A 71794-nucleotide genomic window follows, 5' to 3' on the forward strand; every position below is an offset into this window, starting at 1 on the left:
GCATCCGAAATAGACGCTAGAGCGAGAAGTGCTAAATTTTGCTAACACAGGACCATTCATATAGGCCCTATTATGCAGGACAGAATCCCGCCCCCAAAAAACTATTTGTACTGCCTAACAAAAGCCTATACAGGAGTTTGAATCAGAGCAGTGTTGACAGACGGACAGCATACAGTACAGAGTTGGATAAACATTTGGCAAGTCATGCTGGAAGCAGCTCGTTACGAGGAAACAGGGTGATAATGCTTCATTCATCAGCGGGAGAAGCTCCTGGGTGATTCATGGGAGGAACCACATCCATACAGACAATATAAACTTTACAGCACCAATGACACCAATTGACTGAATGACTTAAATGGTTTACATTTGTTGTGTTTGTCCTTAGTGAGGCCTACTCTCTCTCACCCACCTAGCACGCGGGGTCTTAACGTTCACTCTAAATGTAGGGTTCCAGTGATACGTCTAAATGGCCTTTATATCTCTCCTGGGGTGGCTGAGTGTGACTCCTCAGTCTAAACATCCTCTAGATGTGGCTGGAGATAAACATGCAGCTGGAGCTGCTTTCAGTCACTTTGAAAGGAACGTCTCTAAAGAGAGATGCCAGATATGCAGCTGAGGTTAAGAATCTGGTAATAGCCTTCATGTCATTTTCACATTTTTGGAAATGTGTACCTGATATACGTCGTCGCCATTTACTAAGTCATGGAACACCCACTAAAAGAAAATGAGCTAACTAAACAGGTACAGAGAGAGAACTGAGAACTGAAAATGAGAGAAACAGAATAATTACTAAAGATCTGAAACCTGCCTTCCTACAGAGGGTAATAATGAAACCTGAGAAAGGACCGATGAATAGCCGGAAGAATGACACAATGGTGCTGTTGCTTGGACTTCTCTGATTACTGAACACCATATCAATATAAGTTTCCTCTGTGGAAATAACATCTGGTGAGGATAAGGAAGTGGTTTCAGAAGCCAACAGCCTGGTGTGAACATCATTGACAACATTAAGATCCTGTTACAAACATCCTACAATCTAAGCTAGATGCCCTCAATCTCACAGAAATCATCAAGGAACCTACCAGGTACAGCCCTAAATCCGTAACCACGGGCACCCTCTTAGATATCATCCTGACCAACCTGCCCTCTAAATACACCTCTGCTGTCTTCAACCAGGATCTCAGCGATTACTGCCTCATTGCCTGTGTGCGTACTGGGTCCGCGGTCAAACAAGCACCCTTCATCACTGTCAAACGCTCCCTAAAACACTTCTGCGCGCAGGCCTTTCTAATCGACCTGGCCCGGGTATCCTGGAATGATATTGACCTCATCCCGTCAGTAGAGGATTCCTGGTTGCTCTTCAAAAGTGCTTTCCTCTCCATCTTAAATAAGCATGCCCCTTTCAAAAAATGTAGAACTAAGAACAGATATAGCCCTTGGTTCACCCCAGACTTGACTGCCCTTGACCAGCACAAAAACATCCTGTGGCGTTCTGCATTAGCATCGAATACCCTGCGCGATATGCAACTTTTCAGGGAAGTCAGGAACCAATATACTCAGTCAGTTAGCTAGCTAAGGCTAGCTTTTTCAAACAGAAAATTGCTACCTGTAGCACTAATTACAAAAAGTTTTGGGACTCTGTAAAGTCCATGGAGAATAAGAGCATCTCCTCCCAGCTGCCCACTGCACTGAGACTAGGAAACACTGTCACCACCGATAAATCTACGATAATCAATCATTTCAATAAGCATTTTTCCACGGCTGGCCATGCTTTCCACCTGGCTACCCCTACCTTAGGGACAACATCTCAGCACCCCCTGCAGCAACTTGCCCCCCCTCGCTTCTCCTTCACCCAAATCCAGACAGCTGGTGTTCTGAAATAACTGCAAAGTCTGGATCCCTACAAATCAGCTGGGCTACACAACATGGACCCTCTCTTTCTAAAATTAAAAGCCGAAAATGTTGCAACCCCCATTACTAGCCTATTCAACCTCTATTTCATATCATCTGAGATCCCCAAAGATTGGAAAGCTGCCACGGTCACCCCCTCTTCTAAGGGGGAAACACTCTAGACCAAAACTGTTATAGACCTATATCTATCCTACCCTGCCTTTCTAAAATCTTTGAAAGCCAAGTTAATAAACAGATCACCGACCATTTCGAATCCCACCGTACCTTCTCCACTATGCAATCTGGTTTCCGAGCTGGTCATGGGTGCACCTCAGCCACGCTCAAGGTCCTAAACGATATCATAACCGCCATCGATAAAAGACAGTACTGTGCAGCTGTCTTCATCGACCTGGCCAAGGCTTTCGACTCTGTCAATCACCGCATTCATATCGGCACACTCAATAGCCTTGGCTTCTCAAATTACTGCCTCGTCTGGTTCACCAACTACTTCTCAAATAGAGCTCAGTGTGTCAAATCGGAGGGCCTGTTGTCCGGACCTCTGGCAATCTCTATGGGGTTGCCACAGGGTTCAATTCTCGGGCTGACTCTTGTCTCTGTATATATCAATGATGTCGCTCTTGCTGCTGGTGATTCTCTGATCCACCTCAACGCAGACGACACCATTCTGTATACCTCTGGCCCTTCTTTGGACACTGTGTTAACTAACCTCCAAACGAGCTTCAACAGTATACAACACTCCTTCCGTGGCCTCCAACTGCTTTTAAATGCTAGTAAAACTAAGTGCATGCTCTTCAACCGATTGCTGCCCGCACCCTCCCGCCCGACTAGCTACACTACTCTGGATGGTTCTGACCTAGAATATGTGGACAACTACAAATACCTAGGTGTCTGGTTAGACTTAAGCATCTCCAATCCAAAATTAAATCTAGAATCGGCTTCCTGTTTCGCAAAAAAAGCCTCCTTCACTCATGCCGCCAAACATACCCTCGTAAAATTGACTATCCTACCGAGCCTTGACTTCGGCAATGTCATTTACAAAACCCCCAACACTCTACTCAGCAAACTGGATGTAGTCTATCACAGTGCCATCCGTTTTATCACCAAAGCCCCATATACTACCCACCACTGCGACCTGTATGCTCTCGTTGGCTGGCCCTCACTACATATCCGCCGCCAAACCCACTGGCTCCAGGTCATCTATAAGTCTTTGCTAGGTAAAGCCCCGCCTTATCTCAACTCACTGGTCACCATAGCAACACCCACCCGTAGCACACGCTCCAGCAGGTATATTGCACTGGTTATCCCCAAAGCCAACACTTCCTTTGGCCGCCTTTCCTTCTAGTTCTCTGCTGCCAATGACTGGAACGAATTGCAAAAATCTCTGAACCTGGAGTCTTATATCTCCCTCTCTAACGTGAAGCATCAGCTGTCTGAGCAGCTTATCGATCGATCACTGTACCTGTACACAGCCAATCTGTAAATAGCACACCCGACTACCTCATCCCCATATTATTACTTACCCTGTTGCTCTTTTGCACCCCAGTATCTCTACTTGCACATCATCATCTGCACATCTATCACTCCAGTATTAATGCTAAATTGTAATTGTAATTATTTTCGCCTCTAGGACCTATTTATTGCCTACCTCACTACTCTTCTACATTTGCACACACTGTACATTGATTTTTTCAATTTTTCTTTTCTTTTGTGTTATTGACTGTATGTTTGTTTATGTGTAACTCTGTGTTGTTGTTTTTGTCGCACTGCTTTGCTTTATCTTGGCCAGGTCGCAGTTGTAAATGAGAACTTGTTCTCAACTGGCCTACCTGGTTAAATAAAGGTGAAATATAAAAAAATGATATTGACAGATCTGACATCAGGAGTTTGATGAAGCGTTGCATTTTAAAGAGCTTTGAGGACTACTACTACAGTATATTATTACTTCATATCAACAGTAATAAACTACTATACTAAAGTGTAGATTCATTATACCTAAAATGTATATCTTCTTTATAACAAGACAGAGAAAAATGTAAGTCATTATCAAGTCAACGAGCGTATCTGAGGAAGTGAAGCGACTGAACCAGACAATAAGGGCTGATACACTGGCACCACCTTGTGGTAAACCATCTGAAGAGGCGGTCTCCGTCAAACAACAATAATCCTTTAGGAACCAGTCAAAGGCACTAGGGGGCCCTCTCTCTTTCCCCATGACATCCAGAGAAACAGACACAGGCCAGCCTTACCTAGTTTAACATTTCCAAACAATTTTAAAAAAATGTCCTACTATCCAATTAGCTGAGAAAATATCGAGCCCAAACTGTTGTATTTGCCACAATAGCGCTTATCTGGTCTCAGCATACAGTAAACAGAAGAGAGGAAAAGGAAACTGCTGAGGCTAAAGCATCTGGTTTACAGGATGACAGGGGCCATCAGGCCAAGTATGCTTAGTTTGAGTAAACAGTGTCACTGCTAATTTATGATATCGCCAAATGCACAGACACATTCAAGCACAACAGCTTTAACAACAGAGCTCCCTGTTTCACTGTGGTTTATTTTATTACCCGTCATCTTCTTAATGGGAGCCAGGCGGAGGGCTAACGTACACTATGTCTGTGTGTGTGTCTCAGGCATGTCTGGTTAACATCAGACTGAGACTGTTCATAATGAATGGATCAGACCAGCACTGATCCCTTCCTCAATTGGGCCTGATATCAGGGTCCTCAACCCTATCAGGACCTGGACCCGTCAGGGACTTAATCAGCAGACTATAGTGTAATCCAGCCAGTTGGAGCAGGCCAAGGGGATGAGTAGTTCTGGCTCTCCTCCTAGGCTCCATGCCTTGGCCTTGTAGGACCCTTAGATTTAGACATAGACTGATGTCAATGTGTCAATGTGGAATGTCTAGAGTGGAGAAGTGGCTCTTGACGTGGGAGTTATTGGAAATGACTGTTTGGACACAACATCCAGGCAACACACACATACAGTGAGGGAAAAAAGTATTTGATCCCCTGCTGATTTTGTACATTTGCCCACTGAAAAAGAAAGGATCAGTCTATAATTTTAATGGTAGGTTTATTTGAACAGTGAGAGACAGAATAACAACAAAACAATCCAGAAAAAAGCATGTCAAAAATGTTATAAATTGATTTGCATTTTATTGAGGGAAATAAGTATTTGACCCCTCTGCAAAACCTGACTTAGTACTTGGTGGCAAAACCCTTGTTGGCAATCACAGAGGTCAGACATTTCTTGTAGTTGGCCACCAGGTTTGCACACATCTCAGGAGGGATTTTGTCCCACTCCTCTTTGCACATCTTCTCCAAGTCATTAAGGTTTCGAGGCTGACGTCTGGCAACTCGAACCTTCAGCTCCCTCCACAGATTTTCTATGGGATTAAGGTCTGGAGACTGGCTAGGCCACTCCAGGACCTTAATGTGCTTCTTCTTGAGCCACTCCTTTGTTACCTTGGCCATGTGTTTTGGGTCATTGTCATGCTGGAATACCCAACCACGACCCATTTTCAATGCCCTGGCTGAGGGAAGGAGGTTCTTACCCAAGATTTGACGGTACATGGCCCCGTCCATCGTCCCTTTGATGCGGTGAAGTTGTCCTGTCCCCTTAGCAGAAAAACACCCCCAAAGCATAATGTTTCCACCTCCATGTTTGACGGTGGGGATGATGTTCTTGGGGTCATAGGCAGCATTCCTCCAAACACGGCGAGTTGAGTTGATGCCAAAGAGCTCCATTTTGGTCTCATCTGACCACAACACTTTCACCCAGTTGTCCTCTGAATCATTCAGATGTTCATTGGCAAACTTCAGACGGGCATGTATATGTGCTTTCTTGAGCAGGGAGACCTTGCTGGCGCTGCAGGATTTCAGTCCTTCACGGCGTAGTGTGTTACCAATTGTTTTCTTGGTGACTATGGTCCCAGCTGCCTTGAGATCATTGACAAGATCCTCCCGTTGTCACGTCCTGACCAGTAAAGGGGTCATTTGTAATTGTAGTATGGTCAGGGCGTGGCAGGAGGTGTTTGTTTTGTGTGTTTTGGGGTTTTTGGTTCTAGGGGATTTTGGTTCTAGTTTTCTATTTCTATGTTTCTTTTTCCATGTTTGGCTGAGTATGGTTTCCAATCAGAGGGAGGTGTTTTTCGTTGTCTTTGATTGGAAGCCATACTTGGGCAGCCTGTTTTTTCCTTTGGGTTTGTGGGTGGTTGTTTTCCGTTATAGTCTTGTACCTTACGGAACTGTCATTTTGTAATTTGTTAGTATTTTTGTTTAAGTGTTCACTTTAATCAAAATAAAGTAAGAAGATGAGCACTATACCCGCTGCGCCTTGGTCTGTCCCTTTCGACGCCTATGACACCCGTGTAGTTCTGGGCTGATTCCTCACCGTTCTCATGATCATTGCAACTCCACGAGGTGAGATCTTGCATGGAACCCCAGGCCGAGGGAGATTGACAGTTCTTTTGTGTTTCTTCCATTTGCGAATAATCGCACCAACTGTTGTCACCTTCTCACCAAGCTGCTTGGCGATGGTCTTGTAGCCCATTCCAGCCTTGTGTAGGTCTAAAATCTTGTCCCTGACATCCTTGGAGAGCTCTTTGGTCTTGGCCATGGTGGAGAGTTTGGAATCTGATTCATTGCTTCTGTGGATAGGTGTCTTTTATACAGGTAACAAGCTGAGATTAGGAGCACTCCCTTTAAGAGCGTGCTCCTAATCTCAGCTCGTTACCTGTATAAAAGACTCCTGGGAGCCAGAAATCTTTCTGATTGAGAGGGGGTCAAATACTTATTTCCCTCATTAAAATGCAAATCAATTTATAACATTTTGGTTTTGTATTGGTAGGTAGTATTAGTTCACAATATAAGACAGGCTAACTGTGTGCATGCTACTTACCATCAGACTGGGCATCGATCAGGGGATCGTCAGGTACCATAGTTGCCAGGTCTTCAATACGAGTAATGCCCCTACAGGCAAACAGGCACAAGCAGATAGTGGTGTTAGGGAACAACAGTGACAGTTGTGGGGAATAGAACAGGTATGAATGGTAAGTATATAGCAGACGGTAGGTACTGACAGTGAGTATAGGAACTCCTCCAGGTGCTCTGTGTTGATGGTGCTGTCTGGCATCTTCTGGTTCAGCTTCTGGTACTCCTCATATGAGATGGAGCCCCTCCGCCGTGGAATCGTCGGGAGTTTAACCAGGGCAGCTTTATGTAGCTTTGGCATTGGCTGGTTGGGCCTTTGCTGCAGCTCATCACAGGGAATGATGCCCCTCCTCTTGGTGATATCCCTGGGTCTGAATCGCTCCAACTCTGGCATCTGTCGGTTAGGCCTTTGCTGGAGATTCTCAAAGCGGATGGTTCCGCTTCTCTTGGTGACCTCTCAAGCTTTGAGTCTGTCTGAATCTGTCATGGCTTGGTTGAGTCTACGCTGGATGTTGTAGGAGAGGGGCGCCTTCCTCCTGCTATAGTCCCTGTCTCTGCCTTGCTCTGCTCCATGGAAGGACCCTTTTCTCCAGGGTTCTTTGGCTATTGGCGGGATGTTATCTTCTTTCTGTTTACCTAGTTTGGTCTTGCGGAAGTCTTTGACTTTGCCCTGGACTTTGTCATCTTCTTCACTTGGACTGGGCCATGACCAGCTGAACTTGGGTATGGCCGGTAAGTTTTTCTACATGACCTTAGCTCCAACACCAATCTCCTCTGGGATACCGGCCACCCTCACAGTCTTATGTGCCTTTTCTGCCTTGGCAGAAAGCTTCACGCTGGGCCAGTCATTCTGAGTGAGAAAGGGGTTGGTGGTGGTCACAGCCACGGCTGTCTTGGTGAATAGGAGTGGGAACTTGATCTTCTTCCTGCCGCTGTCAATGTTATCTGGGGACGTAGATCCCTTTGCCCCTCTGCAACTCTTATTAGTGCCAGTGGGTGGGGAGTGCTGCGGTGAGTTATTATGGATAGTTCCATGCAAGCTGCGGAGAGCTTTGCCCTCTCCCGAAGACTGCATGACTGCCCCCTGGTGGACTTCAGCGTTAGCTCGCTCTGACTCCAAACTGGACCTGTCATCAGAGCTCCGAGAAGGACTCTTCAGCCACAGCTTCACTAGGAACCTTGACACCTTCTTCTGGGCCTCATGAGAGAACAAAACCCTCCAATGTCACTAGCAAAGTAAACCTCAATGGTGTAAAGTACTGAAGTAAAAATACTTCAACTTACTATAAGACATTTTTTGGGGTAGCTGTACTTCACAGTTGAAGTCTAAAGTTTACATACATTTAGGTTGGAGTCATTAAAACTTGTTTTTCAACCAATCCACAACTTTCTTGTTAACAAACTATTGTTTTGGCAAGTCGGTTAGGACATCTACTTTGTGCATGACACAAGTAATTGTTCCAACAATTGTTTACAGACAGATTATTTCACTTATAACTTACATTGATACTTTAAATCAGCTTAAAATGTCCAGTGACGCCCTCTTGTGGACAATCCCGGGGGGGGGGGGGGGGGGGGGGGGGCACATAGTGTGCTCCATCACCCCCCTGAAGCCATTAAGAACCATCCCAAAATATAGACATGGTGACCCGTTTATTCACCAGGCCCACAGCTGGACATAGTCTCTGGAGCGAAAGTTGAACATAGTGCAATGAACAGAGATGCAATGAACAGAGGCCATCACAAAGCCCTGACCTAAATCCTATAGAACATTTGTGGGCAGAACTGAAAAAGTGTGTGCGAGCAAGGAGGCCTACAAACCTGACTCAGTTACACCAGCTCTGTCAGGAGGAATGGGCCAAAATTTACCCAACTTACTGTGGGAAGCTTGTGGAAGGCTGCACAAAAGGTTTGACCCAAGTTAAACAATTTAAAGGTAATGCTACCAAATACTAATTGAGTGTATGTAAACTTCTGACCAACCGGGAATGTGATGAAATAAATAAAAGCTGAAATAAATCATTCTCTGCTATTATTCTGACATTTCACATTCTTAAAATAAAGTGGTGATCCTAACTGACCGAAGACGGGGAATATTTACTAGGATTAAATGTCAGGAATTGTTTAACTGAGTTTATGTCATAGGCGTCGATGAACGGTGACCAAAATGCAGCAGGTATAGTGCTCATCTTTCTTCTTTATTTAGAAAAGAACACTCAAAACAAAATAAACAGACGACGAAACAGTTCCATAAGGCACACAGGCTATACAGAAAACAACCACCCACAAGCCCAATGGAAAAAACAGGCTGCCTAAGTATGGCTTCCAATCAGAGACAACAAAAAACACCTGCCTCTGATTGGAAACCATACTCGGCCAAACATGGAAAAAGAAACATAGAAATTGAAAACTAGAACCAAAATCCCCTAGAACTAAAAAACCCCAAAACACACAAAACAAACACCCCCTGCCACGCCCTGACCAACTACAATGACAAATGACCCCTTTACTGGTCAGGACGTGACAGTTTAAATGTATTTGGCTAAGGTGTATGTAAACTTCCGACTTCAACTGTATATTTTTGACAACTTTTACTTCGCTACATTCCTAAAGAAAATAATGTGCTCTTTACTCCATACATTTTCCCTAACACCCAAAAGTACTCGTTACATTTTCAATGCTTAGCAGGACAGGAAAATGGTCTAGTTTACACACTTATCAAGGGAACATGCCTGGTCATCCCTAATGCTTCTGATCTGATGGACTCATTAAACACATGCTTCGTTTGTAAATGATGTCTGAGTGTTGGAGAGTGCGCTTTGCTATCTGTAAATTGGTGCCGTCTGGTTTGCTTACTATAAGGAGTTTGAAACTAATTGTACTTTTACTTTTGATACTTGAGTATATTTTAGCAATTATATTTACTTTTGATACTAAAGTATATTTAAAACCAAATACTTTTAGACTTTTACTCAAGTAGTATGTGACTTGACTTGCCTCTTTCCAGCTCCAATCTTTCTCCCTTGTTTGATGATATGACTGCTTGGCAGAAAAAACGTCAAGCTGCACCTGCCTCTGAGGGCTGGACTAAAAAGTGATAGGCCTATACTAAACGGGAAGGCTTCAGGTGGTGCCCTCAGAGAATAGGTATGAAGCATGAAGGCATCAAGAAGTGAGTTGGTAACCCAGACAGTGGTGGTGGATCCAGCCAGATGGATATAAAACAGGAGGGGGGAAGATCTCATTTAAAATCTCACATAACCAAATACCACTACCAAACAAATTCCTGAATTTACCAAAATAACACTTTGAAGACATGTTTGGAATTGGTAAATGAATATGTTATTGTGCAACAAGGGGGGTTAGTGTTATACAATAAATAGCTTTAACCAACCTCTTAAAAGAGCATGATCACCAATAGGCCATAGGCCAGAGATCGAAAAAGAACCAAGTCTCAGGCACCAGAGGTGGCAGGGCCTCTGATCCCGAATTCCACCCTGTACCAAATGGAAAGAGGATGGAATTTCCAAGTGAAAATGTAACCAATAGTACTGCTCCGTGTGTGGGGAATATGACGCGCAACAACTGTCACCCAAGTAGAAACAATGTCGCACCGCATCTCCTATGGTTATTTTCTGCCGTTCTGCGTCCGACTTACTTAGTGCCTGGTGAAACTGTTTAAAAGCTCTTTGCATCGCTCAGTAGGCTACATCGCTGGTGTAGGATCAACAGTTTCCCCTTCCCCAATCCTAACATTAACCATTAGTAGGGGAAATGCGAATCTGGCCCAAGATCAACGTCTAGGGGCAACTTTACCCGGCCTGAGCTGTTTGTTTCGATAGGACATCATGGACTGTTGACAAAAACAAGTCCGTCATAAATAACAGTCCGAGATTAAACGAGAGAGGGGAACAATCGTGAATACCCTTCCTAGTTCCCGTTTGCTTCTATTTCTTTTCAATTCAATTAGATCAACGTCTCGAGACTCAGAGCTCTCTCTGACATGTAACAGTGTTACAGTACCCCAACAACTGGGAAAACGCATGAAACTACACCCATCATATCCTGTTTGTTTTACAGTTCATTGTAGTGATGATGTCAACCGAATCATTTCAAGGATAGGCCTAGCTGATGCAGTCCACTTGCTTTATCTAAATCGTGTTGCTGATAACTTATTTTGCTTCTCTCTCATTTTGCTTCTCTCTCTGACAAGTAATATAGACATTTGGAGCTGTAGAAATGCTGTGTTAATTGAGCCGCCTATTCAAGAATTCCAGGTGTTTGTACATATTTCAGATGAGTCTCATGGTTTTGGTGTGTTAGATCTATACTGGTATGTATATTGGTCAAAACGCTCAATCAAGTACAAAATGTTGCCGTGTACCTACCCTAACTGATATTTTCTTTAGGCTATTAGTACAAAACAAAAATGTAGGTATAGGCAAAGTTGTATAAGTTATGCAAATATAGAGAAGTGACTATAAAATGAGAAATATTGAATGTGGATCCAGTAAATTCCTGTATACTAAGAAAATATTTCTGAAGAATGGTTAAGTTCTTCTTTATCCTCCTAAACACTCTATTCTGGGTAAGTCATACATTCACCTCTTACATGCACAATGTCCTCAAATATACACCATTACCTGTCCTGATCACTCCAGGGGCACTTTCATAGAACACATATGTGCCTGACTGACTCCAATTGCTCTAGAGTGAACCATTAAAAAGGTCTAAAGGTTATATTGAGAAAACTACAGTTGTTTGACTAACCTGTGATTTGTATGGCCTGTGTTAATGTTCTACCAGGGGTCTGGCTTGGCCCTGGTCCTGGTCGGGGCTATGTCTCGGCCCACCTATACAGAAATGGAGTCTTTCACCCACACATCCCAGGGCATGTCTCACACCTCCATCCTCCTCATAGTGGTGGGCATCATTGTCTCCCTGCTGGCCTTCCTGGGTAGCATTGGAGCGTGGTCCGACAGCCGTCTGCTCCTTGGATTGGTGGGCAGTACAGCACAGTGTGAGATATGGTAACTTGGGGCTTTATGTTTTGGAGAACAGTTAATATGCCGTGTTCCATCTTCACATACTAAATCATAACCTGTCCGAGCTCTGCCACACTTGCATTTTGCTTTTGGAGAGTAACATCTAAGTTCTTTGTACTCTGTAGTTCACACACTTCCTAATGCTGATCCTCATTCTGCAGATAGTGTCTGGTAGTGTCTTCAGAAACAAGGTAAACGTGACTCTGCTCGGCTGTCTCAACCTACTGCAGTCTTGGATGATCACTGTGTTTTCCAGGGAATTCAACTAGTATTGCTTGATTGACAAGGGTGAAAATGCTTTGTGTGTCCTCTGCACCCTCTGCAGGTGGAGAGAAGGATCACACTGAAAGTCAACGAGGTGACCGTGCAGCACAGCCCCAGGGATAAGGTTGCCATCGTTGACCTACAGCATGCAGTGAGTAGCGTGCTATTCACTCCTTACCAGGGGAATGGTCTCTGTGAGATACACTATCAAAGTTTGTTTATGTGCGTTTCAGTTCCGTTGTTGTGGTGCAGAGAACTACACTGACTGGCTCCTGCAGAGCTCTCATGGGAATATTAGTTTTGTGCCACACTCCTGTTGCCATGTGGATTCTGTGGCCTGTGTGAAAGTCGTCACCACAGACATCTACCAGAGGGTCAGTATTAACCAGCACCGGGAAGGGCGAGGGGGTTACAAAGGCCTTAGATGAGGTTAGCAAAAAGGTGATCATGATTCCCTACATGGGAATTGCTGTGACAATGATGAGAGGTTTTAAGGGCCCTAAAGAGTAATGAGGCTTTATCTAAAATGCCTTGAGTCTTTTCACTAAAACCTATAATAACAAGCTTTTAGTCATGCTTAGCTCAGATCCTGGTCGGTCTGCAGTTCAGCAAGTAAGACAAGCAGGGACTTGAGAGGATAAAGTTAAACACGGTCAATATATATCAGCTGGTTCTCTGAGTGACTGACTGCAGACACTGTGGCCCCTGGAGGACAGACAGTTCATTAACAGCTCATTTAGTCACAGGAAAAGAGGATTCACAACACTCTGTGCTAGTGTGTGTGTGTCGTCCCTCCAGGGCTTTGTGCAGGTGATGAAAGAGTCCCTGAATAGGAACCTGGTGTGGCTGGGTGCCGCCTGCATCGTTCTGGGTCTCATAGAGGTAAACAACATATCAGGTGTTCTACTTAGGTCACATGTTGCATCATTGTACTTACTGTGTTATTATCATTTTATCAGTTAGTGGGATGCATCATGGGAATTGAGCTCTTTCGAGATGTCAAGAAGAGAGAGGTGTATGAGAATTTGGGTTAAGGAGGGAGGGAACGGCTTCGGTCAAGATCCAGCCCGATGCTAAAACCATATATGACAATGCCCACGCCATTCTATCGTAAATTGGGGGAGAATGCTGTGACTCTCATCATAATGCAGTTTAGATCCTGTACAGCCTATTGTCTTTCCCAATATTAAATTGTTATCAGTGATTGGTTGTTTTGTTGTTGTTTTTTTCTGGAATGTTCAGCATTTTTATGGTGGTGGAGGCAAGGGTGTAGGAATAACACTGCAGCTTGAATTCACGCATTGTTGAGTTGATTTGTTTTTGTTGTCGTTTTGAATGTCTGCATTCTGTGTCTGCCATGTTTCACCAGGCCATTTGGTCCAGGAGGTGAGGCAGTCACCTGTCACACACAGTCATTGTCCCATGTTATTTAGGCTGTTGTTCCTGGGTGGTTCACTAGGAACATTTGCTCCCGTCACCTCCAAGCGATAAGGGTGTGGTGGTGCTAATTAGAGTTTATTCAGACAGCTGGGATCAGCTAAGGCTGCAGCTCCACCACCTCCATCGCTCTCCATCCAAGCACATTCCCTCCCATCTGAACAGCAAGCCTTATTGATAAACTCACATTTTATGCCCAGTGTTTTACGAGCCCTCTTACTGCACCCCATCCTGCCTGTTAGTGGATCCAAGTGTATCTGAGGCGCCGGGAAAAATGGAACACGTCAGCCGGACGCTGGACCCATGGCGGCGGGCTGGGCTGAAGGCTGGTCTCCCTGGCCTACAGTGAAACAGGCTCACTGGGCCTCTGGCTGGCTTCGATGGAGACAGGAGACTGCTGCCTGTCTGCTGTGTGGCCTGCCTGCTCCTCTACCTGGCCCGGCCCCGGCCCCTGTAATGTCAGTAACTAGGTCAGTAGTAGTACTCAACATCCCCAGGAAATTAGATGGGCTCCCAGCAAGTCTTCTGTTATTGAGGATTGTGTTGTCAATCCCTAATTCAGCCAACACCCAGGTCAGCAACCCCAATTTGTAGGATTTCAGGACCCTTATTAGTTATTAGACATATTGTCCCAGTAGAAGAAAACAAATATTTAGCACGAGCAGACATTTGTAACTGTGCTAAAACCATGACAGAGTGGCTGCCCTGTGTCACCCAGGATAGCAGGACATGTAGAAGTGAGCTAACCCAGTGTGAGTGACTGGGGATAGAAGAGCAGCAGAGGATGTTGCTCACTAGAGATAGAAGAACTCTTATGTAAAGTCATGCACCTCCTCTCCTCTTCTCCTCAGAATGTTTAATACTGTAATGTGTGCCAAGGGGGCATGGTGTAATTTAGGATACTTTTTCTGGTGATTCAGAGGAAATGTTCAAACCAGCAGCACTGGCAGACAGCAGACACCACTAAATCTAAGCCTTCGGGGCCTCTATTCACTGTCTGTATGTGGCCTGCAGTCGGAATGTTTTCTCTCTCTCTCTCTCTGATAAGATGACACGGCATCTCTCCTTTCACCTTTTATTTTTCTCTTTTTACTTTCATCTTCTCATTCAGCCTCTGGTCTGAAGGATGGTAAAGGACGACATAGAACTGATAAGACCTCATTCGGCATTAGGATTGGCCTACTTTAGTTGTCCCTGTGGTCAGCGGTTCAGTGGAGATCTAGCTGAGCGGTCCGCTTGGCAGAGGGTTTGCTGTGCAGAAGGGCCTGTTTTTTTTATTTGATTATTATTAGCTACGCTGCACGGTGACCATGAACGTCTGGTTTGGAGAGCCTGTCTGTCTCTCCCCAAGGCCTTCCAACATACAGCTCAACATGTGCAGCAGGACAGATGGAACCACCCCCAACAAAAAGAGGAAGAAAAAACCTCAGGATTGAAGGAAGGAAATTAGAAAATGCGGTCTTATGCCCTTACCATAACCACACAATGCTAAGAGTTGCTCAATCAATTTCTATTGATAGTGTGGGCTAAAGTTTTCAATGAGATGAAATGTTTTGTTCTTTATCTGATATGACTGGTTTAGAGGGCTAGAGGTAGCAAATGTAATAATGTCCCAGAAGGATTTGATGAGTGGTGCGAGACTGGACATGACTGTTAGGGTGTTCTTGCTTGTCTGAAAGCTTTGTCGAATATGACTGTTCTACTGTTAGTATGTTTTTGGAATGAGAATATGTAGACTGGATGTGTATATTAGTGGGTGTTGTGTGTCTGCTAGAATATGGGTTATTTATGAGTGTGTGCATATGATATGGGTGTGTGTGTTTAACTCTCACCTCCTTGACGAGGCCCCTCCACCATTTCTCTCTCTCTCTCTCTCTCTCTCTCTTTGGGCAGGGCTCAGATGGAAGTGATTACGCTGCACAGGGAGAGAAAAATTACAGAGAAAACCTACAGAGCTCCAGCCCTTCTCCTTTATCCACTCACTCATTCACTCACTTACACATACATGCACGCAATCACATGCACAGGAACACATGCCCTGCCGCCAGTCCCACCACCTTGCTTCTGGTGGTACATTTCCACTCCTGGCTGTGTCAGGACAATGCGTCAGTGTGCTCCCCTCCCTCCCCTCTCGTGGGCCGAGTGAGTGCGCGAGCGGTGAGGGCCAGGGTTGTAAATTCCTCTGAAAGAGCAGTTAAGAAGGCTCCCATTAAAACGGGGATTGACGCTCGCCAGAAAGGAGCCGAAGAAATGAGTCATCACCCGGAGCCTGAAGAGTTCCAGAACCTGCAGAACCACAGAGGAGAAGAACTGTAGAAATAGAACGGATAGAACATACTGTATCTTTCATTTCAGATGTATACAACTTAGGTCAACTAAGTTGAGATGCCAAGGAAGCAATGTGATTAGATGACATGAGCGTTATAATTGTGATATTTAACTACAATGTCAAATTTCTATGTTTTCTCATGTAATTATTTGGATATATTCAATAACAAAAAATATATCTTCTCTTTGCTCCATTTCATATGTTTTGGAACCCTAAGGCTAGTGCTGCTAGTTTCCTATGTAGAGTGTAGGTTTAGGCTTAGGGTTCTAACTAACCACTAAATCTTAACATCAGTCGTGGAGGTCTATTCTAGCCCGTGAACCCCGCCCTCTCTCAGTTTCAGGTCTGCAGGTCAGCTGAGTTGCCATAGGAGCTCTCTGTGCTGTACCACACAGCTACTATACAGACCGGGGCTGATTCAGAAGGCCAGGCAGCGAGCTCTAACCAGTGAACACAGCTACGTCAGACAGGGGGCTCCCTGTGCACTGAGGTGGGACAGTAAGTGCTTTCACCCCAATCCTTCAACCTAACTGACCACCGGTGTATGTGTTTGTCTTAGCAAGGGCTCTGTGCCACGGGAGTCAGGACAACAATAGCTGGAAACCTAATCAGAACTGGCTGGGTCGTATACAGGTTGGATTAGATTTGTAATCGACTGTTTCATGTACTGCCTGGAGCACAACAGTTGCCGGAGTTTCTTATTATAGGAGATCATTCACAGTCAGTTGCACTAACATAATAGAAGATGATGACATTGACTAGAAGAATTCCCCCCAGTGCTCTGTTTGTATTCTCATCACCAGATTGTTAACCTATACTCGTGCCATGGCCCGAGGAGTGGCATGGTTGTGTACACAGTGTGGTGTCTGGCTATGTATCAACCCCCCTCTCTCCTCCAAATCAAGCCCATTATTATCCCAGGCGAACTCCAGGCTCCCAAAATATCCGTAACGCAGCTGTCAGCACCACTCTGGGCAGCAGCTGGAGCAGCTCAGGGGCGCTCCCTCTCCCTCGACCCTCTCTACCACACACACCCAGACTCTCTCTCTCTCTCTCTCTCTCTCTCGACACACTCTCTGTCACACAAACCCAGACTCCCTCTCTCTCTCTCTCTCTACCACACACCCCCAGACTCCCTCTCGCTCTCTACCACACACCCCCAGACTCACACTCTCTCTACCACACACTCCCAGACTCCCTCTCGCTCTCTTTCTACCACACACCCCCCGACTCACACTCTCTCTACCACACACACCCAGACTCACACTCTTTCTACCACACACCCCCAGACTCCCTCTCGCTCTCTACCACACACCCCCCGACTCACACTCTCTCTACCACACACACCCAGACTCACACTCTTTCTACCACACAAACCCAGACTCCCTCTCTCTCTCTCTCTCTACCACACACCCCCAGACTCCCTCTCGCTCTCTACCACACACCCCCAGACTCACACTCTCTCTACCACACACTCCCAGACTCCCTCTCGCTCTCTTTCTACCACACACCCCCAGACTCCCTCTCTTTCTACCACACACCCCAGACTCCCTCTCGCTCTCTACCACACACCCCCCGACTCACACTCTCTCTACCACACACACCCAGACTCACACTCTTTCTACCACACACCCCCAGACTCCCTCTCGCTCTCTACCACACACCCCCAGACTCACACTCTCTCTACCACACACTCCCAGACTCCCTCTCGCTCTCTTTCTACCACACACCCCCAGACTCCCTCTCGCTCTCTACCACACACCCAGACTCTCTCTCTACCACACACACCCAGACTCCCTCTCGCTCTCTTTCTACCACACACCCCCAGACTCCCTCTCGCTCTCTACCACACACCCCCAGACTCACACTCTCTCTACCACACACTCCCAGACTCCCTCTCGCTCTCTCTCTCTTTCTACCACACACCCCCAGACTCCCTCTCGCTCTCTACCACACACCCAGACTCTCTCTCTACCACACACACCCAGACTCCCTCTCGCTCTCTTTCTACCACACACCCCCAGACTCCCTCTCGCTCTCTACCACACACCCCCAGACTCACACTCTCTCTACCACACACTCCCAGACTCCCTCTCGCTCTCTCTCTCTACCACACACCCCCAGACTCACACTCTCTCTACCACACACTCCCAGACTCCCTCTCGCTCTCTTTCTACCACACACCCCCAGACTCCCTCTCGCTCTCTCTCTCTTTCTACCACACACCCCCAGACTCCCTCTCGCTCTCTACCACACACACCCAAACTCTCTCTCTCTACCACACACACCCAGACTCCCTCTCGCTCTCCCTCTCTCTCTCTAGCACAAACACTCCCTCTCTCTTTACCACACACCCCATGGTTTTCTACGATAGGGCCTGGGACCTGAGCGGTTTACTCCAAGCATGCACAGAGGAATAGTTAGCCCCTGTATGTGTGTGTGTGTGTGTGTGTCCTTGCGTGTGTGCGTGCCTGCCTAGCCTGGGCCCCACCCATCTATCTCACTGAAGCCACCTCTGAATGGCCTGTGTGTACTCTGTGGGTCATAAAACCCCAGACAAATGGTGTGTGTGGGGCGTGAGAGTGAGCCAAGGAGGGGGTGGAGCAAGTGAGGCTGGCTGTAACAGAGGCTCTGCCACCACAGTTGTTGTCTGCTTCTGTTCCGTTCCCTACTGCTGTAGTTAACTTACAAATCCTCTGAGCCCCAGAACAGACCATGGACTATCTTGACTGAGTGGCCAGTTAGTAAGATCATCCAAAGTCGAGGAGTTGAGACTAGGCTTTCCAAATATCCATTCCCTTCTCTTTCTGTGTATCTTTTCCCCTGATAGTGTCCAGTCAAGGGATCTGTGAACTTTTCAACTGCTGCCTAATAAATCTAGAACTATGTCCACAAAGACTCTCACAGCATACTGATAAAACCAGGACAGGACAATAAAAACACTCATGTTGAAATGCATTTCATGGCCATTTGCAATGGGTCTGCCCGAAGAGAAGCACTGTGACCGAGCAGGATATCACCATATTGTAGTGGAGGGCCTCTGTAACATAGAAACTGAAAATGCACATTTTAACCTCCTTTCTCCTGCCAACTCTCTGATTTCCCCTCCCCCAAATCTATACGGTGGCCTCAGGAAGCAATCCATGCAGGGCATAGGAGGAGAGGGAACATATTGGACTTCCTGTTTTGAGGGGAAAACGAGATCCAAAGATATGGAGAGCGCTGGAAAATCTAAACTGCCCTGATTTAGCAGGGCTAATGTCTGACTATAACTAACTGAGTATAAGCGCTCAGAGCATGATACTGCTCTCTGAGATCAGAGCAAGACTTGATTAGTAACAGACCGAAGTCTGGGTCTTTTTTTTTTTAACTTTCATCTTTTTTCATGCTAACTTTCACAGAGAGCAACTTTTTTCACTCCCCTTATTTGTCTCTTTTTTTTCAGACCAACAACATGATCCATCTTTGTTAACAGCCTCTGAGGGCTTCTTTCAATCAGGGTGATATGAGATCACATTATTAACATTCTCTGGAAGAGCATTCTTTCTCTTTCTGCCCAATCCTCTGCTTGTCCCTTCTTGCCCTCGAGGAGAGAATATTGCAGCATGGCAGATCTCAGACCAACAAAGAGAGAGAGCTAATCCACAGCATAGACAAGCTTAGCCGAGACCACCTAGAAGAGACTTGGTCAATAGCGCGGAGAAAACAGACAATATCTGGTCTACATAGATAGCAACTTTTTTCCCCGGTAATATATTTAGCTTGACAGATGTGTCTCTATGCAATAAATGTGAGACCTGTGTACAGGGTGATAGTCATCATACATCTACATATAGTACAAAAGGACAAATGTGCAATAGCTATCAGGTATAAACCATGTAAAGGTACAGTCTCCCTGCTGGGTCATGCTATCAGACTTCAGGTTTCCTGACTGAGAATATCAAGTGAACAGAACTTTGCTGGCGAAACTCAAACATTCTGAAAAGTGAATCTGGGCATCTGTTTCTGTTTAGTTTTCAGGTTCCGAAAATACACTTTTTTTTTTTTTACAGATTTACAATATGGCAGCAACATCTTTCCCTATCCTGATACTCCTTTTATTCCCTTCTTTTTTACCTTGAGAGGAAGAAAAAAGCACCCCTATTAAAGTGAATTTTCCAAAATACCTTCCAAACCCCCTCCCCGCCCACCCCTTGTAACAAATCTTAGACTCTACCTGCCACCAACCCACCCCGCCCACCTCCCCCCTTCTCTTTTCTCTCTCTCCTCATTCGTCTCTCTCTCTGCTTCAGCGAAAAGCCAAACAAGCCAGCCATTAAGTTGAGTTAAGCGCAGGAAGCGGGCCTTCGGGCCAGGCAGCCCTGTTTACAAGGAGCTAGTCGGGTTTCTGCGGCCCTTTGAAGTGAGGCAGCTCACAGGAGACTGTCACTGGGCCAAGGCCCGGCGCTGCTCCACTGACTCACTGCATTCCCCCCATTCATCTGAGTGAAGAGGGGAAGAGAAGAGGGGGGCAGGGAGGAGAAAGACAGGGGGAGCTAGGGCTGAGGCACAAAGAGGTGTGGAGGAGCAGAACATAAGTGGGACAGGTAGATTTATGTATCAGGTAGAGGTAGAGGCATGGTCTCTTTTGCTGTCCTAAATCCCACATACTGTATCTGTCAGTTGTTACAACCCTGGTACCTATACTGTACTATGCCATACACTGCCCCTTCTTTCTCTACAAGACAGACAAACGATAGATCTTATCTAACAAGGGGAAATATTCAGGGGTCTTCAGCGAGTAAACTGTTCACGCCCTGCATATCGTCAAGTCTACCTCTGTCGATTTCTTGTTGTAGATTAGGTGAGAAAATGGTAATCCAATTCTATCCCTTTCTTACATGCAGGAGCTGTTCAAAAAGTATTCATACCACGTGACTTTTTCCACATTTTGTTGTTACAAAGTGGGATTCAAATGGATTTAATTGTCTTTTTTTTGTCAACTATCTTAACAAAATACTCTATAATGTCAAAGTGGAATAAAAATTCTAAAATGTATTAATTAATTAATGGAAAATAAAACACTATGTATTGATTTAGATAAGTATTCAACCCTCTCAGTCAATACATGTTAGAATCACCTTTGGCAGTGATTACAGCTGTGAGTCTTTCTGGGTAAGTCTTTAAGGGCTTTGCACACCTGGATTGTACAATATTTGCCCATTATTCTTTAAGAAATTCTTCAAGCTCTGTCAAGTTGGTTGTTGATCATTGCTAGACAGCCATTTTCAAGTATTGCCATAGATTTTCAAGATGATTTAAGTCAAAACTGTAACAATGCCACTCAGGAACATTCAATGTCGTCTTGGTAAGCAACTCCAGTGTATATTTGGCCTTGTGTTTCAGGTAATTGTCCTGCTAAAAGGTGAATTTGTCTCCCTGTGTCTGTTGGAAATCAGACTGAACCAAGTTTCCCTCTAGGATTATGCCTGTGCTTAGCTCTATTCCATTTATTTTTATCGTAAAAAAAACTCCCTAGTCCTTTTCGATGACAAGCGTACTCATAACATGATGCAGCAACCACCATGCTTGAAAATATTAAGAGTGGTACTCAGTGATGTGTTGGATTTCCCCCAAACATAAAGCTTTGTTTTCAGAACAGAAAGTGAATTTATTGCCACATTTTCTTAAAGTATTGCTTTAGTGCCTTATTGCAAACAGGATTATTCTGTACAGGATTCCTTATTTTCACTCTGTGATTTATGTTAGTATTGTGGAGTAACTTCTACAATGTTGTTCATCCATCTCAGTTATCTCCTATCACAGCCATTAAACTCTGTAACAGTTTTAAAATCCCCATTGGCCTCATGGTGAAATCCCTGAGCGGTTTCCTTCCTCTCCGGCAACTGAGTTAGGAAGGGCACCTGTATCTTTGTAGTGACTGTATTGATACACCATCCAATGTGTAATTAATAACTTCACCATTCACAAAGAGATATTCAATGTATGCTTCTTTTTTTTTTTACATCTATCACTAGCTGCCGTTCTTTGTGAACCATTGGAAAACCTCCCTGGTCTTTGTGGTTGAATCCATGCTTGAAATTCACTGCTCGACTAAGGGACCTTACAGATCATTGTTTGTGTGGGGTACAGAGATGGGGTAGTCATTTAAAAATCCTGTTAAACGCTATTATTGCACAGAGTGAGTCCCATGCAACTTATTATGTGACTTGTTAAGCACATTTTTTACTCCTGAACTTATTTTGGCTTGTCATAACAAGGGTTGAATACTTATTGACTGAAGACATTTCAGCTTCACATTTTTAATTAATTTGTAAACATTTCTAAAAACATAATTTCACTTTGACATTATGGAGTATTGTGTGTAACCCAAAATTGTGTGTCCCAAAATCCCAATTAAATTTTTTAAATTCCAGCTGTAACACAATACAATGTGGAAAAAGTCAAGTGGTGTGAATACTTTCTGAAGGCACTGTATGCTTACAGTATGTTTTGGAAGTATTCCTCATAGCCTCAGTGCTGGAGGTGTTGGGGATCCGGGGAGTATCCACTTTCTCCAGCCAGCACTACATTTATTTCATTACATCACCACAGAGGTTGTTCAGTTTCAGCCATGCATCACTTGGTGGATTCCAGCTCAATTTTAAGTGTTTACTTTAAAAAGTTTCTTGAAAGATAAAGTACTCTGTGAAGCCAAGCACCATTATTTTCCTTTGCTTCACTCGCATGTAGAGACGAATGCCATGTTCACAAAGAAATACACACACACAAAGTAGCACACTCAAATTCTTATTGGCATAGAAGCTTATATTCCATCTAAGGGTATATCATTCCAGGTATCCAGTGTTACCTCACCCCCTGTACCTTGGAGAGCCGCGTCAGGGTAATGCATCCCCGAGGCAGTCGCCACACAGTCTGAAAGCTAACAGATGTTGAGGTATGACTCAACTGTCAACACATTGGCGAGGGCAGCGTGATGGAGACTTCTCTGAGTAGGCCTATTTTAGCCACACACGAGAGAGCAAGAGAGAGATAGCTGAGAGAGAGATGCGGACAGACAGGCAAGTCTACCGACAGACAAGGCTCACATACATACTGCCACGCGTTGTGCACGTTAAAGTAGGGCTTCTTACAGCACCTCATCATCGTAATTGAATGACTTTGGAGTGAAGGAGGCCATTGTATTGGGTCCAGCCCGTAAAACGGCGTGGCCTCAGGACATACATTAGAGCCCAAATGTGATCCCCTCTTCAACAGAGGCGCAGTGATGTTTATAATGCCCAGCAGCTAAGCCCCCTCCAACCAAAGCCAGGCCATAAGACATACAGGTTTCAACCCTATTACATTTTTGTTGAACCATAACTTTATAACATGATGTAGAAATCCTTTTTATGGTCATTTAATTAGGGAACTGGGAATTTATGATGAACCTGGTGAACTTGGGCAGAGACCACCGTTTTGGAACTTCACTTACATCTTTGTGCCTTAACATGTTGCCAAATAACAGTAGCTCTTGAAATGACACCGCATAGTTTGTGCTGTAGTATAGAACAATATAGTAACAGGGAACCACTTCTCTAACCCTCACCGACAAACCCTTACTTTCAGACAGCGACCATATTTGTATTGTTATAATTTCCATACTATAACTATTTTATTAGCACATTCTGAGCTGCAATGTAGTGGTAACGACATCACTTCTCAATTCAAAGACAAACGAAATAGACAAGTTCAAGAAAATAATCCTGCTAGTCAAGATAACACAGGACACATACACACACACACACACAGCAATACAAAAAAAATATCAAATCATGTGGCTTTTATTTTGTCGTCACCTTCCCATCCCCTAAACCCCCCCAGCAAATCACGTGAGATACATTTGTTGATTAGTGGTTGCCAGATTCACACCACTTTTCACGTGACAACATTAAAATACCACATTCTTTGATTCCGTTTTTCAAAATACTTATTTTTTTTTATTTGAACAGTTTGAGCAACAGTCTCCAGAAGTGGATCTTTTTGGTGTTACTTTTTGGTAATGGAGTGTAGTACTGACAATTAGGGCTAGCTTTCCCACCCTGGAGGCATGACCAGTGTCCTTACAGCATTTCACTTCACCCCTACCACCCAGCTTCTCTTGCTGCTCAGCTCAGCTCCAAGGGATTTAATTGGTAGGGGGAGACGAGAGGAAGGAGAAGGGCTAAGTAGGGAAAGTGCACAGCCAAAGACTGCCTTTACTACAACCCAGCTTCCCTGATCTGATACATCCAACCCAGCTTCCCTGATCTGATACATCCAACCCAGCTTCCCTTGATCTGATACATCAGAAGGAAAATGATTACAGATCTGGGTTTGACAGGAGAAACTTCAAATGTGTATGTGTCATACTGCCAGTGAAAACAGCACTAAGAGACAGACAGTGTGTATATCTACGGCTCCTTTCAGAAGGGGTGCTAGAATTAACCAGGCACTACGGCTGTCGGAAGACAAAACAAAACATGTCCGTTCTTTAAATACAAATATATAATTTTATATTTTACAATTCCTATTTACAGTTGCATTTAATTACATCTCACACATTCAGAGTGAAAATAAAGTCTTAAAATGGCCGCCAGTCCTTTCAGGCCTCCTTCCTTCACCCGCTCACTGTATTCCCAGCTGGATTCTCACTCACACTGGAGAGTTTTTATGGCTGATAACTTAAAAAGGGAGTAGGAAGAGAGTGGGGGAAGAGAGAGAGCACTTCAGCACATGGCATCCACTGAACACCTTTGTTGTTTGTTCATTCTGAGGTTTGGCCATTCTTCAGGTGAGCAACAGTTTGTCCTTTGGTCAAGACCCCCGCCCCCTGCCTCTTAATGCTTGATTTTGGCATGCAATATTTGACTTCTTAAAAATTCTGTCAATGTTCCATAAAAATACTGACAGTATCTGATGATCAATGTATAAAAGTACCACTGAGTCTCTGACAGTGAGTAAACAAATAGCAGGGAGAAAAACACACTATAAAACATCCAAAAGAATGTCCAAAAACAAGTCCCATGTTTTGGCCTCCCTCCCTAGACAGTGGTCTCTCCATGCCTACGATTTGAGAGTCTGGTATAGAACTTGCGCCAGGAGTGGAGTGTCTTGCCAGACCAGATCCAGAACCCGGAGGTGATGCCCACTATGAGGGTCATCAGGTACTTGATCATGTAGACGGTGAAGTCGGGGGTCATGCGGGGGGTGTACTGCATGGGGCAGGGGATGGCTAAGCCTTTACAGTTACGGCTGACCCAGCTTCTCTCCCAGTGGTGGCGGAAGGCCTGCTCGTAGAAGAAGCAGGCGATGACGATGGTGGCGGGGACGGTGTAGAGCACGCTGAATACCCCGATGCGCACCATCAGGCGCTCCAGCTTCTCCGTCTTGGTGCCGTCGTGCTTCATGATGGTGCGGATGCGGAACAGGGACACGAAGCCGGCCAGAAGGAAGGAGGTACCGATGAAGAGGTAGATGAAGAGGGGGGCCAGGACAAAGCCCCGTATGGGGTTCAGGCTGTTGAGGCCCACAAAGCACACCCCACTGAGCACGTCTCCCTCGATCTGCCCCATGGCCAGGATGCTGATGGTCTTCACGGCGGGCACAGCCCAGGCTGCCAGGTGGAAGTACTGGGAGTTGGCCTCAATAGCCTCATGCCCCCACTTCATCCCCGCTGCCAGGAACCAGGTGAGGGACAGGATGACCCACCAGATGGAGCTGGCCATGCTGAAGAAATACAGCATCATGAAGAGGATGGTGCAGCCCTCCTTCTTGGTCCCCTGGACTATGGTCTTGTATCCGTCTGGGGTGAAGCTGTCATTGCACACCACCTTGTCCCCCAGGAAGTAGCCGGCGATATAGGCTATGGAGACCATGGTGTAGCACCCAGAAAGGAAGATGATGGGCCTCTCCGGGTACTTGAAGCGCTGCATGTCCACTAGGTAGGTGGTGACGGTGAATAGGGTGGAGGCACAGCACAGAGACGACCAGATGAGGATCCATATGCGTGCAAAATAAATCTCTTTATCATTGAAGAACATATAGCCTCCACTGCTCCTGTAGTGTTCACATGGTGCTCCACAATCCAGCTCCCCCAGAAACGAATAATTCAGATAAGTGGGGACTTTGAGCACAGATGGACAGCGGAAAGGCCTGTCTGAAGTGGAGTAGATATGGACGCCAGGGGTTCCAGGGACTGGCATGTGTACGGGCGGGGCAGTGGCAGTAGATTCATTCTGACCCACGCAAATGTGCCCGTCTCCAAGCACGGGGAAATTCTCGCACCGGAGGCGTTCTGGCCACTGGAACCCGAATTTATTCATGAGCGCCTCGCAGCCGTGCTTTGCCCTCTCGCAAATTGAGCGACAGGGTGGAATGGCCTTTTCCAAAACTGTACAAACAGGCGCATACATTGAACATAGGAAGAATTTAAGTTCGGGCGAGCACTGTACCTTTACCAAGGGGTAAAACTGGTGCACCTCCAGTCCTGCGTCCTCTTGGTTGTAATGTCCCACCAGATTGGGCATGATAGTTTGATTGTAAGCGATGTCCGTGCATAGTGGGATTGAAATAGGCTGGCAAAATCCGTGGTCCGGGAAAGCAATGCCATTATCCCCTTGCGCATATACCATCAATGACGGCATGATCAGTGCGAAAAAAGTCGCATAACTCGTTTGAAAATCCATTTTCATTGTGAGCTGATCAATAAAAAATGTCCTCTATTTAACCTGATAAAGTAATGCAATTTACAGATACTTTTTATATTCCGTAACATCGGTATTTTGGCTATAAATAATGGAATAAGTGATCAAACTTATGCAGTGGTCCCGGTGAGCGAAAAACTGTTGCTGTTTGCCTGCCTGCAAGAGGCTGCTTGACTTTTCCTTTGTGCAACTTGCATGGATGGCCCAATCAGACAGTTTCAAGTTCCCCCTGCAACTTTCTGTGGTTGGTTTCAAAGTAATGTCGAGAGGAGGCGGGATGGGGATAAGGGGGCTCTGGAAACAGATTCCCACCCCTTCCCAGTGTGTTGCTGGCCAATGGAATTGCAGAGCAGTATCAACTTGGGAGAGTTTGAGTAACTTCAGTACAACTTGCGTCCCACGAATGAACCATATTGTAGTGTAGCCTCGCTCACAACTCCAAAATGTGTCTATCTATCTATCTATCTATCTATCTATCTATCTATCTATCTATCTATCTATCTATCTATCTATCTATCTATCTATCTATCTATCTAACTAACTAACTATCTATCTATCAAGTTTCACGTTTTATTTGTCACGAGAAATAAGAGATAAGAATGGAAGACGAAAAACAGTGTCAGTAACAAATTTACAGTGAACAGGGATACTCGAGGCATGAAGTACTATATATGTACATGTAGGCAGGCATAGATGAGGAAAACATGATTGGTAGCTGGATAAATAATAATAATATTAATAACAATAAACAATATAGCAGTGTACACTGGGCTGAAAAGTGACTGGTAGCAGGAATATTTAAATACTATGGTAATATACTAATGGTAATATCAACATGTAATCAGTATTAATAATGACCAGTAGCAGGATAAATTGGATGATATTAATGGGGATGCAATCAATAATCAATTAGCAATGAACCGCAGGGTAATGGTAGTAGGTAGTAATAATTATTTAGCAGCACTGTAGGTGTGAGGGTGTGGCATCAGTAATGATTGTGTGAGTGTGTGGATGTGAGTGTGTGTGTGTGTGTGAGTAAAAGTGACAGTGAAGGTGTGTGTGTCAGAGTGGGTAGAGACCTGTGGATGGACCTAGAGTCAGTGTGGATAGTCTGTGGGAGAGGGAGAGAAGTAATAGTTGTAGCCATGTAACCGTCTTATGGCCAGGGGACAGACACTGCTTAGGCCCTTACCAAAACAGATAGTGGTTTTGAAATTGCAGTAAACGTGCAGTAACTGCAGTCAACTGTGGTATTTTGGACACAGTAATTGCACTGTAACTTCAGTTACACTGCAAAATTACTGCAGTAAAAACAATTGTGATATTGGATGCAGTATTTGCAGCATACTGCAGTTATTCTGCATTCTAACTACAGTTATACTACAGTGTAGTATGACTGCAATCTTTTTTCGTAAGGGGGAGTCTGTTGGTCTGAGCCTTGATGCACCGGTACCGCCTGCTGGACGGAAGCATGGAGAAAAGTCCATGTCTCGATTGGCTGGGTCTTTCTCAGACACCCCTGGTATGTACGTCCTGAATGGGTGGGAGCTCACCCCCAGTGATGTGCTGGGCCATCCTCACCACTCTATGTAGGGCAGTGGCGGTTGGTGACGTTTAAGAGGAGGAAGGGCTTTTTTTTTTATGGACATGGCCTTATTTCTATTACAGCATATTGGATAACTGTCATTCATATTCCATTCACCCAGTTCAATGTAACAGCAATATTAATCTATCTATCAAGTCTATCTAGAAGGCCAACGCAAAAAAAACTATAGACATAGCGACATCTTGTGGGTATTGTAGGACAATGCATTTGCAACCAAAGATGTCCAGTCTCCAACTACTTGTACAAGGGAAGTTTATTCATATTTGGTTGAATAAATTGAGGCCCTGGACTTGACTAAGCATTTTTTTTGCTATGACTTAGTTATTAGTATTTAATGTAACACATGATTGTATACTTTATTAGGATGTAGCCGACCACATGTTTACTTATTAAAAAAAGTTCCATGAAGATGATTCAAGAAGAGTAATACATGTTCAACAAAATCCTTCACTATGCATGAAAAAGCCTCATGATATAGTCCCTCATTGATAGTAAAATAGGATTCCCCCATCTTTTAATTTTCTGAAAATGATTGGTTGCTATGCCCTTTATGTGTACAAAATCCCTATTGGAACCCATCAGGTGAAAAAGCTTCTTATGGACCAATCATCACCTTTGAGACAGTTAGTGATAAAAGAAGAGAATTTTATTCGCGGGGGTTGATGTGAAGATCTTGAGTGAGATGTCTGCTGAAGGTCTTGCTCGTGACACTAGTTTACAAAAGCGAGAAAAGCAACTGGCAAGCTCGAGATCAATAATTCTGTAGCTAGCCACAATGTACTAGTGATTTCCCCCGTCATTGTTTAAAGTCCGTTTGATTTCATTCATTTTTTTTTAAGTTAGATTTTTAAATCGTGAACATTTAATCTGGGAAAATTCCCTACAGAAACGCTGTTTACAAGTGAATTTATGGAGGTAAGTAGCTAGCTAGCTAGCCCAGTTGGCTAGCTAAATTTAGTTAGACATAAATCGTGTGACTGAGGGAGACATGGGACACAAAAGCTAACTTAGGACAAAAGTGAAACTGTCTGTTATTACTGTGTTTTTCAGAATACGTTGTTGATTGAACTCATAAAAGTTGTTTGTGTGGGGGGTTTTGGGTTTAGCTGGCTTAGCTAGCTAGACACCTGTTGAGCATCCTTTCTATCTTTGTAACTAATTTAGCTAGTTAACGTTCGCTACTGTTGCTAGCTAACGTTCATTTAATTACAATTTGACTTGGGCCGAGTTAGCCATGTGCAATACAATATGTTATTACCCTGCTAGCTGTATATCTAATAATGAAGATAGCTAGTCATTGAAAATGTATTGTTCTGTTGAATGTTTGTATGAATATCTTTGTAATGTTTAGTTTAATAATGCAGTGAAGAATAGAATAAGTGCAAGTTCAAGAGGAGTGAGAATGGCGTTTGATCGATTCCAGAGTGCATCATCAGGTTCAGACTCATTCTTTTCCTCAAATAAGCATCAGGTGAGACATTCAAAATAAATGTTTTACTTTTCTAGATTGCAGTTCATTACAATGTAGGCTATAGATGATAAATAATTCAAGCGGTATGTTTATTAATGGTTTATATTAAGTAGCTAGTATTTTAGGTATGAATTGGTATGAATTGTCTATTGTAGGCAAAACAGAATCAGAATGCTATATCTCACCAGTGACTGGCAGACGTTTTCACCAGGGTTCATGAATTTCCTTTTTTATTGTCTCACAGACCTGTGGAACTGCGGACAATGAAAGACTCTTGCAACCATACATCCCCTTACACGAATTATCATTGCCAGAAGAACCTCCCATGTCCTACACACCCTGGTCTGCACAGGATGATCCATACCAACTCATTAATTGCACCCAGAACAATGTTAAAAGCAGGTACCTAAACTAACTACTTCAAATGCAACTCTCAGAATTGTATACTGACCTGGTCCATACTGTGTTTTGTCATACCAGTATTTAACATTGACAGTCTGAAGAATGTATTGGGAAAAGGAAGACCAAGTCTTAATTTATACTGAACAAAAATATAAACGCAACATGTAAAGTGTAGGTTCCATGTTTCATGAGCTGAAATAGAAGACCCCAGAAAATTTCCATATGCACAAAAAGCTTATCTCTTTCAAATTTTGGGCACAAATTTGTTTACATCCCTGTTAGTGAGCATTTCTGCTTTGCCAGGAGAAACGCAATACCACAGGTGTCTCAAGTTGAGGGAGCGTGCAATTAGCATGCTGACTGCAGGAATGTCCACCCGAACTGTTGCCAGAGAATTTCATGTTAATTTCTCTACCATACGCTGTCTCTGTTGTTTTAGAGAATTTGGCAGTACCTCCAACCGGCCTCACAACCGCAGACCACATGTATGGCGTCGTGTGGGCGAGCGGTTTGCTGATGTCAATGTTGTGAACAGAGTGCCCCATGGTGGCAGTGGGGTTATGGCAGTGGTGGAAAAAGTACCAAATTGTCATACTTTAGTAAAAGTAATGCTACCTTAATAGAAAATGACTCAAGTAAAAGTGAAACGGCTGTCTTCGTGAAGAGAGGACCAAGGCGCAGCGGGTTGCGTGCTCATCATTATATTTATTGAATGTGAACACCTAAACAACGAACCGACGACAGGAAACAGTTTTTCAGGCTACACCAATGCAAAAACAACTACCCACAATTAACAAACAAAACACATCCCTATATATAGGACTCTCAATCAAAGGCAAATACAAACACCTGCCTTCAATTGAGAGTCCAACACCCAATTACCTAACATAGAAATACTAAACTAGAAAGAACATAGAAATACAAAAACATAGAACATAACCCAAAACCCGGAAATAATAAATCAAACACCCTTCTAAACAAACCACCACCCCGAACCACATAAAACAAATACCCTCTGCCACGTCCTGACCAAACTACAATCACAAATAACCCCTATACTGGTCAGGACGTGACAGAAAGTCACCCAGTAAAATACTACTTGAGTAAAAGTCTAAAAGTATTTGGTTTTAAGTATACATAAGTATCAAAGTAAATGTATTTAAGAATCAAAAGTAAAAGTATGAATCATTTCTAATTACTTATATTAAGCAAACCAGTAGGCACAATTTCCGTGTTTTTTATTTATTTACAGATAGCCAGGAGCACACTCCAACACTCAGACATCATTTACGAACAAAGTATTTGTGTTTAGTGAGTCCGCCAGATCAGTGCTAGTAGGGATGACCAGGGATGTCCTCTTAATAAGTGTGTGAATTGGACCATGTTCTGCAAAGAGATACCGTGACGAGATCCATTTTCGTGCCATTCATTCACTGCCATAACCTCAGGTTTCAGCATGATAATGCACAGCCCCATATTGCAAGGACCTGTACACAATTCCTGAAAGCTGAAAATGTCCCATTTCTTCCATGACCTGCATACTCACAAGACATGTCACCCATTGAGCATTTTTGGGATGCTCTGGATCAATGTGTATGACAGTGTCTTCCAGTTCCTGCCAATATTCAGAAACTTCCCACAGCCATTGAAGAGTAATGGGACAACATTCCACAGGCCACACTCAACAGCCTGATCAACTCTATGCGAAGGAGATTTGTCGCGCTGCATGAGGCAAATGGTGGTCACACCATATACAGACTGATTTTCTGATCCACTCCCCTACTTTTTTTTATGGTACAGTATCTGTGACCAACAGATGCATATCTGTATTCCCAGTCATGTGAAATCCATAGTTTAGGGTCTAAGGAATTAATTTAAATTGACTGATTTCCTTATATGAACTGTAGCTCAGTAAAATATTTGAAATTGTTGCATGTTGCGTTTATATTTTTGTTTATTATAATTTTATTTTACTGAAATCTTAGGTGATTTTAAGACACAAGGTGTTCATGAATACACTGTCCATTTGAAATGAAGTTGAACTTCTAATTACCACTAGACTTTTCATATATGTCCCACTTCATTTGAAATGTAAATGGATTTTTGTTCATGTGTTTTGAAATGCTTATGTTTTAAATCTCCAAGGAATCTCCCAGATCTAAATGACTGTGGAAGTGAAGCTGATCTCTATGGGCTGGTGTCAAATATCTTGGAGGAGGCTGATCAAATGGAGAGTTACTATACTGAAGAGTAAGTTATTCATTAGGAGGGTATTTTTTTGTCTTCAGTGATATGAGCTCATTTCATTGTATTGGGAGACAAATTAATGGGAATTGAAAATGGAAACCGCAACGTTTGCCAGAAATGACTTTGAGACTTTCAATTTTGTTTAAAAAACTGTATTTAACCTTTAACTTTTCAACTCTCCTTTCAGGACATTATCCCAACTGAAATCTGTCTGGTCTCCCAAGTCAATGAGCGACGATTGCCAGCAGTACTTCCAATCAGAGTACAAAGTGCAGTCCAACTTTCTGCCGAACCATGTTTACCCTGAGTCTTTCAGTAAAGCACAAGGGTGGCCAATGAACAGAGGTTCCGAAGAGTTCTACCAGCGTTTCAATGGCTTTGATCAGCAGTGGCTCCTCTCTTCCTGCAATGGAGACATGGACACTAGATACTCTCTACAGACCCAAGAGCTGCCGAAGCCGCCGGGGCTACCACTGCCCAACGAGGGGAACGCCTATCGTTCAAACACGAGGACAAGTATACACGAGTACAACACAGCTGAGAAGGTTGGAGGGTTCTGTGGGTCTGGGAACGCTCTTTCTGACCACATGGATGCTTTTGCACCATCCTTCTTCCCCCAGAGCAAGATTAACAGCCAGTGCTTTGACCACTACTATGAAGAGTTCCCAGGCCAGATCAGCGCCAAGCCCAGACGGACCAAGCAGTACACCATGCAAGAGGTCAACAAGCTGGCCAGCAACATCCAGACTCTGATGGTTGGTGAGCAGGACAACGCATGTGGTAGGGAGCCCCAGAACCGGCAGAGTGTGCAGATGCAGTATGACAACATCATGGCCGAACAGAGGAACTTCTCCAACACCAGGATGCCTGGGCAAAGCACTCAAGCCATGCAGTTTAAGAAGGAACTAGGAGGGGAGTATGGAGCCATGCAGAGGGAGACTGATGTCGGAATGAAGAGCGAAGAGCTGCTACAGAGTGACTTTGATTCCAAAGACTTATCTGGATTTGGTCCACAACACGTTGAGTATTTCCAAAAAACAAAATCACTCTCAGCGTCTTTCAATCCTACAATTTCTCACCAAAACAAGATGGCTGTCCAGAAAGGAAGCAACCCCCTCTCTATGGGACTGAGTCTGAACCAGTACCATTATAGCCAGCAGAACCAGTTGCAGAACAAACTCAAGCAGCAGCATCAGCAGCCAATGGGAAACTGTTTATCCTCTGGGCCGTCCAAGATGCTGTCCCACTCTGTGTCTGAGTTTGTACCTCAGCACTCCCACCAGATGCAGAGAGGACCACCACCGTGCATCCAGGACTACAGTCAGGGGGACGGGCCCAGCCTCCACAGCAGCAGGGCAGGACAGAACCAGGTCAGGATGGGCAGGGGTGGGCTGAGGAGGGGAGCCAGCGACAGTGACTTTGAGATGCAGCTGGACAAGAGCAGGATGCACATGGCTGGGCTGGTAGCTGATGGCTGCTCCTCCACTCAGCGCTTGGATGGGAAGACAAGGCCCCAGACCAGCACTCACATGACAGGAGACGGGGACAAGAAGCAGGGGCTCCTGCAGAACCCTTACCTCGACCTACTCGGCAGCATGTATGGCTCTCAGAGATTCGGCGGAGGAAATGGCACAGTCAACGCAGGGAAGAACCCAGCCTTTCTGCCTTGCATGTATCAGGCTGTGAATGACCCCAGACAGAACTCCTGCCACATGTCTCTGAACTCTGCCAGATTCAACTCCAGATCCTCCTTCCCCTACGGCGGTTCCATCCCCCCCATGGACCTATGTGACCTGCTGCCAGATGGGGAGTTTGCAGCTTTCAACCCTTACCTCAATGACATTATGAGCTCCAGTGGAGAGAACCCCTACCCAGGGATGATGGGAGGCCTCCACTCCCCGAGGATAGTGAGGAACCGGGGAGGACCCATGAGCCAGCTCCACTTCCACCTGGAGGAGTGCTATGAGCAGTGGAGAGTCCTGGAGAAGGAGAGGAAGAAGGTGAGCAATAAAAATGAGTGGTTCATTTAGTGGGAATATTTTAGTTTCTTGTGATCTTCTTGAAATCCTTATTATTTATCTGATTATGCTGCAATACAATACTTGGTAAGAATGACTCCCAAACTAGGATTAAAATGTATAGTTCGACTGGTTGGCATTAAGTGTTTTTTTATATTATGTGTTTTAGACAGAGGACGTCCTTACCATGAGTTATCCTGGAAAGCGGATTTCTGTGGTGACCAGTAGTGCCCTCCCCAAAATCCCACCTAACCCTTCCAGAGTGGACCGTCTCATCGTGGACCAGATCCGAGAACAAGCCAAGGTGAGAAATGTTCATTCTTAAAAGTCTAAACCGGGGGGGATTCTAAGATGACATATGGAATTGTTTTAAGATGGTCATGCTATGGATCATTTAGCTATTTGATTTAGAATTTTAGGACCCCTTTAGGTATCAATATATATATTTTTAAAGATTTTATAAAATATTGAATTTGGCCTTTACTACTATAGATACGCATTGAATAACACATCACATTCATACAGTACATTCGGAAAGTATTCAGATCCATTGACTTTTTCCACATTTTGTTATGTTACAGCCTTATTAAAATTGATTGGGAAAAAATGTTCCCTCATCAATCTATACACAATACCCCATAATGACAAAGCAGAAACAGGTTTTTAGAAATTTTGCAAATTGATTAAAAATAAAAAAAAACATGAATACCTTATTTACATAACTATTTCGACCCTTGTGTCGAGGCACAGATCTGGGGAAGGGTACCAAAACATTTCAGCAGCATTAATCCATTTTAGAATAAGGCTTTAACGTAACAAAATGTGGAAAAAGTCAAGGGGTCTGAATACTTCCCGAATGCACTGTAAATGGCAAAAAAAGACAGTCAAAAAAGAAATCATAAGAAACAAGATTTTGAAGTGTTTGTCCTATATCTAGTAGATATAAGAAAGCTCAGGAAATATATATACAGTTGAAGTCGGAAGTTTACATACACTTAGGTTGGAGTCATTAAAACTCGTTTTTCAACCACTCCACAAATTTCTTGTTTACATTTACATTTACGTCATTTAGCAGACGCTCTTATCCAGAGCGACTTACAAATTGGTGCACTCACCTTATGATATCCAGTGGAACAACCACTTTACAATGGTACATCTATATCTTTTTTGGGGGGAGGGTGGGGGGGTTTAGAAGGATTACTTAATCCTATCCCAGGTATTCCTTAAAGAGGTGGGGTTTCAGGTGTCTCCGGAAGGTGGTGATTGACTCTGCTGTCCTGGCGTCGTGAGGGAGCTTGTTCCACCATTGGGGTGCCAGAGCAGCGAACAGTTTTGACTGGGCTGAGCGGGAACTGTGCTTCCGCAGAGGTAGGGAGGCGAGCAGGCCAGAGGTGGATGAACGCAGTGACCTTCTTTGGATGTAGGGACTGATCAGAGCCTGAAGGTACGGAGGTGCCATTCCCCTCACAGCTCCGTAGGCAAGCACCATTGTCTTGTAGCAGATGCGAGCTTCAACTGGAAGCCAGTGGAGTGTGCGGAGGAGCGGGGTGACGTGAGAGAACTTGGGATGGTTGAACACCAGGCGGGCTGCGGCGTTCTGGATGAGTTGTAGGGGTTTGATGGCACAGGCAGGGAGCACCGCCAACAGGCAGGGAGCACCGCCAACAGCGACTTGCCAAAACTATAGTTTTGGCAAGTCGGTTAAGACATCTACTTTGTGCATGACACAAGTAATTTTAACCAACAATTGTTTACAGACAGATTATTTCACTTATCATTCACTGTATCACAATTCCAGTGGGTCAGAAGTTTACATACACTAAGTTGACTGTGCCTTTAAACAGCTTGGAAAATGCTAGAAAATTATGTCATGGCTTTAGAAGCTTCTGATAGGCTAATTGACATCATTTGAGTCAATTGGAGGTGTACCTGTGGATGTATTTCAAGGCCTACCTTCAAAGTCAGTGCCTCTTTGCTTGACATCATGGGAAAATCAAAAGAAATCAGCCAAGACATCAGAAAAAAAATTGTAAGTCTGGTTCATCCTTGGGAGCAATTTCCAAACGCCTGAAGGTACCATGTTCATCTGTACAAACATTAGTACACAAGTATAAACACCATGGGACCACACAGCCGTCATACCGCTCAGGAAGGAGACGCGTTCTGTCTCCTAGAGATGAACATACTTTGGTGCAAAAAGTGCAAATCAATCCCAGAACAACAGCAAAGGACCTTGTGAAGATGCTGGAGGAAACAGGTACAAAAGTATCTATATCCACAGTAAAATTAGTCCTATATTGACATAACCTGAAAGGCCACTCAGCAAGGAAGAAGCCACTGCTCCAAAACCGCCATAAAAAAGCCAGACTACGGTTTGCAACTGCACATGGGGACAAAGATTGTACTTTTTGGAGAAATGTCCTCTGGTCTGATGAAACAAAAATAGAACTGTTTGGCCATAATGACTATCGTTATGTTTGGAGGAAAAAGGGGAGGCTTGCAAGCCGAAGAACACCATCCCAACCGGGAAGCACGGGGGTGGCAGCATCATGTTGGGGTGGTGCTTTGCTGCAGGAGGGACTGGTGTACTTCACAAAATAGATGGCATCATGAGGGAGGGAAATTATGTGGATATATTGAAGCAACATCTCAAGACATCAGTCAGGAAGTTAAAGCTTGGTCGCAAATGGGTCTTCCAAATGGACAATGACCCCAAGCATACTTCCAAAGTTGTGGCAAAATGGCTTAAGGACAACAAAGTCAAGGTATTGGAGTGGCCATCACAAAGCCCTGACCTCAATCCCATAGAAAATTTGTGGGCAGAACTGAAAAAGCGTGTGGAGGAGGAGGCCTACAAGGAGGCCTACAAACCCGACTCAGTTGCTCCAGCTCTGTAAGGAGGAATGGGCCAGAATTCACCCAACTTATTGTGGGAAGCTTGTGGAAGGCTACCCGAAACGTTTGACCCAAGTTAAACAATCTAAAGACAATGCTACCAAATACTAATTGAGTGTAACTGACCCACAGGGAATGTGATGACAGGAATAAAAGCCTGAAATAAATAATTCTCTGCTATTATTCTGACATTTCACATTCTTAAAATAAAGTGGTGATCCTAACTGACCGAAGACAGGGAATTTCTACTAGGATTAAATGTCAGGAATTGTGAAAACTGAGTTTAAATGTATTTGTCTAAGGTGTATGTAAACTTCCGACTTCAACTGTATATATTTATTACACATTTTTAACCCCTTTTTTGGGTAGGCACAAAACTACCATCATATTTCCATACATTTTTAAAACCAGTACCAGTTTCCTACAGACGAGTCCCGTGACACTTGGGGCCGCATTAGTTTGTAGGCCAAACGCAAATGTGGAAGTGCGACATCGGCAGATGTGGTGGAAAGAGACGCATCCAATGCAGATATCTAGGTTAAACTGACAGATTTTAATGGGGATTTTTTTTACCGGTGCGTGAATCGACTCTAGGGGGTTAAATGTCCACTTTGGAATTTTAGGATTGGATGATGGCTAATTCCATGCAAGTTGGCATGAGTGTTGATAGAAGAGTTAAATAAGACCAATACATGAATACCAGTTGCTTTAGGCTAGATGAACACCCATCAAGTTCTGCAAGTGTTTCAAAATGCATTTGACGAATTTTTGATGGAATTTATTTTCCTCTTATATCATAGGTGGTGAGCCTTCTGGGTAAAATGGAGTGTCTGCGTAGCTTCCCCCTCCATGCCAATATTTGTTCAGCGCTGGACAGACACCTCGAGGCTATTTACATTACCCAGGCCAGACGCAAGGAGGAATTTGTCAACACTTCAAACCGTCAGAGACAGGCCAGTGCACATTTCAGAGAGGACAGAGGTAACTCAACACTAAGTCATTAATGAGCCGCAGCAAGTTCTAAACAACTGAATCCCCAAGCATTTGTCTGTGCTTGTCTTCCAATTTTGTTTTAGATTTATTCTGGAAATATGGCTGCCATTTTTATTCTGTAGAGCCTTTTATATTTTATTTCCTTGAAAGAGCCAATAATAGAGCTTATCTTCTACGTTTGCCTTTTCGTGTTAGGGATGAGCAGCATTTGTCAGCTCTGATGATGTGGCCTAAAAACCAGTGGTGGAAATTGTCATACTTGAGTAAACGTAAAGATACCTTAATAGAAAATGACTCAAATAAAAGTGAAAGCAGTAAAAATCCTACTTGAGTAAAAGTCTAAAGTATTTCGTTTTAAATATACTTAAGTATCAAAAGGAAAAGTATAAATCCTTTCAAATTTCTTATATTAAGGAAACTAGACGGCACCATTTTCTTTTTTATAATAGATAGCCAGCGGCATGCTGCAACACTCAAGACATATTTTACAAAGGAAGCATGTGTTTAGTGAGTCTGCTAGATCAGAGGCAGTAGGGATGACCAGGAATGTTCTCTTGATAAGTGTGAATTAGACAATTTTCCTGTCCTGCTAAGCATTAAAAATGTTACGAGTACTTTTGGGTGTCAGGGAAAATGTATGGGGTAAAAAGTACATCATTGTTTTAGGAATGTAGTGAAGTAAAAGTTGTCAAAAATATAAATAGTAAAGTACAGACACCCCAAAAAACTACTTAAGTAGTACTTTCAAGTATTTTTACTTAATTACTTTACACCACTACTGTCTTATTTTTTTGCCTGTATTCCTGCTAGATATCCTGCTGCTTGCTACAGCACTGAGGGATCTGTGTTTGACCACAAGGAAGTCCCGCACTGCCCTGTGGTGTGCCCTACAGATGACCCTACCCAAGTCCAACACGGACAAGCTGGATGAGCAGAGCACCTCTGAGGAGACCAGCCCAGGGAGAACACTTATCCAGTTCTGATGCCACTAAGCCACCCTATGGTTCACATGTGACACTCACGTTTATGCTATAGATGTTGCTGAGAGCAAGACCAGTGAGGAGCATTAGGCCAGATTACATTTTGATCACATTATTAGACAGAACAGAAGGAATTCTTGTATGTAGGCTCAGTTTGAGCAAATAGAGGAAATTGATTATTTTTGGAGATTATCAGTCTTATTGAAAATGTATCCTAAAGCAGGTGGTTCAGAACAAGGTAATGGGATAACTGGGGGTGCATTTATTTTAAATTGCAGTACAATTCTATTATGCTGTTGAATTGAGAATCCCCATAATCCCTTCAGCCCCAGTAATTCCGTTAACGAGCTTCTATTAGGAACATGAGAGCAGAGCCTGATCAGATATGGTGGTGGTGATAACTGTAGGAGAATATACAGTATTACATTCATCAGTATTGTCAACTACCTTAGAGCTAGGGTCCTTGCAATCATTGCAAGGAAAATGAGTTTAATTTACCTTAGTGGCCACAAATGTTAATACAATTTGATTGATAGTTGCTCTTGGGCTAGGGGAATTCATAATATGAAATGTGTTCAGGCTTAATTTATCTTCAAAATCACCACATTTTGTGATTAGGGTCATCGAAAATAATGGGAATCTTGGAAAGGCCGAATATTATTTAAAGACACTATTTATAATTATTAAAACATGGCAGTCATTTGAATGTTTTACTGATTGTTTAACTTATTTATTTGAATGTGATTTGACATTCAGTTCTCTAATATGCTTCTTAACAACCAATAATTGTGGATAAGTGGTCATTGCCTCCTCTTAAGTTGAGTGGATATGGCAATGGGAACCACTTTTCTGTCATATTCCATGTTAACACACCAATCAATCGTCAACTTGAAGCCTCATGTTTCCTCGGTTTACCTGAAAAGCAACATACTCTCAGTAGGTTAGAAATTTGGTCTGGTCATGCATTGATGTTAATTACATTTTATGTTATTCTTATTTAGAATTTAGTTCTCTGAATGTTAATCACGCTGCATTACAGCTCATTTCAAAAACATAAGAATTAAGTTTGATGGACCCATACTATCAATGACATAATACACACTCGTAAGACAGGTGGCAAACATGTTCAAACCCCTGTATTTTTAATGTTCCTGTTTTATTGAGTTTGAGTTTATTTTATTTTTACAGGGACAGTGCACATTAATCAACGTTTCAGTAAAAGTGCCGGTTTTAGCCAGCCGGCTAATTTTCAACCGCAGTCCCTGGGCAGGTTATTAAAAACAATTACAATATAAACAAACTGTATGTTTCACGATAATTGTTTGTTTTATTAAATCAAAAAAACAATAAAGCTTTTTAAAATGGCATTTATTTATTCAAAAAATATGTTGAAAATGAACCCCATTGCCATTCTGCAAACATTGTATATGATATAATCGAGGTATACAGTATCAACCACCACGTTGTTCTGATTCTCATACAAGAGAGTGCATAGACAGTACATGAAGACTGGGGTGCCAAACTGAATGTATTTAATATGACTAACATGAGTGTGAGCCTTGAGTGAATCCATCTCCAAAGAGGAAAAGCATTTGCAACACATTGGCACATACTAGCAGTGGTTCAATCTTTGAGTGAGTTAAGATCCCATAGGGCACTTCCCCTTCCTTTTACTACAATATCCCCTATAGTAATTGCAGAACATTTGAATGCCATTTAAAAACATTTATCTTGGAAAATTATTACTTAAACTGGGTAAACATTTTAGAGTGATTTTTTTTTTTTAGAGCATGCTACATCTAGTGAATGACTTAATTTTCAGAGACAGTCTCCCTATTAGTAGAGGCATATTGAAAAGGAGGCAGGGACAGCAATGATACAGAAACATCCGCCTCCTTAGTTTCAACATGGTAGGATGACAGATACAGGCAAGAGCTTGTGCAGGTTGATCATAGCAAGTAGAGATAGACTATTAATGTTGGCTTTTCATAGAGTCACTGATTTACTTTATTAATTACAGTTGAGGAGAAAGAACACATTGTAGATAGATGGACTGTTTCCCAGCTTTAGATAAAGCTTGATGACTGAAACCAATAGAAAACAAATGGTAATTGGTTAAAACAATTAATGTCCAGACAAGATCTTGTTACAATGTATGTTACAATCATAAGGGTGGTAATAAGGGGTAGGTAAAAATAATGTTGATTTCAGTTTTTTTATCCAGTAACAAAACATTTAATGTGACTATGTCCCAAAGTGTAATTTGTTTTTCTCATCTTTTGCGTTCCCCTTTCTGTGTGCGTTTCTTCTCCTTGTCCTTCCTGTCCTGCCTGGCTAGTTTATCCTTCTCACGCTGCATCTTGTCCGTCTCTTTCTTCTTATGCGAGTCTTCCTTAGCCTGGTCCCTCTGCTGTTTCTTCCTGCTCAGAACCTCCTCCACGTTGGTGTTCTTAAACAGGGCTGAGGCGACCAGTAAAGGAGTTTCACAGCAAAACCAGTGCCCCTATTCATAAAGGGTCTCATAGTAGGAGTGCTGATCTAGGATCAGGTTTCCCCTATACATTTAATCATTTGATCCTGGATCAGCACTCTTAGGCCAAGGCGCTTTACAAATACAGACCAAAATGTACTAGAACCTGGGTTTAGAAGTTGATGGTGCCATAAGTTGTCTTTTAAAAATATAGTACTGGTTAAATATTACTTAATGCAGTAAACAATACATTTGCATTCCATTTTAGTCATTTAGCACTCTTATCCAGAGTGACACAGTTAGTGCATTCATCTTAACATAGCTTGGTGGGACAACCACATACCACATATAAGTACATTTTTCCTCAATAGGAGTTATAGGAGGAGCAATAGGAGGCATAGACAGGATACATTTATCACCACTGGGGGGGAAAGCCTGCTCCTCCTCTTCAGCTTCAGTGTTGATGTCAAGGAAACTTGAAAAATAGTGCTCTTCATTGCAGTCACATAAAAATGAACATTTTGGGAGACTGCTTGCATTATACATTACAGAAATAAACACTTAAGACCTTTAGAGCTGTATAGGTTTAACAAGGAGCAAAGCATAACGGTAGGGGTACACAATAGTTGCAATATATTGAGCCAAGGATATTCCTCATCATCTGTGATATTGGCATATTGAGCCAGGACTGCTTCTTTAGCTTCTTTCCTCTTCCTGGACTCCTGAGATACTTCCTTCTGTTTCACCACAATCTGTGCCTGCTTCTCTATCAGATTGGCAATGGCCAGTACCTCAGCTAGAGAGAGAGGAAATTCAACAGATAATTCATACAATGGCTGCTCCAGCTATTAGCTCATGTCTGAAAGTACAGCTAGAATAATTTGTCTTTTAAGTTTCTAGCTTTTGATTTATGGTCATACCATCCTCCTTGTTTTTGGTTGCCGACCGGGCACAGCTCTCAGCCCACTGACTAATGATCTCTTTGCAGACATCTTCAAGTTTCTCATCCTCCTGTGCATGGAAGACAGTAGAGTATGGAGATGCAATTAGTTAGTGAATTTGAACATCACTACTTTGAGACAAGTATGGTTAGATGCAGCCCAATATGGCAACTTTAGTATGGACGAGTGGGTGTATGGAAAGTGAATCAGCTAATCGGGCAGATTTGTTGCCACTGAAGACCATTTTGCGTTGCTGACTGGGCTGCACGACGAGTCGATAAGCCGGCGACCAGTGTACAGGTGTTGTATCGACCAGCCCGCCGACCTAAAGTGCTTCCATCTGGGCAGCTGTATCACAGTCGTGTCGCCGGTTTCATTTATTTGAAAATGTTTAGGTCCATTACAATTTATACATAATTTCTAGTTTTAGATGTTCAAGAGCAGCCAGGAGTGTTTAACCCAAAGTATATATATACTGCTCAAAAAAATAAAGGGAACACTTAAACAGCACAATGTAACTCCAAGTCAATCACACTTCTGTGAAATCAAACTGTCCACTTAGGAAGCAACACTGATTGACAATACATTTCACATGCTGTTGTGCAAATGGAATAGACAACAGGTGGAAATTATAGGCAATTAGCAAGACACCCCCAATAAAGGAGTGGTTCTGCAGGTGGGGACCACAGACCACTTCTCAGTTCCTATGCTTCCTGGCTGATGTTTTGGTCACTTTTGAATGCTGGCGGTGCTTTCACTCTAGTGGTAGCATGAGACGGAGTCTACAACCCACACAAGTGGCTCAGGTAGTGCAGCTCATCCAGGATGGCTCATCAATGCGAGCTGTGGCAAGAAGGTTTGCTGTGTCTGTCAGCGTAGTGTCCAGAGCATGGAGGCGCTACCAGGAGACAGGCCAGTACATCAGGAGACGTGGAGGAGGCCGTAGGAGGGCAACAACCCAGCAGCAGGACCGCTACCTCCGCCTTTGTGCAAGGAGGAGCACTGCCAGAGCCCTGCAAAATGACCTCCAGCAGGCCACAAATGTGCATGTGTCTGCTCAAACGGTCAGAAACAGACTCCATGAGGGTGGTATGAGGGCCCGACGTCCACAGGTGGGGGTTGGGCTTACAGCCCAACTCCGTGCAGGACGTTTGGCATTTGCCAGAGAACACCAAGATTGGCAAATTCGCCACTGGCGCCCTGTGCTCTTCACAGATGAAAGCAGGTTCACACTGAGCATGTGACAGACGTGACAGAGTCTGGAGACGCCGTGGAGAACGTTCTGCTGCCTGCAACATCCTCCAGCATGACCGGTTTGGCAGTGGGTCAGTCATGGTGTGGGGTGGCATTTCTTTGGGGGGCCGCACAGCCCTCCATGTGCTCGCCAGAGGTAGCCTGACTGCCATTAGGTACCGAGATGAGATCCTCAGACCCCTTGTGAGACCATATGCTGGTGCGGTTGGTTCTGGGTTCCTCCTAATGCAAGACAATGCTAGACCTCATGTGGCTGGAGTGTGTCAGCAGTTCCTGCAAGAGGAAGGCATTGATGCTATGGACTGGCCCGCCCGTTCCCCAGACCTGAATCCAATTGAGCACATCTGGGACATCATGTCTCGCTCCATCCACCAACGCCACGTTGCACCACAGACTGTCCAGGAGTTGGCGGATGCTTTAGTCCAGGTCTGGGGGGAGATCCCTCAGGAGACCATCCGCCACATCAGGAGCATGCCCAGGCGTTGTAGGGAGGTCATACAGGCACGTGGAGGCCACACACACTACTGAGCCTCATTTTGACTTGTTTTAAGGACATTACATCAAAGTTGGATCAGCCTGTAGTGTGGTTTTCCACTTTAATTTTGAGTGTGACTCCAAATCCAGACCTCCATGGGTTGATAAATTGGATTTCCATTGATTATTTTTGTGTGATTTTGTTGTCAGCACATTCAACTATGTAAAGAAAAAAGTATTTAATAAGATTATTTCTTTCATTCAGATCTAGGATGTGTTGTTTAAGTGTTCCCTTTATTTTTTTGAGCAGTATATATTATATATATATATATATATATATATAATTATTCTGGGTCAGATTGAATGGGCTCCCAGGCCGGATTGGGACAAATGGCCTAACCCAGTGGTTCACAAACTATGGGGGGGCGAGAAAGGTCGGCAGTCTGGCGTTTCAACATACTCTTGAAAGTTGTAATAGTAGATTGTACAATGTGCAATTTTGAAATTGGGTAGTGCATCATCAGTTTTCCTCTTGTCATGTCAGTCATTGCATACATTAGAGAGATATTTATCACTTGTCAGAAATGTCCAGATCAACTAGCCCAGTGGTTCTCAAACGTTTTAACTTCCAGCTGCGTAACCCCTCTAGTACCATGGTCAGCGCACTCTCAAATGTTGTTTTTTTGCCATCATTGTAAGCCTGCCACACACACACACACACACACACACACACACACACACACACACACACACACACACACACACACAATACATTTATTAAACATAAGAATGAGTGTGAGTTTGCCACAACCCGGCTAGTGGGAAGTGACAAAGAGATCTTATAGGACCAGGACACAAATAATATAATAATAAATAATTGAGCTTTTTATTTAGCCATCTTACATACACTACCGTTCAAAGGTTTGGGGTCACTTAAGAAATGTCCTTGTTTTTGAAAGAAAAGCAAATTTTTTTGTCCATTAAAATAACATCAAATTGATCAGAAATAGTGTAGACATTGTTAATATTGTAAATGACTATTGTAGCTGGAAATGGCAGATTTGTTATGGAATATTTACATAGGGGTACAGAGGCCCATTATCAGCAACCATTCCTCCTGTGTTCCAATGGCACGTTGTGTTAGCTAATCCAAGTTTATAATTTTAAAAGGCTAATTGATTATTAGAAAACCCTTTTGCAATTATGTTAGCACAGCTGAAAACGGTTGTTCTGATTAAAGAAGCAATAAAACTGGCCTTCTTTAGACTATCAGCAGTTGTGGGTTCATTTGCCAGTTGAGGATTTGTGAGGTGTCTATTTCTCAAACTAGACACTAATGTACTTGTCCTCTTGCTCAGTTGCGCACCGGGGCCTCACACTCCTCTTTCTGTTCTGGTTAGAGCCAGTTTACGCTGATCTGTGACGGGAGTAGCACACAGCATTGTACAAGATCTTCCATTTCTTGGCAATTTCTCGCATGGAATAGCCTTCATTTCTCAGAACAAGAATCGACTGATGAGTTTCAGAAGAAAGTTCTTTGTTTCTGGTGATTTTGAGCCTGTAAATCGAACCCACAAATGCTGATGCTCCAGATACTCAACTAGTCTAAAGAAGGCCAGTTTTATTGCTCCTTTAATCAGAACAACAGTTTTCATAATTGCAAAAGGGTTTTCTAATAATCAATTAGCCTTTTAAAATTATAAACTTGAATTAGCTAACACAATGTGCCATTGGAACACAGGAGTGATGGTTGCTGATAACAGGCCTCTATCTACATAGCTGTACATTCCATAAAAAATCAGCAGTTTCCAGCTACAATAGTCATTTACAACATTAACAATGTCTACACTGTATTTCTGATCAATTTGATGTTAATTTAATGGATAAAAAAAATGTGCTTTTCTTTCAAAAAACAAGGACATTTCTAAGTGACCACAAACTTTTGAACGGTAGTGTGTGTATATATATATATGACTCCAACCTAAGAGAGAGAGTGTGTGTGTGTGTTATATATATACACACACAGGAAGTCGGAAGTTTACATACACTTAGGTTGGAGTCATTAAAACTCGTTTTTCAACCACTTCACACATTTCTTGTTAACAAACTATAGTTTTGGCAAGTCGGTTAGGACATCTACTTTGTGCATGACACAAGTCATTTTCCAACAATTGTTTACAGACAGATTATTTCACTTATAATTCACTGTATCACAATTCCAGTGGGTCAGAAGTGTACATACACTAAGGTGACTGTGCCTTTAAACAGCTTGGAAAATTCCAGAAAATTATGTCATGGCTTTAGAAGCGTCTGATAGGCTAATTGACATCATTTGAGTCAATTGGAGGCGTACCTGTGGATGTATTTCAAGGCCTACCTTCAAACTCAGTGCCTCTTTGCTTGGCAATTTGCAAACGCCTGAAGGTACCATGTTCATCTGTACAAACAATAGTACGCAAGTATAAACACCATGGGACCACACAACCGGCATACCGCTCAGGAAGGAGACGCGTTCTGTCTCTTAGAGATGAACATACTTTGGTGCAAAAAGTGCAAATCAATCCCAAAAAAACAGCAAAGGATCTTGTGAAGATGCTGGAGGAAACGGGTACAAAAGTATCTATATCCACGGTAAAACGAGTCATGTCGACATAACCCGAAAGGCCGCTCAGCAAGGAAGAAGCCACTGCCCCAAAACCGCCATAAAAAAAGCCAGACTACGGTTTGCAACTGCACATGGGGTTTGCAACTGCAACTGCACACAAAGATCGTACTTTTTGGAGAAATGTCCTCTGGTCTGATGAAACAAAAATAGAACTGTTTGGCCATAATGACCATCATTATTTTTGGAGGAAAAAGGGGAATGCTTGCAAGCCGAAGACACCATCCCAACTGTGAAGCACAGGGGTGGCAGCATCATGTTGTGTGGGTGCTTTGCTGCAGGAGGGACTGGTGCACTTCACAAACTAGATGGCATCATGAGGGAGAAAAATGTGGATATATTGAAGCAACATCTCAAGACATCAGTCAGGAATATAAAGCTTGGTCGCAAATGGGTCTTCCAAATGGACAATGACCCCAAGCATACTTCCAAAGTTGTGGCAAAACGGCCTAAGGACAACAAAGCCAAGGTATTGGAGTGGCCATCACAAAGCCCTGACCTCAATCCCATAGAACATTTGTGGGCAGAACTGAAAAAGTGTGTGCGAGTAAGGAGGTCTACAAACCCATCTCAGTTACACCAGCTCTGTCAGGAGGAATGGGCCAAATTTGACCCAACTTATTGTGGGAAGCTTGTGGAAGGCTCCCCGAAATGTTTGACCCAAGTTAAACAATTTAAAGGCAATGCTACCAAATACTAATTGAGTGTATGTAAACTTCTGACCCACTGGGAATGTGATGAAAGAAATAAAAGCTGAAATAAATCACTCTGACATTTCACATTCTTAAAATAAAGTGGTGATCCTAACTGACCTAAAACAGGGAATGTTTACTAGGATTAAATGTCAGGAATTGTGAAAAACTGAGTTTAAATGTATTTGGCTAAGGTGTATGTAAACTACCGACAACTGAAAAAAAAATGTATGTTATTAATCACATTTTTATTTGGCATACCCCTGATGGCATTGCGTGTACACCCCAGTTTGGGAATACCTGTACTAGCCCATGTCAGCAAACGTTTTTTAGCAAGGTTGTATTTAGCCAATAAATGTTGTGTCACTCATATCAAATGAATTTACATTAGACATGGCAAAATGTATAGAATTACAAGACAATGAGCTTTAAAACGGCAAAATATTATCTGCACGTCATGACAAAATGTGTAGAATTTAAGGAAATAAACGTTCAACCTTCCAAATTTTCTCTCAACAAGAGGGGTGAACAGTTTGTGTCATGAACAGTGCTTGTGCCCATAGAAATAGATGTGGCGCTCACGCGCATTGTTCCACAATGCTGAAAGAGGGCCACTACTCATCTTTCGAGACTGCCACATTGAGCTGCAGATACCCCTTTCTCCTTTGAGCGCAAGTGGTAAGGACGTAGTGTCAGTGAATCATCAATTAGTATGTGTTATGTCAGGTGTTGCCAACTTTTGGAATAGCCTACTGAGCATGTAGGCTTTCTCCAACTGAACCTGACGAGCAGCTGATTAGTGAAAACAAGTCAATCCTGCAAATGGGTCGGTACCCAGTAGCTCTCGAGACATGGCCACCCTGCTGTATGTCATAACCATCTGCTTGTCTGGAGAGTTCCACCGAAGTCTCAACATGGGCTAGCCGGCTAATAATAGAACGGGTCTGGATAACTTCAGCTTTGATTCGCCTAACCCCCATCTCCAAATATGGCTAATGGTAGATTGGCACATGTCGCTAACGTTGTTACCAGTTAGTTATATGGGAACAGATCGATTGTAGTCACTCAGTTGTTAGTTAGCGTAGTTAACACCCACTTGTAACCATTGAGCACGTTAGCCAGCTATTGACCAACTTACCGCGGCGCAAGCATGGCATGTCTGCCCTCTATATTTACCAAAAACGCAGATAGAATTCCTAGCAGTGCGTCCTCCTTCTCTTCGTCACTCTCCTCCTCTTGAAGTATTCCTAAAATATAAGCTCCATACACCTCCTGGTCCACTTCCAAGGAGTCTAGTCGATCATTCAGCCACTTCTCAAACTCCCCGGCATCTGCCATGGACGCCGCCATCTTGGCCGTTCGGGGTCTTCCACACCCTACGACTCTCTGCGTGTATTGCCTGCTAGATAAAACTTTAGCAGAATATGGTTGCTGCCTCGTACTTTGTTTTAGTGATTGCGAGGAAATAATTAATAATTTACATTATTGCATTTAAGGAGGGATAATTAATCAACTACATAATCCATTTGAAATGTTATTCTTTCGTTCATAGACGTTAGAATTCTTTAAAAATCTTAATGCGAGATTGTGACCAATTGATACATTTAAATTATATCCGTGAATCAAACGGACGTAGTTAACACACCCCTATAATAAAATGTTCATGAGATTTCATCATGGTATTCTGTGAGATTCAAGAGCCTCCCCCCGCCCTGACTCAGGTGACGTGGACACAGATGTGATTCTCTACTTTTCACCACTGGGTGGGAGTATAAGACATAGTCTGACTTTTTAGTCAAGTATATTTTTTCTACAGCCTAAAAAAGTTTATATTTGCCTCAAAAAATAAATTATCTCACATGCTTGACCATCACCTGGATATGCTGAAAGATTGTTGTGCATCTAAATGTATCCCTGACTTTAGACATTATTTCCTGATCACGAGTAGCTGCTCCCAGTCACACTAACTAGTACAGTTCTCTGTTGATAGTGGGACAAGTAACGCCTCCCAGCTGTTGAATACATTAAGGAGGGTTTCCAAGGGGAGGGTCTCACCCTGCATCCAGAGAGGCCTCACTGTGTTTGGGGTATCAGTTGCCCCTTATCTTCCCTCCCTATCTCCCTGCTTTTCTATAATGGTTTCACACGTCACTGGTCTTGTAATAATGAAGTGTGAAGCTTCTGTGCTGCCATGTACAACTGCACCCTTTATTTCCATCCTCTGCATCCATCTCCTCATGGCCTATATACATTTAGCCAGATCCTGACATTGATGTTAGCGAAGTTTAAATTCAACATGCAACATGCATTTTTATTGGAAATTGGGAGTAGCAAGTGTTGTGGTCTGGTTTGGTTTGGAGAGGTCACTGGGGTAGACTGGTTACACAAGTGTGTTGTTGCAACTGTTGTGTTCTATGTGTTCTATAGGTAATACACTTGTGGTTGTTTGTGTGCTGTAACTGAAGACAAGGTCAAGAGAGATTGAGATGCTATGGAACAGTGTGTATTTTTGAGAGAGGAGACGTGACAACGTGGCTGGCATGACAACAGACTGGCACTGTCTCAGTCTCATCTGAGCCAGAGAGGCCCAGAGTCGGCCCATGCCGCTCTCCACAGTACCACGTAGCTTAAGGACGGCTGTCCTATTTATATCGAGGGGCTGTGGATTGATGCGAAGTGACGAGGGCCGCGAGCCGCTGAGTGGGTGGGCACCCACATGCTCGGCTCCACAGGCAAACTCCCTCCACAGACACCCCACACACACACACCACACACACGCACAAACACCGACATGCATGCACACGGAGGCAAGCACACACACACATACGCACTCATGCGAGCACACACTCTCCTATCTTCATCCCTCCCCCCAATGCCATCGGCCTAAAAAAGCCCTATGGTCATAATTTGCAATGTCCTCCCTGCCAACATCTTCTCTGCCCCGGTGTCAATGTGACAGCACAATCCAGCCCCTACTACAGTATTTAGCATTTTAGTACTATTTTCTTAAGTATGTGTTGCATTTTAAAAACTCTTAGAACAATACCCCAACCTGGTAACACTTGTAACACAGCCAGTCTTACATTCAAAACCTTTCATTGTGCATTCATTTTGTTTGGAGACATCTTTCACCTCACAGCCATTGATCCAAAATATAAGTTTACTGCAAAATATAATGAGTACTTTGGTTTAATCATCAAAACACAATTTAGTTATCTTAACAACCAGTTAATCCAATAGCAATTTTTTTAGATACATGGTTCAAAATCGCTATGTGAATGTAGTAAATTACAGTACTGTAAATTACAGTACGTTACACTGTTTTCACATTAGGCAAAGGTGTGATCATTAAAGATGATCAAAGGTGTGATCATGTGTGATCAAAGGTGTGATCATTAAAGACATCTTTCCCAATGTAACAAATTAAATAAATGACAAGCATCATGTTTAGCAGGCACTAGTTTGCATCACGCCTGTCTTGAGCATTTGGCCATAGGTTGTCATCGAAATCGTAGTAAATATCCTTATTATTCATGCACCTGGGGAAAAACCTTTTGGTATGGTGAATCCAAGCCTGACATAGGTCTGGGTTGATGTTATTTCATGCCTCACCGATGCCCTGAAGGAGGGTGGTATGTTTATGGAGATAGCAATCGTACATCTTCCACCTGTATTGTAATCGTGTATTGTATTTTACAGTATTTTGTTGTACTTCTGTATTGTAGTGGTCCTGTATGCGGCTCAGTTCATAAGAGTATGACATTAGCAACACTAGAGATGTGGGTTCAATTCCCACTGGGGTCACATACCAAAATATGTTGACTGTTGCCACTTTGGATTAAAGTATCTGCTATGTAAATAATAATATATATAATAATAATTTGGGGGGTGCTTATATTTGTCCTGTTACAGAGTCTGTAATGGAAATGTGATTTTTGCATATCCCAACTCCCCTGAGATACCCGCAGGGAGTGGGGTCACGGCCAGGGTCACCATTGTACATCACCTCTGGAGCAATTAGGGTTAAGTGTGAGCTAGAAACAAAAGCATTTTGCTGCACCTGGTGTAACATGCTAATCTGTGTACGCGACCAATACACTTTGATTTGAATACATCAATATCAGATTTTTTCTAAATTTACTGTGACGTAAAATCATTAGTCATCATCATAGTAGTACATTTGAGTATATATCATACTATGTATGTTTCTACTTTAGAGACATACATTTTTTATTATCTATTGTAGTTCTCAAAATCTGTAGTAGACAAACCAGTATACATGTCGAATCTATAGGTTTACCAAATGTTTAAGTGATCATCAATTAAGTGCAGTCCCCCCCTTATTTCCTGCAATTCTAATCATTTTGTCATGGGGTGCAGCTAACTGATGATGCACTACCCAATTTCGAAATTGCACCTTGTACATTCTACCATTACAACTTTCCGGAGTAAGTTGAGTTAAAACAGAATGGAAAAAAAGCACTATGAAGCGCAGAGCCAGAGCTCTGACGTCATGAATAGCATGTTACTGTACAGCCACAGCTTTCCAATTTAGGCGCTTAGTGTCCAAATCTACTATTTTGAACCTGTATGCAGGTAGAGTATGAAGAGCCACATAATAGTAAATGTATTTTAACAAAAGAAAAGAGAATCATATCAAAAGTAATTGGAGCATTGCATTGTGAAAGGCACAAACTTTACACACCGCAAATGTCTTGTTAACAAACTATAGTTTTGGCAAGTCGGTTAGGACATCTACTTTGTGCATGACAAGTAATCAGGTTTATAAGGCCTCCTTGCTCGCACAAGCTTTTTCAGTTCTGCCCACATATTTTCTATGGGATTGAGGTCAGGGCTTTGATGGCCACTCCAATACCTTGACTTTGTTGTCCTTAAGCCATTTTGCCACAATTTTGGAAGTATGCTTGGGGTCATTGTCCATTTGGAAGACCCATTTGCAACCAAGCTTTAACTTCCTGACTGATGTCTTGAGATGTTGCTTCAATATATCCACATAATTTTCATCCCTCATGATGCCATCTATTTTGTGAAGTGCACCAGTCCCTCCTGGAGCAAAGCACCCCCACAACATGATGCTGCCACCCCTGTCCTTCACGGTTGGGATGGTGTTCTTCGGCTTGCAAGCCTCCCCCTCTTTCCTCCAAACACAACGATGGTCATTATGGCCAAACGGTTATTTGTTTGTTTCATCAGACCAGAGGACATTTCTCCAAAAAGTACGATATTTGTCTCCATGTGCAGTTGCAAACTGTAGTCTGGCTTTTTTATGGCGGTTTTGGAGCAGTGGAGGGAAGGAGTGAGTGGCCTTTCAGATTATGTCGATATAGGACTCGTTTTACTGTGGATATAGATACTTTTGTACTTGTTTCCTCCAGCACCTTCACAAGGTCCTTTGCTGTTGTTCTGGGATTGATTTGCACTTTTTGCACCAAAGTATGTTCATCTCTAGGAGACAGAACACGTCTCCTTCCTGAGCGGTATGCCGGCTGCGTGATCCCATGGTGTTTATACTTGCGTACTAATGTTTGTACAGATGAATGTGGTACCTTCAGGCGTTTGGAAATTGCTCCCAAGGATGAACCAGACTGGTGGAGGTCTACAGTTTCTTTTTCTGAGGTCTTGGCTGATTTCTTTTGATTTTCCCATGATGTCAAGCAAAGAGGCACTGAGTTTGAAGGTAGGTCTTGAAATACATCCACAGGTAAACCTCCAATTGACTCAAATGATGTCAATTAGCCTATCAGAAGCTTCTAAAGCCATGATATCCTTTTCTGGAATTTTCCAAGCTGTTTAAAGGCACAGTCAACTTAGTGTAGGTAAAGTTCTGACCCACTGGAATTGTGATACAGTGAATTATAAGTGAAATCTGTCTGTAAACAATTGTTGGAAAAATGACTTGTGTCATGCACAAAGTAGATGTCCGAACTGTAACGATCGTTGCCTGGTAACGAGGAAGCGGACCAAAACGCAGCTGGGAGCGAACACATGTTTATTCAACACACTGGAAATAAACATGTACACAAAACTCAAGAAAAATGTCGATACGTTACGTGCTCAAAACAAAGAGACAACACCCCACAAACAGCGTGGGGAAAACAGCACTTAAATGTGATCCCAATCAGAGACAATTAGCGACAGCTGTCTCTGATTGGGAATCGACAGAACCCAACCTAGAATTTCCCACCTAGAGCCTACACAAGGCTAAAACGTAAACAAAACACAAACCAAGGAAAAATACCTAACATGACACACCCTGACCCAATATCCCCGAGTTCACCTGGTCAGGGCGTGACACGAACCAACTTGCCAAAACTATAGTTTAACAAGAAATTTGTGGAGTGGTTGTAAAACGAGTTTTAATGACTCCAACCTAAGTGTATGTAAACTTCCGAATTCAATTATACTTGGCTAAGGTGTATGTAAACTTCTGACTTCAACTATATATAGCAATATGAAACATGTATTTTTAGATGAAACACCAATTAAGATTGGTGAAAAGGTGTCCGTATGATTTTGTGTGTTGTGCTTAGTCAGTTGAAAATGTGCTTAGAGTTTGAAACAACTGCCTGTTTGATGATCTGTTTTGAGTTTTGTTCTAAGAGTTCTGAAAATTAACCATATACTTGTGAAAATGTAACTAAAGCGATAAAAAAAACGGTAAAAACAACAGCCAATTTACAACATTAGTAAATAACATACCAATGGGCTAAGTTACTCCGTTCTTCGTGGTATAGGCCTGTGGATTTAGTTTGAGATGATATACATTAGTCATGTTATTGTGATGATCTTAAAATGTGCTTTGATATGGTATAGACGGGATTTTGGCGGAATAGTGTCATTTATCTGCAGGACAGGTGTGCCATAGTGCAGGTTTGATTGGATTGGCCACAGAAAGGCAGTGCTGGTTGCTGTGTCACTCCTGTCCTGTTGCTCGGTGGCTCAGTAGCTCTTTGGTAGATGAAATGGTAGCCTAGAGCAGATACGTTCACAGGAACGTTTAGCTGTAGGACAGTATGTGATGATGAGGGCAGTTGTTAGTAGTTGTTGTGAGGTTGAGTCTGATGTTGTTGGCAGTCCACCCCCATCACCCCTGGAGGGACACGTCTGCACTGTCTGTCTGTCTGTTTGTTTGTCTATGGTTCCCTCCAGCTAGCTCTTTACTCTGAATTATAGCAATTAAAAACCCATCACATGAGAGAAAGCAGAGAGAGTGATAGATCATGAATATGCAACACTAACTGGACGTCGTCCAGGGAGACCTCTCTTAGAGTTCTGAGGTTTCCTTTCTTCAAGTCATTAGGACGCATAAAGACCAGTTGACAGTGCTTCCCTCCCGTTTTGTGCGTGTGGCGCCCCGAACTGGTTGGTGAACTTTCGTGACCTCCCAGAGTGAGAGGAAACTTTTTGTCGTCGTGGCTTTGGCAGCCTGCCTCGCTGGCCGTGCCAAGTGAACTCCTGCCTACCACACCCCTATTGGGGGTCTAGGGGCAGGAAACAGGGTGGACATTTCTAGACCTAGATAACCAAGAGGAAGAGGGCAAATATTTAGCCCTGCCACTGGAAGAGGAGGGGGTTGGGGGTGGTGGTGGGGGGGGGGGGGGGGTCCAGGTAGAGACAGCCTTCCCAGTGCAGAGGTGTACCTGTAGGCCAAGGATCAGGCCATGTACCCCCTGTCTCTCCCCTGGTGCTCCTCACTCTGTATTCAGAGTCACGGATCTCATTTCTGGGGGTAATATTTCAAGCAGGCCACAGATGTGGAATTAAAATGAAGACCTGGCTTGCAATGGGGCAGAGGGTAGGTGGAAAGGGCAGGCTAGGAGAGCGGGAAGGGAAAGGTTGTGCTTATATAATGGTTAGGGGGTTTTGGTGAAGTGATTTCTGCAAATGTCACCCAAATTGTATGGTCCAGAAAAAGGCTAAAGGGTGACCATTTTCCACACTCATTGTTATACTATAATGGTTAGGAGGGTTTAAGCACCCGGAGTAGCCAGAGATCAAAATATGGTGCAAAATGTACGGTTTTATTTACAGTGCAGCCCCTGATAACGCCAATATTTAGGTATAAGAAGCTTTGATGAATGCATCCAAAGTTCCACATTGCACAAAAATGACAAAAGAGACAAAATGTCAGGTTTACCTAAACTTCAGTAGTCCACTGGACACAAAACACCTATAGGGATAGACAGACAAGTCCCTCATCTGAGTATGACTGGAGAAAACTACACATCGCCACACTCATCAGTTCAGTTTACGGACGCAAAAAACTGTTGACATTCTGTAATGCCTCTCTGATTTATCATGAACACACACAAGCCGACTCATTACAACGGGGATTGTCTTTGCACAGTGGATTGCTAAATGCATTTTGCTTACGTCGTGCTTTCTTCGCAAAAAGACAGCAGCTAACAGACACAGACAGACAGGGTCACGGTGACATCTCACGGCTCCGCAGTTGTTTACACACACGTGCAAATATTTACCCTGATGTGCTGCACATCACAGCTTTGCTCTGCCACGGGGGCCTGCATCTGCCTTAAGGTCTTAAGATTTCCATCCTCTGAATCTGAATATGTTTCCTGGATGAGAAGATGATCGAGTAGGAAACGCCTCCCGAAGAAGTTAGACAAATCAGAGGTCATTTACCCTTGACTTTGCAATACAGAAGATATGTGCTATGATGGTTCCATTTTATTTCGTAACCAGCTGCTATCTTCATCCAGGGCTGTACAGGGAGGGACCAGATGACCCTTAGACCTTCACCCTCTAACCTCTCCCAGCTAGACAGAACAGGAGAGCCCAAGGTTAAAGAGGGAGTTGGAAGAGAAGCAGGTGGGATTGATGTAGCTTCTATCTACAGTTCCACTGGGTGAGTGGTGAGTGTTAGTGCATGCTGCAGTGTATTGTCTGTCTGAGTCTGGCCTTTCTGTCACGTCTGCTCCCGGGCTCAGTCAACCCTGCGCTACTGGTGGCCGTCACTCACACACACGCAGCGCTGCGCAGTCTCACACCACCTGTGTTGTCGGTGACGTTTTATCTGAGCTGATCTGTCTCTACAGCCTCACTACTTCCTCGTCAACTGCACTTAGCCAATGAGAGGAGGGTTTGCTCTCTGGTGAGGGGAAGTTCATCTCTCTCTCTGAATTTTAATAGTGGAGCATTTAACAAAGACGATTACATTCATCAACCCTGACCTCACTGTGGGCAAACCTTTTTTTAGCCCCTACAGTGCTCCATTTTTAAAGCCAATACTTGCTTTGTGCAAGGTCTGATATTTATTTTAAGATCGCCTTGCTTTATGTACTATCTGTGGGTGAGTGAATGTGTCTGCCTACCAGACCTTTCTCCTAGCCGCTGCTGCCTTTACATTTGTGGGAGCCTAGTTTTGTCGTCTAACTTCAAAAGTTTGGCATTAACGACTGTGATGCCACAGTTGTCTTAATTACTGCTTACTAGTTCCGATACCAAGTGGTGACAAATGTTATCAGGGAAAACATCTTGTTTTCTCTCCTCCCACCTCCTTCTGGTTAATTGTTCCCCTCAGGACGTACTGTCATATGGACTGGTATCTATCGATGGCAGGCAGCCCGGGCCCAGCAGTTATTAGAACTTCACACTTCACTTCGATTGGTTAATTTGATTTGAGTGGAGCCAAGTGACATGGCAGGAGGGTGGTGGGAGACGATGATGCGTTTATTTATAGTCGGCTAGGCTGGCTGGGTTGAGTAAGTTCTCCAGACAGGACCCGGTTGGCTTGGTTCTTAATACATGAGGTTCTAACGGAGCACAGCTTTGAGAGGCTGGTGGTGGAGGAGAGGAGGCAGCCAGGGTTGGGGGGGCTGGGGGGCAAGGGTGGGTTGGGGGGCAAGGGTGGGAGGCCAGGATTAGGGTGGGTTTATGCGTCACAGTGTGAGGGTGTGTGGCTGATATGCCAGTGTATCTCTCACCTCCTGGCCTTATGAGTGAGTGACAGAGTCACAGGCCACTACAGTCTGTCTGGCTTTTTTGTTCCCTTCACAATAGCTCTGTCTTGTCAGATATAGATACGCTTCCTGTCTGTCACTTTAACACTGATATTTTCCGTTCTTTTGTTTAAATGGCTAATATACCATAGTGTTTCCATGGCCTGCGCACTCGCTTGGGCAAAGGTGTGTGTGTGTATGTGGCCTGTGAATTTGCTTTAGAGTGCATACCTGTGTGTGTGTTGAGATACTGATCTGCTGACGGCTAGGCTAGTCCCTCCGATGCCCCTCTGTCTCCATAACACTACCCCTGACACGCGCTGTATCACCCGCAGAGAGAGATAGAGATCTGAGCCAGCCTCTCTGCAGCCTGCTACCCCACTGTCTGCTCCATAATAGAGCGATCCCTTAAAAGGGCTTTACCACTAAACCCCACTCCCACCTTTATCTCTCTCCCCCCTCTCTCTTTCTCCCTCTCTCTCTTTCTCCCTCTATATTTCTTTCTCTCTGTCTCTTCTCTCTCCCCCTCTACCTCTCTCTCCCTCTCTCTCCTCTGTCCCCTATTCCCTCTCTCTCCCTCCTCCATCTCTCTCCTCTCTCCCCCATTCCCTCTCTCTGTCTCTCCCCTCCCTTCTCTCTCTCTCTCTCTCTCCTCTCTCTTTTCTCAGCTGCTATTGCACATGGAGGCAATTTGCCTCAAGTGTCCACAGCTTTGTTCCTCTCATCCCTACATTGGAGTCTTCCATCCGTTCATTTTTCACATGGTATTACCCCACAGCGCTCGTATTAATCATGCTTTTTCCAATCGTTCCAGTGTTCGAACTCAACTTTTCTTCCCAGCCAATTAAATCCCATGATATATATCTGTGGAAATAGGGGAGAATGGGAAAGAAGCAGCGTCTCTACGTTCCTCCGCTCCGCCTCCCGGTTTGTCTCCTCGAGGCCTGGGTCTCATCAATTGCTGGGAGATAATCAGCAGCTCTCACACCAATAGAACAGAAAGAAAAAATAGAAAAGGACGCGAGAGCGAAAGAGAGAGAGAAGAGCGATAGAGAAAGAGAGATTTACTCCCTCCTATCCCCCTGCCTGTTGGGGAGCGCTGCGAGTAGCAGCAGCAAAAGCATGCAGGGGAATTATCTTGGCAGTGACACTAATGTGGCGACGGTTGTTGTTTCCTAAACTGATTTCCTTAATCCGCCGTTTGTTCCACACTCTGTAAAGACGGGGGCTTGTTTTTGTTATCTGGGAGGTCCCTCCAACCCCTTCCACCCACCACCCACTAACACACACAACCCACCAGCATTAACACCTCTCCCCTCTAACCCCCCCCCCCCCCCCCCCCCCCCCCCCCCCACTCAGTCAGCCGCGCCCTAATTAGTCAGAATTAAGACGAATGCCTGGGCCTCCCACGATCAATTTGTATCGAGCGGACCTCCGTCTGCCCCTGCCCGGCTCTCGTGGCCGGCAGATCGTTTATATCAATCGCTTTTGTTTTGTTTTTCTTCTCCCCTTTCCCAGTCCTCCCGCCATCCTCCAGCCCACTCCCTCTCGCAAGCAAGTAGCAGTGAAAGGCTCTTTGTATGGGATGGAGGGGTGGAGGGTAGGAGGGAGGGCGGGGGGAGAAGGACAATGGCAGGGGAGTAAATGGCGTTGCCTACGACGTTAACTTCTAGAGTTGTATCGACGTTACTGAAACCAAGTGGAGACCTGGGGTTAACAGAGAGAGTGATGGTGTATGTATGTGAGGTGTGTGTCTTTATGAGGTGTGTGGGTGTGTGTAAAGTGTGTGTAGGCCTTTGTTTTGTGCGTGTGTGAAAAGCAAGGCTAAACTGAACAGCTAAACAATCCCTTTCGACGCTGGCTCCTTCGGCGTTGTACTAACAAGCTCACCCTTTCGAAGCTGAATCCCCTCTGTCCTTTAGTGTCTGGCTGACTGAGTGTGGGGGGTGGGGTGGAGTGGGGGGGGGGGGGGGTGGAAGGGGTTGGAGGGACCTCCCAGATAACAAATACAAGCCCCGTCTTTATCTTTACAGAGTGTGGAACAAGGGCTCCCGAGTGGCACAGCGGTCTAAGGCACTGCATCTCAGTGCAAGAGGCATCACTGCAATCCAGGCTGCATCACATCTGGCCGTGATTGGGAGTCCCACAGGGCGGCGCACAATTGGCCCAGTGTCGTCAGGGTTTGGCCGGGGTAGGCCGTCATTGTAAATAAGAATTTGTTCTTAACTGACTTGCTGAGTTAAATAAAATAATTTGTGAATTGTTGAACCCCTTCTCTCCTCTCACTTCCTTGTTATTTGTTTGTGTGAAACAAGGCCGTCCGTGCTCCATACACATCTATCGATTCAGCCCCTCTGGACATTCTCTCAACAAGGGTACCAGGGCATCCTCTCTCTACCTCCCCGGTCCTTCTACACCCTTCATACACCATCCCCCTCTACCACATTGAGCTCCGCTCTGTGTCCGCATTGTGTAGCCAGCCAAGAGATCTTAGACAAAATGAAAAAGAAAAATTATGGGGGTGAAAAGAAAGAGTATTTAGATCCATAGAGTAGGAGTACAAAATGCGCTTTTTTTCCAAGTAGCCTACAGTACTGCAGAGTGTGTCCTCTGCATGGGTTCCTAGATCCCTTTGACTTCCTTTACTTTCATCTGCATAGCACATTCTAGGCCTGTGTGGTGGTGTGCGAGGAGAGCATGGTGCATTGTCTACCCTGGGGACAGGCTTAAGACTCTCAGGTTAGCGTTAGCCGCTTCTCCATGAGACGCTTGGTGTGCAGGTCTGGTGGATTAGCCATGCTGTGGCAAGCTTTAGGCTAGCTTACGTTAGCCATGCCGCTGATAACGCTATGCCAAGCTTGGACTTCAGGCAAGGTATTTTGTCCATGCTGGGTGTAGTTGGACACTGGACCAAGGTTTACCATTGCTATGTAGTGCATTAGAATGAGGTTGTGTATGATACAGCTGGAATGCAGACCTGATGAATTATCTATGCTTGGACTTGGCTGGGCCTTGGTATGCTGCTAAGCTACAGTAAGACAGACCTCGGGCTCTCCTTGTCACTCAGGCTTGCTGACTGTGGCAGGACCAGATGATCTCTCTCTCTCTCTCTCTCTCTCTCTCTCTCTCTCTCTCTCTCTAAGTGCGTATTTTGAGTTGAGAGGAAGAGAAGGAGTGTTTTTGTGTGTGAGTTCCCTGCTCTTTCTGCCCTGTCCCTAAGGCTGCGGCTGTTCTGGCATAGTGACTGTCCTCCTCTCTTTCCCTCTCTCTCTGTGCCACCTGCTATTTAGTGACGAGGCCTGCCCTTTCCAACCCCCAAGACATGGGCTCTACACAGCATGCACTAGACAAACCCCATCTGCACAACCAACTATCTCTCCATACTCTGTTTCCCTGCACTCATAAAATGGGTGGAGGGAGACTGGTGATAGAGAGAAAGCTTGTGTGTGTGTGTGTGTGTGTGTGTGTGTGTGTGTGTGTGTGAGAGAGAGAGCTTGCTCCATATACTATATACGTTCTGGATAAAGGGGAGGAGATCACAGCAGCTATTAAAGGATGCATGTGACTATTAGACCACTGTATCGTCACCTCCCCTTCCCTCTCCCCATCCTTCTCTTTCTTTCTTTCTTTCTCTCTCTCTCTCTCTCTCTCTCTCTCTCTTTCTTTCTTTCTTTCTTTCTCTTTCTCCTCTCTCAGCACTTAAAAAAGAGTATCATTTTAATCATCGCCCCACCGTGTATGATGGTGACAAAGTGCCTTGGTAAATATTAACCAGTGTGTTTTTTTATTGTGCCCATTCACCTATATTTCTCCTGATTCTCTGCTCTCTAATGAGTCTCAGAGGAGTGTACTAGGAGTTCCTTAAGTTCAGATTAATTCAGCAGTGAGGTGTGTGTGTGTTTCGTGTGTGTGTGTGTGTTCCATACGTGTGTGTCTATGTGTGTACCTATATGAGTGTGGGAGTGTGTGTTTCTGATTCGAATTGTTTGTGATGCCGTAGTGAATGTACCATTGGGTGAGAGGGGGAACTGAGGTATGTCTGTTTTATGTTGTGTCCTAAACCCCTGATGCGGCTATAGCATAGCACTACTATAACACTAGCCCTGTAAGCGTTCCTGTGAGAGGTATCAGGGGAACGAGACATTGCAGTAGCCTGTGAGGAACATATTGGATGCTGATGAAGCAGAGAGCAGGAGCTGTGGGGAGAGACTAATTTTCAGACTTGGCCCAAGCCTTGGCATTCTTTAACAGCTTGGCATGTCATGCCAGCCAGTCGCCATAAATGGCCCCCTTGGGAGGCCCAATGGTACAGGTCATGGGTGGGCTGATGAGCCCTGCCAGGTCTACTGCCCAATCGGGCTGTCACAGATGGCAGGGAGTAGCACTGATGTGGCAGGTCAGAGGGCAGAGGTCATAGGAGGAAGATGGGGTGAGGGTGCAGAAGGGTAAAGACGGGGGGAGAAGCATAGAGATCCACTTATTTATCTTATGGAATAACAAATAGATGTTTTCAGAGGATGTGTGTCTGTTCCAGGGGGAGGAGATGGTGGAAGATTGGGTGTGTTGAGAGTATATTATTATTGTTATTGTTATTATTATTCGAATGGGGATACCGGTCCCCGAAGTCAAAGAAAGGTCCATTCAAACTTTTACAGGTCTTGTCAACTCTTACAGCAGAGTAGAGACAGGGATGCCAATTCCATACAATATCCATTCATAACCCCGTGGGAGCAGAAGGGAAGTAAAGCTAAAATCTGCATGTTTCACGCTATGGCACCTATGACCCTGAGAACTGAGCCGTGTGGACAAACAGCATGGCCCCTCCAGAATAACCAGTCAGAATAATTACTGACCAGCACGGTGAGGAAACAAGGTTGTACATCACAGGCACACCACCACCACACACACTCACCCTGGGGTCACTGTAGAGGGCACAGAGAATGTAGGTGTTAAGGGTACTAAGGTAGTGTATGGTTAGGGTTTGGATTTAGTGTTCATAATCATAATCTGTGTAGGAGAAATTGTTACAACAATAGTCCTTATCACAATGAAGAGAATCAAATTGTTAAAAAAATAGTCATTATCACAATGAAGAGAATCAAATTGTTAAAACAATAGTCCTTATGACACTGAAGAGAATCAAATTGTTAAAACAATAGTCATTATCACAATGAAGAGAATCAAATTGTTAAAACAATAGTCCTTATGACACTGAAGAGAATCAAATTGTTAAAACAATAGTCCTTATCACAATGAAGAGAATCAAATTGTTAAAACAATAGTCTTTATTACAATGAAGAGAATCAAATTGTTAAAACAATAGTCTTTATTACAATGAAGAGAATCATGTATCATGTATCTGAGGTATTTGATCTGTTTTGTAATCGCTCTCTGGCGTATTCCCTTTCAGTAAAGGCATTGTAAATGGGTGTTTTTTAACACCAACTGAAAGCTGCTGTATGTTTACTGAGCACCAGGAGGCAAACTATAGATCAAGTGTTCCTTTTGACCTGTGTGTGTTCAGGAGTTTACAGGTCTTAACGCTGGCTTTTACCGTCACAGACCGGTTAATTCCTGAGTAATCATTTGTTGTCACGACTCACCAACGCAAACAGACCAGGGCAAGAGATAGAGAGAGACAGAGACGTCCCCAGAGGGCTACAGTGGGTGGTGCTGTGTAGGCAGGGTCCTCTGGTGTCAGGAGATTTGTGTAGCTGCTGGGGGAATAGGGAGTGGGCCGGGGTGGGACAGTGTCAGGGCAATACCCTTGACGCTGATGTGATCGAGTAGACAGCAGCGACCCTCTCCTCATCTCCTCTCTTTTCCAACATCACTCCCTCCCCTCCACCCTCCTTCCTACACGACAGCACCCAGAGTGAGCGATCATTTAGAAATGAAAAGAGGCTGGTTATTGTACGTAAGCACATCCTAGTAATTTATGCATGATTGCCTGGCGTTCGGAAGCCATTTATCTTCCACTGCCTATCGTTGTCTTTTTAATCTGTTGGCGTCTTGTTCCTCTGCAGTTTAATCTATAGCGCTATTAAGAATGCCTGTGTGATAATTGGTCCTGCTCAGATGACAGTGCGACATTGGCGTCGCCATTGCTCAGGGAATGGCACATTCAATTTAAGAATGTTGCAGTTGTGGATTGGAGTGGTCCTCTGACATTACTGGTCCTCTGACATTACTGGTCCTGTGACTTTACTGGTCCTGTGACTTTACTGGTCCTCTGACATTACTGGTCCTGTGACATTACTGGTCCTGTGACTTTACTGGTCCTCTGACATTACTGGTCCTGTGACTTTACTGGTCCTCTGACATTACTGGTCCTGTGACTTTACTGGTCCTGTGACATTACTGGTCCTCTGACATTACTGGTCCTCTGACATTACTGGTCCTGTGACTTTACTGGTCCTCTGACATTACTGGTCCTGTGACATTACTGGTCCTGTGACTTTACTGGTCCTGTGACTTTACTGGTCCTCTGACATTACTGGTCCTGTGACATTACTGGTCCTGTGACTTTACTGGTCCTCTGACATTACTGGTCCTGTGACTTTACTGGTCCTCTGACATTACTGGTCCTCTGACTTTACTGGTCCTCTGACATTACTGGTCCTTTGACTTTACTGGTCCTCTGACTTTACTGGTCCTCTGACATTACTGGTCCTGTGACTTTACTGGTCCTCTGACATTACTGGTCCTGTGACTTTACTGGTCCTCTGACATTACTGGTCCTGTGACTTTACTGGTCCTCTGACTTTACTGGTCCTCTGACATTACTGGTCCTCTGACATTACTGGTCCTGTGACTTTACTGGTCCTCTGACATTGGCTCAGTTGGTAGAGCATGGTGTTTGCAACGCCAGCATGGTGTGTGCAACGCCAGGGTTGTGGGTTCGATTCCCACGGGGGGGCCAGTACAAAAAAATAAATGTATGAAATGTATGCATTCACTACTGTAAGTTGCTCTGGATAAGAGCGTCTGCTAAATGACTAAAAATGTAAAATGTAAATGTTACTGGTCCTGTGACTTTACTGATCCTCTGACATTACTGGTCCTTTGACATTACTGGTCCTGTGACATTACTGGTCCTGTGACATTACTGGTCCTTTGACATTACTGGTCCTCTGACATTACTGGTCCTCTGACATTACTAGTCCTGTGACTTTACTGGTCCTCTGACTTTACTGGTCCTGTGACTTTACTGGTCCTGTGACTTTACTGGTCCTGTGACTTTACTGGTCCTGTGACTTTACTGGTCCTGTGACATTACTGGTCCTGTGACTTTACTTGTCCTGTGACATTACTGCTGCACTGGGGCTTCACCAAACAGTTGTGGTGCTATCATTTTTTGCTCTGGTTAAAAACAAGAGCAGAGCAGTGCTCCCTCCCATCAGCAAGAGAGAAGTGCCACTGCCACGTCAGAACATTCTCTAACTATGATGTCAGGCCTTTCCTGATGCCTTGTTGAATTGTTGTCTGTGTGCGTGTGTGTGTATAATGCAAATGCACATATACAATGTTATTTTAAAAGCATTGTTGTGTGTAGTCCGTGTATGTCAGTGTGACTGAAGTGTGTGTCCCTGTTTCCTCTCTCCAGGAAACACTATAGGTGCTAGTTTCTGTCAGATCAGATGGCCTCAGTCAGCCGTAAAGTGTATGAGGCAGCAGCAGCACACCAACCAACAGGCTGACCTGGCGCTCCTTGTTCTCTTTCTCGCTCTGTGAATCAGAGCAATGCAGACCTTCCTCCATGTACTCTATCTGTTCCATTCAGCCTCTATCAGCCCAGAGATGCATCTTGATTTACCCCCTGTTCCCCTCTCACTCTCTGGCCTGCCTCTCTGGCCTGCCTGCCTGCCTCCATCGTGTAATAGCCGAGTGCCCCCTGGGCTATGTTCTTCCACTAATCCACCTGCGCTCTGGAGTGGGAGGGGAAAAAGACAAGAATGTGGTGCATGAAAAAAGATACAGGTTTTATTTTCCACCAGGTTATTACAGAGGGAAGTGTTCCACAGGTTTTTATTTTCCACCAGGTTATTACAGAGGGAAGTGTTCCACAGGTTTTATTTTCCACCAGGTTATTACAGAGGGAAGTGTTCCACAGGTTTTTATTTTCCACCAGGTTATTACAGAGGGAAGTGTTCCACAGGTTTTTATTTTCCACCAGGTTATTACAGAGGGAAGTGTTCCACAGGTTTTTATTTTCCACCAGGTTATTACAGAGGGAAGTGTTCGACAGGTTTTTATTTTCCACCAGGTTATTACAGAGGGAAGTGTTCCACAGGTTTTTATTTTCCACCAGGTTATTACAGAGGGAAGTGTTCGACAGGTTTTTATTTTCCACCAGGTTATTACAGAGGGAAGTGTTCCACAGGTTTTATTTTCCACCAGGTTATTACAGAGGGAAGTGTTCGACAGGTTTTTATTTTCCACCAGGTTATTACAGAGGGAAGTGTTCCACAGGTTTTTATTTTCCACCAGGTTATTACAGAGGGAAGTGTTCCACAGGTTTTTATTTTCCACCAGGTTATTACAGAGGGAAGTGTTCCACAGGTTTTTATTTTCCACCAGGTTATTACAGAGGGAAGTGTTCGACAGGTTTTTATTTTCCACCAGGTTATTACAGAGGGAAGTGTTCGACAGGTTTTTATTTTCCACCAGGTTATTACAGAGGGAAGTGTTCCACAGGTTTTTATTTTCCACCAGGTTATTACAGAGGGAAGTGTTCCACAGGTTTTTATTTTCCACCAGGTTATTACAGAGGGAAGTGTTCCACAGGTTTTATTTTCCACCAGGTTATTACAGAGGGAAGTGTTCCACTGGTTTTTATTTTCCACCAGGTTATTACAGAGGGAAGTGTTCCACAGGTTTTTATTTTCCACCAGGTTATTACAGAGGGAAGTGTTCGACAGGTTTTTATTTTCCACCAGGTTATTACAGAGGGAAGTGTTCCACAGGTTTTTATTTTCCACCAGGTTATTACAGAGGGAAGTGTTCCACAGGTTTTTATTTTCCACCAGGTTATTACAGAGGGAAGTGTTCCACAGGTTTTATTTTCCACCAGGTTATTACAGAGGGAAGTGTTCGACAGGTTTTTATTTTCCACCAGGTTATTACAGAGGGAAGTGTTCCACAGGTTTTTATTTTCCACCAGGTTATTACAGAGGGAAGTGTTCCACAGGTTTTTATTTTCCACCAGGTTATTACAGAGGGAAGTGTTCGACAGGTTTTTTTTTTCCACCAGGTTATTACAGAGGGAAGTGTTCCACAGGTTTTTATTTTCCACCAGGTTATTACAGAGGGAAGTGTTCCACAGGTTTTATTTTCCACCAGGTTATTACAGAGGGAAGTGTTCCACAGGTGCAGCCACTCATTTCTCCTGATCCCGCTCCTCTCTCTGATAACCCCGGTGGGCTCAGTTCTATAAAATACAGTGTTTCTGGGTTTAATTCGGGTCTAAATTAAGGCCTAACTTGATTCACAGTGGAATTTGTCCGGCATTTAGAGCATGTTGGAGATCTGAGAAATTCTTCTTCAAGGGGTCTCTCTCACCCTGTCTCTTTCTGGTTGTGCTCCTCCTCTTCTCTCCAACATCCTCCCTCTTCAATCTATCCCTCATGTCTGTATCTATAATGATAATATTTGAAGCGACTATTTTTCCCTCTCTCGGTTCCTGTGTGGAGGAGGACCCTGTTGACAGTGTGGTCTGCCCTGGGGATGGAGGGGTGTTAGAGAGGTGTTGGGATGGATTGTGTTAATATCAGAAGGGGGTTGGAGGAACATGAGTCACACCACCGCACTAGCCCCTCTAAGGTCATTTGTGGCGTTATCTGCTAACCCAAACTCAGCCAATCCTTGACGTCACAGTGACACTGTAGGACGTTGTTGAGATGTTTATAAATGTGGTGCAGTATTCATATCCCTGTGAGCTGTTAACATATTGTTATGTTCTTTTCTTCCACTTTCATGTCCATTGACATGGCTATATCAAGGCTGTTTAAATGAATGAAAGATTGAGGGGGCTTGCAAAGTATCTATTTTGTATGCTTTACTGTGCAATAGGAAGTAATTAAATGAGCCAACATTTCATGACACCTAAATGCTATTTATTGAGTTTATTCTGTGCATTTGTGTATGTATTTAACAATCGTTGGTTCACTAATGTTTTTATTATCACTCTGTACCGCCCTCGCACAGGAGGGGGCAATTGTGATTTTCACCTAGGCACCTGCATAAAAAAACAATGGCTTTGGCACATCTCTTGATGCTCTGATGAAGGCATGAAGGCCGAAACGCAGTTATGGCAAAATTAGATTTTTTATCTTTTTTTAAACACTTATCGGAGTGCCGCCGTTTCCCAATGTTCTTGAACTTTAATTTGAAGTCAAAAGAAGTAACTTCTTGAACTTCCCATTTGCCTAAATTTCACCTTCAGACTTGATAGCATCATTTCAACTCCCAGTAACATGTCCCATGGGTTAGTTGGAGGGACAAACACTGGCACTCTAGCAATAAAACTAAACGCACCCAGTTGTATTTTTTTCTCCTCTTACTTCATTGAAGTCTTGTGTTTGTTTGTGTGTCGGCTGTGCGGGTTAGTTGGCCTGTGTGAGAGACAATATACAGTTGAAGTTGGAAGTTTGCATACACCTTAGCCAAGTACATTTAAACTCAGTTTTTCACAATTCCTGACTTTTAATCCTAGTAAAAATGATTTGTCTTAGGTCAGTTAGGATCACCACTTTATTTTAAGAATGTGAAATGTCAGAATAATAGTAGAGAGAATGATTTATTTCAACTTTTATTTCTTTCATCACATTCCCAGTGGGTCAGAAGTTTACATACACTCAATTAGTATTTGGTAGCATTGCCTTTAAATTGTTTCACTTGGGTCAAACGTTTCTGGTAGCCTTCCACAAGCTTCCCACAATAAGTTGGGTGAATTTTGGCCCATTCCTCATGACAGAGCTGGTGTAACTGAGTCAGGTTTGTAGGCCTCCTTGCTCCCACACACTTTTTCAGTTCTGCCCGCAAGTTTTCTATGGGATTGAGGCCATCACAGGTGTTGTGATGGCCACTCTGATACCTTGACTTTGTTGTCCTTAAGCCATTTTGCCACAACTTTGGAAGTATGCTTGGGGTCATTGTCCATTTGGAAGACCCATTTGCGACCAAGCTTTAACTTCCTGACTGATGTCTTCAGATGTTTCTTCAATATATCCACATAATTTTCCTCCCTCATGATGCCATCTGTTTTGTGAAGTGCACCAGTCCCTCCTGCAGCAAAGCACCCCCACAACATGATGCTGCCACACCCGTGCTTCATGGTTGGGACGGTGTTCTTCGGCTTGCAAGCCTCCCCCTTTTTCCTCCAAACATAACGATGGTCATTATGGCCAAACAGCTCTATTTTTGTTTCATCAGACCAGAGGACATTTCTCCAAAAAGTACAATCTTTGTGTGCAGTTGCAGTTGCAAACCCCATGTGCAGTTGCAAACCGTAGTCTGGCTTTTTATGGTGGATTTGGAGCAGTGGCTTCCTCCTTGCTGTCAACTTAGTGTATGTAAACTTCTGACCCACTGGACTTGTGATGCAGTGAATTATAAGTGAAATAATCTGTCTGGAAAACAATTGTTGGAAAAATTACTTGTGTCATGCACAAAGTAGATGTCCTAACCGACTTGCCAAAACTATAGTTTGTTAACAAGAAATTTGTGGAGTGGTTGAAAAATGAGTTGTGATGACTCCAACCTAAGTGTATGTAAACTTCCTACTTCAACTGTAGGTGTATTTTGGATGGCACTCACAGCATCAGTCAGCCCATTGATTTCCCATTGGTCGATGCCAGTTAAGGTTATATTCAACGCAGAATGCAGTGCATCTCTGAAATGGCTCCTCTCTCACCCTTTCTCTTCAGTCACTATACCATTCTCTACCAGCCTTTAGTCTTTAGAAGAGGGAGCTACCGACTGACCTTTTCTTCACAAAAAGATTAAGAACCACGGTGAAAGCCAGGAAGAGATAGTGGCTGGTTTCTAATGCACACTTTATTTCTGTCAATAGCTCAACCTTGCCTGTTGGCTGGACTGGCCAGGGAGAAGAGAAGGGAGAAGAGTTTTGCGGGAGTGTCTTATGGGATTTAGCCATGCTGTTGAACTTGCCCTCTGAGTCTGCTACTCCTTGGAGGCCAGTGTTGCACTCCGTCATGTTCTCAGATAGAACATTGGGCCTGCTGGCCACTGCTTGGGAGTCCCCTGAAAGTTGAATGTGATATTTTATTTTCATATCATCTCTTTTCTTCCTCGCTCTTTCATCACACACTCTCTCCATCTTGCCTCTAACCCTCCCTGTCACCACTTGGGAGCTCTCAAACTTATACCAGCCAGTAGAGAGAGCGAGAGGCAGGCAGATAGTGGGAGGACATACAGAAGATGTTTGTTGTATTCATGGGCTATTTTGCTTCAAAACATATACCAGTGTACCTCAGTTTTGGAGGTCAGGTCAGGGTATACTGTCGGTGATGGTGACAAATCAAGGCATGGCCTCCCGATGAATTAACACCCTCTTTCTCTCCAGCCTCTCTGATGAATTAACACCCTCTTTCTCTCCAGCCTCTCTGATGAAATAACACCCTCTATCTCTCCAGCCTCTCGGATTAATTAACACTCTCTATCTCTCCAGCGTCTCTGATTAATTAACACCCTCTATCTCTCCAGCGTCTCTGATTAATTAACACCCTCTTTCTCTCCAGCCTCTCTGATGAAATAACACCCTCTTTCTCTCCAGCCTCTCTTATGAATTAACACCCTCTTTCTCTCCAGCCTCTCTGATGAAATAACACCCTCTATCTCTCCAGCCTCTCTGATGGTGACATCTCCTTCTCCTGCCCCTCCCTAAAACAATCCTTCTCTGGCTGGCTCCTCAGAGACTGAGTGGCGAGGGCGTGTGTCAGACAGCTGTGTTACTGTTCAGGGTTTGATAGAAGACAGATAGCGGATGGGCGGGAAGGGAGACGTGCTGTAATCAGAGAGGGCTTGGGATGATGTCAATCACGGCGACTGCTGTCCTGGTAGAGGGAGAGGGGCCGGGAGGGCAGGATGGCAGGATGTCAGGATCCAAAATGTCTCCTCCACAGTAACCCTGCCTGTTTCTCTGCAGTCAGCGTCCTGAAAGGATTAATCTCTCCATGCTGCTCATAAACACCCTCACTCTTCTGATGTCATCATCTGTCAGCCATGTTTTTTCTACAGCCTGTCCCCTTTGACCTCTTCCTCTGATGGGCAATGCCGCTGTTCTGACTGCTATGTGGTAGAAACAGCATGTCACCAATTCATTTTTTACTACTTAACAATGAGAGAAGGATGAAATCAGATGCTGTACTTGTGATCTATCCCGATGGGTTCTAGGCTAGGCTGTCACTGTGCCACTGTAAATGCCTGATATAGGGTTGACAAAGACTAATCTAATAATCCTTCCTTTTCCACCCACTCTCTGTCCTAACTTTAAAGCCTTTGGGCTGGATCCTAAATTGAGATGCACATGCTTAACTCTGACTTATCATGAATTGATGTCAATGGAAGACTCAAGTGAAAAGTTAAGCTTGTGTATCTCGAGTTAGGATTTGGCCCTTTATTTGCATCTATTTGTTTTCTTTGGAAATAGGATCCAATTGGACAAAATGGCTGCCATTCATTTGTGTTTGCTTCACACTGACTCAACACTGCCCTGGTTGTGTTTGTCACAGACAGGCAATAGAGTCCCTCATCAACAGCAGCATCAGTCAAAACCAGGCAGAGAAATGAAAAGAGATTGGGTTTCAGACAGGCGTTTTAGTCAGGCACCTCAGAGAGGGCCTCTCTCCTGACAGTGCCACATCAAGGCCCCCCAATGAAACGAGAATGGAAGAGAGAGGATCAACTTCTCACATCACACGAGGTGGAGGTGTCAGCACAATTTCCCCTGCTGATCTGTCGACAAGCTTCAAGCTCGTAAGTATTTACTTATTTATCCACATCTGTTTGTTTGCATATTTCATCTCTCCTACTTTTCCTATGC

The 71794-nt window shown here is 43.9% G+C and overlaps 4 protein-coding genes across 4 annotated transcripts; 2 read left to right on the top strand and 2 right to left on the bottom strand.

The window, feature by feature from the left end:
• The first annotated feature begins 11391 nt into the window (after nucleotides 1-11391).
• Nucleotides 11392-13463, top strand: LOC115170667 (tetraspanin-4-like). The gene is made up of 6 exons (XM_029726913.1): nucleotides 11392-11433; nucleotides 11652-11846; nucleotides 12216-12305; nucleotides 12388-12528; nucleotides 12953-13036; nucleotides 13114-13463. Exons 1-6 carry the CDS (start codon nucleotides 11392-11394, stop codon nucleotides 13186-13188), a joined length of 627 nt encoding a protein of 208 aa, XP_029582773.1. The 3' UTR covers nucleotides 13189-13463.
• Nucleotides 13464-22693: 9230 nt separating this feature from the next.
• On the bottom strand, nucleotides 22694-26878 carry LOC115171126 (frizzled-2-like). The gene has a single exon (XM_029727656.1). It carries the CDS (start codon nucleotides 26630-26632, stop codon nucleotides 24983-24985), a length of 1650 nt encoding a protein of 549 aa, XP_029583516.1. The 5' UTR covers nucleotides 26633-26878; the 3' UTR covers nucleotides 22694-24982.
• A 1924-nt stretch (nucleotides 26879-28802) lies between these two features.
• LOC115170668 (meiosis-specific coiled-coil domain-containing protein MEIOC) lies at nucleotides 28803-39336 on the top strand. Its single transcript, XM_029726914.1, has 8 exons — nucleotides 28803-29165; nucleotides 29602-29721; nucleotides 29966-30123; nucleotides 32269-32373; nucleotides 32558-34370; nucleotides 34558-34692; nucleotides 38084-38264; nucleotides 39087-39336. Exons 1-8 carry the CDS (start codon nucleotides 29160-29162, stop codon nucleotides 39257-39259), a joined length of 2691 nt encoding a protein of 896 aa, XP_029582774.1. The 5' UTR covers nucleotides 28803-29159; the 3' UTR covers nucleotides 39260-39336.
• Nucleotides 39337-40607: 1271 nt separating this feature from the next.
• LOC115171127 (coiled-coil domain-containing protein 43) lies at nucleotides 40608-49138 on the bottom strand. The gene is made up of 5 exons (XM_029727657.1): nucleotides 48926-49138; nucleotides 42647-42737; nucleotides 42378-42522; nucleotides 42137-42183; nucleotides 40608-41716 (listed from the first exon to the last, which is right to left on the bottom strand). The coding sequence occupies exons 1-5, from the start codon at nucleotides 49097-49099 to the stop codon at nucleotides 41529-41531; spliced, it is 645 nt and encodes a 214-aa protein (XP_029583517.1). The 5' UTR covers nucleotides 49100-49138; the 3' UTR covers nucleotides 40608-41528.
• Nucleotides 49139-71794: the final 22656 nt, after the last annotated feature.

Source organism: Salmo trutta, chromosome 32 (genome assembly GCF_901001165.1).
Source record: "Salmo trutta chromosome 32, fSalTru1.1, whole genome shotgun sequence".
In the NCBI taxonomy this organism is placed as follows: domain Eukaryota; kingdom Metazoa; phylum Chordata; class Actinopteri; order Salmoniformes; family Salmonidae; genus Salmo; species Salmo trutta.

Bases quoted from the DNA above. Each gene is read 5' to 3' on its own strand.
- LOC115170667 (XM_029726913.1), top strand. From the start codon at position 11,392: ATGGTTAAGTTCTTCTTTATCCTCCTAAACACTCTATTCTGG. The intron at 12,306-12,387 runs GTGAGTAGCGTG...TGTGCGTTTCAG, and splicing joins TCGTTGACCTACAGCATGCA to TTCCGTTGTTGTGGTGCAGA. The intron at 13,037-13,113 runs GTAAACAACATA...TCATTTTATCAG, and splicing joins TCGTTCTGGGTCTCATAGAG to TTAGTGGGATGCATCATGGG.
- LOC115171126 (XM_029727656.1), bottom strand. From the start codon at position 26,632: ATGAAAATGGATTTTCAAACGAGTTATGCGACTTTTTTCGCACTGATC.
- LOC115170668 (XM_029726914.1), top strand. The intron at 29,722-29,965 runs GTGAGACATTCA...ATTGTCTCACAG, and splicing joins TTTCCTCAAATAAGCATCAG to ACCTGTGGAACTGCGGACAA. The intron at 30,124-32,268 runs GTACCTAAACTA...TAAATCTCCAAG, and splicing joins CAGAACAATGTTAAAAGCAG to GAATCTCCCAGATCTAAATG.
- LOC115171127 (XM_029727657.1), bottom strand. From the start codon at position 49,099: ATGGCGGCGTCCATGGCAGATGCCGGGGAGTTTGAGAAGTGGCTGAAT. The intron at 42,523-42,646 runs GTATGACCATAA...CTCTCTCTCTAG, and splicing joins AACCAAAAACAAGGAGGATG to CTGAGGTACTGGCCATTGCC. The intron at 41,717-42,136 runs GTATCCTGTCTA...TGGTCGCCTCAG, and splicing joins CCCCCCCAGTGGTGATAAAT to CCCTGTTTAAGAACACCAAC.